Source organism: Grammomys surdaster, unplaced genomic scaffold (assembly GCF_004785775.1).
Source record: "Grammomys surdaster isolate TR1022 unplaced genomic scaffold, NIH_TR_1.0 125767, whole genome shotgun sequence".
NCBI lineage: Eukaryota > Metazoa > Chordata > Mammalia > Rodentia > Muridae > Grammomys > Grammomys surdaster.
Window position 1 is genome coordinate 2,325,164 of NW_021620598.1, and position 70,642 is coordinate 2,395,805.

General features: G+C 50.1%; 1 protein-coding gene and 1 pseudogene across 1 annotated transcript; one reads left to right on the forward strand and one right to left on the reverse strand.

Annotated features, from left to right (window-relative positions):
* Positions 1–2,208: 2,208 nt before the first annotated feature.
* Fbln1 (fibulin 1) lies at positions 2,209–49,041 on the forward strand. Its single transcript, XM_028788726.1, has 15 exons — positions 2,209–2,466; positions 19,649–19,754; positions 21,950–22,085; positions 24,663–24,834; positions 26,951–27,007; positions 28,176–28,277; positions 28,830–28,967; positions 30,133–30,270; positions 34,687–34,830; positions 35,537–35,665; positions 36,392–36,517; positions 37,753–37,872; positions 39,113–39,244; positions 41,617–41,740; positions 48,601–49,041. The coding sequence occupies exons 1-15, from the start codon at positions 2,388–2,390 to the stop codon at positions 48,953–48,955; spliced, it is 2,058 nt and encodes a 685-aa protein (XP_028644559.1). The 5' UTR covers positions 2,209–2,387; the 3' UTR covers positions 48,956–49,041.
* LOC114639904 lies at positions 12,602–13,020 on the reverse strand (annotated as a pseudogene).
* Positions 49,042–70,642: the final 21,601 nt, after the last annotated feature.

Genomic DNA, 70,642 nt, shown 5'->3' on the forward strand with positions numbered 1-70,642 from the left:
AGACTGGAGTGAGACCACGGAGAGGGGGTTGGGACTAACAGGATGCTGCTGTGCTTCGAGGGTCTGCTGCTCACACGCTGTCGCATGGCTGGCAGCAAGTGAGCCACAGTATGCTTGGTAACCACAGATTCTTTTGTATCATTTTTGGATCCTTTACTTCTCAACTGATCAAAGTCCTACCACATTTGACAGATGAGGACAGATAGGTGAGTGACTCACAGTGGGTCACAGAGCTGGAAGTGGTCCAGCCCGGATTGGACCTGGGGCCTGTGGTCTCAGAGTTAGCCATTCCCCTCATTCTTGGTCTCCATCTCTAGCCCATCCTGGGGATTTCGAGATGGTTCCTGTTTCCCTGACATCTGATGACTGCTTTCCCAAGCCTCTAGGCGTGTGACAAGAAGATGGGGAAAAGCCGTGGGGGACAGGCTTGGGACAAGTACCTCAAAGATGGGGGAGATGAGGGTGGGATGACTGGCAGAGCCTGGGAAGGGCTGAGCACAGACTTGGGGTTCCTGACTCCCCTCAGCCACCTTCTCTTAGTTCTCCAAACTCTGCATCAATAATCAAATTCAAAAGGAAGTACTAACAAGTCTCCAATCTGCTCACAGCCCAGAGATCCTTCCTCTCAGGCACCTGCACATGCTGGAGTCTCCTGAACCATGTCCAGGCAAAACACCCCACCATCCTCTCTGGTGGCAAAGCTTGTGAGCCTTTGCAGAGGCTGTTTCCTCTGCCCTCCCTCCCTCTCTCCCTCTCTCCCTTCCTCCCTCTCTCCCTTCTTCCCTCCCTCCCTCCCTCCTTCCCTTTCCCTTTTCTTTCTCACACAACCTACTCATTCTTGTACTCACTGTGTAGCTGAGGAGATGGCCATAAACTTCTGATCCTCATGCTCACACCTTCTGACTGCTGGAATTACAGGTTTTGCCCAGATACTTGCTTTACGTACTGTTGGGGATCCAACCCAGGGCTCTGTACAAGCTTGGCAAGCATTCTACAAGCTGGATTGCACTTGAGCCTTGCCTCACTTCTGGGAGGCCTCCTGAACTGAACTCAGGGAACTGCACTCAACCAGCAGGCTCTTCCTCCAGCCTCCCTGGTCTCTCTGCAAACCTCTGGCCATTAGGCATCTTTCGAAATGAGGTTTCATTCAAAGACAGCTGGACGCAGTGGTGCCCCCCTGTAGATGGAACTACTTAGGAGGCTGATCAAGGAGGGTCACCAGAGCCCAGGAGCTCAAGGCTAGCCTGGGCCACAGAGCATGATGCCCCTTTCTCGAAATAAAACAGAAAGGCATATTTCATAAATGAACAGCCTGATAAATTTTCACACACTGACTATATTAAGGGAACCACTCCTCAGCTGCTGCCTCTAGACACGACTCCTTCCGGGAGCACCCGGCTCCTAACTTCTAACCTTTCTCTGTCCTTTCTACAAGGAGACCTACAGTCAAAGTTCGTCTGTGGTAGGTCCCACTCTGCACCCTCAGAGTTTAAGGTCCTAGTGTGTGACTACTCCCCTGAGTATTCATTCACTGTGGATGATGTTGGGTGGCTCCCACTGGACATTATGGACAGTTTATCTAGCCCCAGTCTGTTTGCAGATAGGCACATTTATTCCAGCGAAGCCTAATCCCCGTGATTGGATTGCTGGTCCCACACAATCAGCTAAATGGTGTATTTCGGTCCTCCACATTTACCTGTACTGGGTTTGTTTTTATTTTAATCTTGTCGTTTGTTTTTCCAGACAGCGTTTGTCTGTGTAGCCCCGGCTGTCCTGGAACTTGATCTGTAGAACTGGCTGAGGAGATTTCCCTGCCTCTGCCTTTGGAGTGGTGGGATTAAAGGCACTTGTCATCACATCCGGCTGAAAGTCTAATTATTTTGCATTGATTTTATTTATCTTACATGAGTGCTGGAAATTTGAACACAGGCCCTCGTGTCTTCACAGCAAGCGTCTTATCCACTGAGCCATCTTCCCAGCGTTCCTTTCTTTCTTTCCTTTCTTTCTTCCTAATAAATCGGAGAGTTCTCTAAACTGTTTGGCGGCTGCCATGCATGCTACACAAACAGGCTTCTGCTGGTCTAACCTAGGGCTGCCTGGTATCCTGATTTGTCTGGTCAGACACTTTTCCTGTGACCTTCAGTAGGTGGGTGGCACCTCTGCTTTGCGCTCTGCGTGCATCCCGGCAGGAGAGTCTGGGTGGCGGCGTGCTCCAGCTGCGCAGTGCCGGAGGGAGGGTCCCCGCGGGCCCCGCCCCCGCCGCGCCTCCTCCGGGCGGGATAATTGAACACGGCGCGCAGGAGCCTCGCGTTGGCTGCCCAGGCCCGGCTAGAGCGTGTAGCCGCTGCCCGCCGTGCCTTTGTCCGCCGCCCGAGCCCGCCAGCCCCATGGAGCGCCCCGCGCCGTCGCGCCTCGTCCCGCTGCCGCTGCTGCTGCTCGGTAGCCTTTCGCTGCTGGCGGCCCGAGGTAGGGGCGCCCCGGGCCCACGGCCCCGCACTAGGTCCCCACTCGAGCCCCGCGCTCCCTGGAAGTTTGCAGCCCTCGATGCTCCGGAGCGAGCGCCGCACCCAGGGGGGGTCATCGCATGGTCCCCAGAACTGCGTGGAATCCAGGCCCACGACCTCCCCTCCCCAACCATACTTCCGGCTCGGCCCCAGTCCCCTCCTCGATAGGGAGATTTGCTTTAAATCTTTTACCTTCCAAACGGATCCTCTTGCGGGTTCACGAAGCCACATCCTATGCTGGTGAAGGCAGCTCGAAGACCGCCCGCTGGGCCTTGGGGGTGGGAAGTACTCTGTACTGGAAGAAGTAGCTTTAGTGTTACTTTTAAATCGCCTCCAGCCCCTACCCTCGGGTGCGGGGGTGGGGTGGGGCTGGAGGAACTGCTGCACCCATTTTGCTCCTGAACAAACTGAGATAGGAAGACAAGAGCTGTAAGTTGTTCAGAGGTGGGGGCAGGAAGAAGAGAGAAAATAGAGGAACATCCCAGAGGTTTGGAAGTTAGCCACCTCTTCCCTGCTGGGCCACCAGAGTAGCAGATTGGTGGCCCAGAACCACTTCCCCAGTACAGGAAACTTAGAATGGAATGGTACCCACCTAGACTGTGCTTCTCTCAGTCCAAAAGCTCCAAGGCCTGGCGGCAAGCACTTCACCTGTATATCAGAGAAACTGTGGGGTTGTAAATCTATGACCTTTAACCTCTGAGAGCCAAGCTTGCCCTCCCGGAGTCTTTGTTTCTTCAGGAAGCCTAGATCCACACCACTTTCGTGGTCTCTTATTCTTTATCCCTGGGTTAGCTTAGTTTCTTTTCAATTCTCCGACCCTTCTGGTCAGAAGGCCACAGGTTGTAGATAACTGCTCAGAGGGTGTGGGAGAAGGGGCTGACTGGTCCTGAATCCTGGAGCTCTGGCTGTTCTGGGCACTGGCTGCAGCCTTGGCACATCTTGGATCACATCTCAGTGTAGGAGACAGGGTGGGTAGGCTCATAGGCCTCTGTTCTCGCCAAGAGCTTTGCAGTCCCTCAGAGTTCAGGGAGGCTTCTTGGAGCAGATTGTGCTTGGACCAGAGACGGTGAGGTAGGTCTGTGGGCCAAAGAAGGCATCTGAGTCCCTGCCAGGGAGAGTGAAATCCAGAGAGGACTTTTAACAAGGAAGGAGGCAGACTGTCACAAATGGCAGGGACCTCTGATAGCCCTGTACTGCTGCAGAGAGGAGACAGGTGGAGCAATGTGGTACTCACAGTTGTGTGTGAACACTCACACACTTGCTAACCTGGAGCTGCTCAGGTCTGCAAGCATCATTGGTCATAGAAAAGCTTTTAACCTGAATCCAGCCAGTATAGAACATCCCAGGACCCAGCGTCTTACAGAGGGAGCTGTCTTGGGTTTGGTTAGTTCAGTTTGGTGCGGTCTTAGGAAAGGGTTTGAAGCAGTTTGGCTCCTTCCTGCAGAAGGACTTCCTGCTTGTAGTCCTGTAAGGCCAAGAGACCCTGACCTCAGGCTCCAGAGAGCCATGGGGTGGGCAAGAAAGCTGATGTCTTAAAAGGAAGCCTGTCAGGCAGAGTACCCTGTTGCCAATCAGCTGCCATTCACTTGGTCACCCATGGGCTATGTGGCCACCTATATGCAGAAGAGCCCTGATTTTTCTTGCTAAGGGATAGAGTCAGCCCCTGACAGTGACTGTCCCGTGACTGTCCTGTTGGGATTGGCTGCCCCAGGACCAGCTGAGGGTGTGGGGAGGGGGAGGGGTTGGGGAGAAACAGTTGTGTTTTCTCCAAGGCTTTCTTGGCCTCTGGCTCCAGCTTGCAGTTTCCGACTGATTAAAAGAAAGTCCTGTTGGGAGGGAGAACAAAGGCCCTGAGCCCTTGGCAGAAACATGTGGCTGTGAGCTGAGCTCCTGGAAGTTTCCCAGTCGGGAGGTGGAGACTGGAGGCAGGAAGATGGGGCTGGGGGTTGGGAGAACCCTGGGGGCAGCACTGAGATCTCCAGGGCTTAAAGTTACTAACTCTGAGTTGCAGTTTTTGTGTTGGTGTGTCTGTGCCCAGCCCCCTTCCCACACCCCCCTCAATCGTACTGTGCAGGGCAAAGGGGAACCCAGGCCCCCCAACCCCCATTTATCAGATTACTGAGGTACCTATTGCTTAGGAAAACAGTTTTCCTATCTAGAGGACAATCCAGTGGAATGGCTGGGTGGTTCCCTGTTTATAAAACACACTAACAGATTCCCATTTGTTAGGTCACCTTAAGAGTTAAGGAAGAGAGAGCTAAGCAGCAGGAGAACTGTCTTGGGCCATTCTCGTTCATGCTTTGGAAGTTCTGCTAATATGGAACTTCAGACTCTTCCTGAAGGAGCTCCTGACGGCAGCCCTCACAGCTAGCCCTGGTGGTGAAGGTCATGCAGAAGCATCCACTAAACAGCTGCCGAGGGACAGCACAGCGCCAGACGCTGAGGTTACCCGGATGTGGCAAGGGATGAGACAGATTCAGCCCTTTCCCTTCATGTGGTTCGTAGCTTCCAGGAGATCCAGATAAATGAGCCGAGTCCTAACGGCTGAGTCAGGGGAGACTTTCTGGAGGAGGCAGTGTGCACCCATGGTCTGCGGAAGAGAATTTCTCTCATCGTTTTCTGGGAGGAAAGTGTGCATTCCTGGCAGGAGAGTGCCTGAGCAAAGTCCTGTTGGCAAAAGAAAACTTGAGCGTCTTAGTCATTTTTCAATTACCGTGAAAAAATACTATAACCAAGGCAAATTATAAAAGAAAGCATTTAATTTGGGGATCAAGGTTTCAGAGAGTTAGAATCCATGGTCATGGTGTGGGGTATGGCAGCAGGCAGGCATGGTTTTGGAGGTGTAGCTGAGAGCTTGTATTTAATCCAGTGTGGGGGAGAGAGAGAGGGAGGGAGGGAAGGAGAGAGAGAGAGAGAGAGAGAGAGAGAGAGAGAGAGAGAGAGAGAGAGAACGCTAGCTAACTGGGAATGGTGTGGACTTTAAAAACTTCCAGTGACCCACCTCCAACAAGGCCACACTTCCTAATCCTTTCGGAAACCGTCCCACCAACTGGGGACCAAGTATTCAAATATATGAGTCTATGGGGGCCACTCTCATTCAAACCACCACAACGAGATACCCAGGAACATATAGGGGTTCTTTCCTACCCTTGTGCCTGGGGAAGCCTCCTGCTTGCAACTCCCTGAAGGTTCAGTAACCCAAGCAAAAGGCATAATGGACAGGCAGCTTTACAGATAACGGTTTAGGTAACAGTCCTCAAAAGGCACATGAGATTCTGCCAATGCACTTTTTTTTAGATTTGTTTACTTTTAAGTTTGATCTGTATGAGAAGTTTGCCTTCATGTATGTGCACCATGTGTGTGCAGTTCCTGGGGATACCAGAAGAGGGCATCAGATCCTCCTGGTACTGGAGTTCCAGACAGTTGTGAGCTGCCATATGGATTCTGGGAACTGAACTCACATCCTGGGCAAGAGCACCCAATGCTTTTATCTTCTAAGTCATCTTTCCAGCCTCCACCATCCCCACCCCAGTGCATTCTATCCAACAAAAGACTTTCCTTTTGTGAAATATCTCAGTGTAGCAATTTGATTAACAGCTGCTTTGACATAGTGGCCTGTGGGTCCAATTTCTTTGAAATGATCTCAGCTATGGCTGTGTAACAAAATAGGGTGGGAGGAGAGGAACTTTTTCAAAATGCAGGTGAAGCATCTGCCCACTCAGGGCAAGCAGGAAAGCTGTTTCCTAAGGTGGACAGACCTCACCTCCTTCCACTCCAGGCTGGTCCTGAGTAAGGCCGGGTCAGCGATGGAGCTGGTGTGTGTCACTCCAGCGGTCTGTATGTTCCAAGGGGTGTATGCAGGGGACCCTCACCCCCAAAGAGGGTAGGAGGCAGCTAGACTTTCTTCTGAATGTGGCTCAAGATGGTGGGTAACCACAAGCCTTTATTTCTCAATGTCAGTCAACTTCACTCTGGTTAATGCTGTTCTGGGCCATCAGGCTAACGGAAGTGATTCCCATTCAAGAGCCGACAGCCCTGTGTGGTATGTGGTCCAGTATTTTTCCTGGGTCTTCCTTTCCTTTCTGACTTTTCACCTACTGGAGTTAAGATTGACTGAGTTTTGCTACATGTGTGAAGTCTTGCCTTTCCTTTTGGCTAAAAATTCTCTTGGGAGAATCCATCACTAAGAGTCAGTACTGCCTGTAGTCTGGCTGAGAGTGGCTGTGGGGCACTACTATCCCTTGACAGCGTGCATTCGAGACACTAGCCCTGGACCCTGCTTCACCTATGGGGCCTTGTTGCATGCCAGATGCCTCCTCACAGAGGACTCTGTCATTGTCCCCATTGTACAGGAGGACAGGATCCCAGGCTGAACATTTCAGTCCTAACAAGGACACTCGGTGGTATCATCTCTTGCCAGTTAACTCTCGTTTTTCTTAATTCCACCATTAACGAGGGATACGACTTCCCCCCGGGGCTTTTATAGTGGATCTGGGAACTTTGGAAGCTGAGCTGGGGTGAGGTCCAGTCAACCTTTGCCCTTTCTGCCTGAATCTCTTCCGGCCCATATAGCATTGCCAGGGTCTCCTGAGATATTTGCTTATTCGATGCTATCAAGTGGTGGCTGTCATTGCAGAGCTTTGAGACAAAGCACAGAGTGAAGCACAGCCCGGCCCCACCCTCCAGGTGTTAAGTTCATGTATAATCATTTGTGCTAAGTGCTGGGAATGTAAGAGAACAAAGAGCCTGTGCGAGACAGGAAACAGTTCTCTGTGAGCCTGCGTGTTCAAGCGAGTTGAGGGTGGTTAAGGAGTCCCTGAAGGAAGGACTGTTGGCAGGAGCACACTGGCCCAGGACCACCCGGCTGCAACTTCTAAAGGCCAGGTGTGAGGACACATGACATGTGGCTGGAGAGGTGAAGGAAACGGAGGGGGAGATGGGTCCTGGAAGCTTAGGAGACCCTCAGGGTAGGGTAGGATGCTACAGAGGGGTCAGCGTTGAGGATGGCTAAGTGTGTGCTAGCTAGAATTGGCACACAAGATAGCTCTGCCTGAGCTGGGTCTGCTCCAGGGAGCTTCAAGGCGACGATAATTCACCTTCCTAGCTGTGTACTGCGCATGCTCCTTGTCTTCCACTGCCTCCTCCTGGCTGCCTGCCTCTCTGTACCTCAGACCCTTGTGCTGTCTGTGACAGGTGCTGGGCATGCCTATTCCATGCGGTTGGCTTTCTTGTGAGGGTCTGCAGTTTTGGCTTTTTTAATCCTGTCCCCAAGTCCCTGTAGGGTCCCCTCATTCTGCTGTAGCTTTAGAGAAGGCAGTGGCTGAGGCAGTGGACAGGATCCTTGCAAGGTGTGAGCTTTGGAGGCTCCAGGGAGCAGGCCCAGGATTCTACCCATTACGGAACACCGGGTGTGTCAGCATTCTCAGAGGGTTTGAGCTTGTTCAGAACCCCATGGCAGGGGTGTGTGTGGGGGGGGGGTTTAGGGTGGGGTGGGTGGTGGGAGAGGGTCACTGGAGGCTAGCCTCACTATTGGTCTTTCCTCAAGCCCTACCTACTCTGTAGAACTAGAGGACATTTAATGTCCTGAATTTTAGAAGGACAGTCTCAGAAGAAAAAAATTTTTTTGGAAAGATGGCTCTTTGGGAAGCGCCTTTGCTTTCCCTACGAATCTAGCAGCCTAGGGCCCACACATGGACAGGCAGAGGTGGGGACAGGCAAATCCTCCATACAGCATACAGTTGGGGAAATTGAGACCCAGACCTCCTCCAGTGGGAAAACCCTCCATGCTGGGGTGCAGCCAAAGCTGGACTTTTATCTTTCCACAATGACACACTAGGAAACCTTGAACATTAATTAGATCCTGGTGGCCCCTAGGCAACCGGGAAACATAAGCAGGGAAGGGCTCTATAACATTCATGGCTACCAGGCTGACATTCTGGAAGCCGCTACCTGAAGAGTGGTACCAAACCCCTATAATCCCAAGCCCGTGTCTGTACTGTCACGGGAGGACCTAGTGACCTTGATGTTACACATCGAGGGTGGGGTCTGGTGTTTCTCTCTAAGCTATGACTGTGTCTGTGTTCAGAACGTATGTATTGTGCTGTTGATACCTGTCAGCTTTATGCTTTTACTTACTTACTTATGGGTATATGCTTATGTCCATGTATGTGGAGGCCAGAGGTTAACCTCCAGTGTTGTTCCTTAGGAGCTGTCTGTCTTGCTTTTTTAATGTAATTAAATTTTTATTTGTGTGTGTGTGTGTTTGTGTGTGTGTGTCTTGTATATGTGCCCTCAAAGGCCAAAAGAAAATGTGGGATCCTCTGGAACTGGAGTTACCTGGGTTCTGGGAAGTGAACTCAGGTCTCCTGGAAGAGCAGCGAGTACTCTTCACTGTCGGGTCATCTCTAAAGCCCTGCCTCCAGTCCTGCTTGCTTTTGAGATGATGCCTTTCACTGGGCCCTGAGGTTCACCATTGTTAAGCTAGGCTAGCTAGCAAGTCCCAGTAATCCTTCTGCCTCTGCCTCCCCAGTACCGGGATTACAAATGCATGGCGCCTTGTTTAGCCTCTTATGTGAGTTCTGGGCCTCAAGCTCAGGTCCATTCACTTACATGGAAAGCAAGTGACTGACTAAGCCGTCTCCCAGCTCCTTGGAAGTGTTAACTCACCTGGAGGAAAGTTACCCTGATGCCCTCTGCCTGACTGCCACAGTAGTCCTGTGGGCCGGTGGCATTTTCTAGAAGAGGGTGGGTAGGTGCTGGGGACGATGCAGCTCCTATAGACTAAACTGCCCTGTGCGTTGGAGTTTGTGGATTCCGTTTGATCCTGTAGTCCTGCCCCCAGGATTACCTCCTTCACCCCCCGTTTCTGCACATCAGGCTGTGGAACTGACATCCCTGAGGCTGGAGAGATAGGGCAGCTTGTTTGAAGCTGAGCCGTGTTTGGTGACCTTGTTTGGTGACATCTCTGTGTGCTGCTCAAGCTGGTCCCCATCTCCTGGATAGTTACAGGCTGTTGTATGTCACCTGAGTGTTTGGAATCAAACCCCGGGCCTCTGCAAGAGCAGCAAATGCTCTTAGTGCCTGAGCCATCTCTCCAGGACCACGGAGGATTGCTCTTTTTGCTTGTTTGTTTGTTTGTTTGTTTCAGACAGGGCTTTTCTGTGTAGTCCTGGCTGTCCCAGAACTCTCTCATTCTCTCTGTAGACCAGGCTGGCCTCAAATTCACAGAGATCCACTTGCCTCATCCCACCCCTACACCCCCCCACCCCCCACCCCCCCCCATCTCCCATGCTGGGATTAAAGGTGTGCACCACTGCCCCTGGTAGAGGATGCATAGCAGATAGTTACATTATGATTCATAACAGTAGCAAATTACAGTTATCAAGTAGCAACTTAGTAATTTTATGGTTGGGAGATAACCACAGCCTGTGGAACTGTTGAAGGGTCTCGGCATTAGGCAGGTTGCTTGCCTGTGGATTATTTGACTGAAGGTCAGCCATATTGGGCAAGAGTTCATTCTTGGTTTAAGCTGTTCATCGCTTGAGGATCTTGTCACACAGTCAGATGACAGAGTTAGAAGTTAAAACTAGTTGATAGGTGGTATTTCTGCACAGAAGCAACCATGACTGAAGTGAGAGCAGGCTCCGGACTGGCTGCTGCTCCGTGAAGGGACCTCGAAGCTCACGAGTGGGTCAGTTAATTGACAGACTTTGAAGCTGCGGCTGTAGGCTGGCTGCATAGAAGCAGCAGTGGTGGTGGCCTGGAAGCAGAATAGAAAGACAGAGCTTGTGGAGACACCGGAAGGAGAGGAGCCCCTCACCCTGGAATCTGACTGAAGCCCTAGTCAGCTGAGAAGCAAGAATCCTAGCATGTGCAGTTAATATTCCTTTCACTTACAGATACTTTACATCAGTGATTCTCAACCTGTGGGTTCTAGCTCCTTTTGGAGTAGCAACTTAGTAATTTTATGGTTGGGGGTCACCACAACCTGAGGAGCTGTATTAAAGGGTCTCAACATTAAGAAGGTTGAGAACTACTGCTTTATATTAAAGTGGGCGAACCAGGCTTAAGGCCTCTGGGAAATATGGTGTTGGGTAAGGCCCCAGGTTGGGCTTGACACTCTTTACCACAGTAAGTGTGTTTACGGTATAGCTCTCCTACCTGTCCACATCCCCGTGGGCCAGACTTTTCTACTTTATATAAATAACAATTGTGATCCTGTCAGATAGCCTTCGGGAAATCTTTTAGGTTTCATAGTAAGCCTTTGAAGAGAGTAACTTCAAAATCTAAAAAAAAAAAAAAAAAAAAAAAAAATGATGTATCTGGCTTTCAGAAATCAATGCTCTCCCACTCTCCCTCAGGGAGCCCACACCCAGACTTGGATATGTTTTCTGTTCCAAGGCTCTCCTTAGAGAAGCCCAAACCCGAGTGCTTGGGTGTGTCCTATCTTTCTATCTGAGCACCTCTCCCCTTAATCCTCCTACTTAAGCCTGTTTTTATTGTTGTTTTTAAAATACTCTTACTAAACCTCAACTCTGGCCAGTCTTGAATTCTTTTCTGCATTGCATCAAAGCCACGATCAACCCAGGTTTGGTTTGAGTCGAGGTCCCTAAATGCTGTAGGCACCAGTGGGGAGCTATGCTTTCTGTCACCGTCTCCACCAAATGCTGACACTGTGATGAGCTCCGAGCCACTCTTCTCAGTGTGGAGGTCTGTGTGCAGGTTGGGATGCTCGTCCTTCACCTTTCTGTGACTGACCAGCTGTGGGCCAGATGTTGTGGTGTGGAACTCTCCATACCTGTGAAATGTGGACTTGGGTGGGGACTTTGCTCTGTAACTCATTGGTCGACACTGTGAGGTTGCTCTGGGTGCAATGTGAGTGAGCCGTGGGGGTGAAGGAGAGATAGGTACCTCTGTGGGCTTCAGGAAGTCGGTAGATTGTGTGTCTGGACAGTAGGACTCAGGATGCCAGTGTTCAAGGTGACTTGATCATTCCCCGTCCCCAGGTGAGTCTGCAGAAGCTGCTCCTGCATGAGGAGGAGGTCATGGTTGAGCAGGTGTGTCGGTCAGGCCCTCCTCACAGCTGGCTCTAAGCGAGCATGCCATGAAGCCACCCACCTGGACCACTCTGTGGGTTGGAAGAAACATTTATTTGGAAAAGCAAGTTCCCAGCTGTCTCACGGGGATAGAGAGCGGCATCGTGGTGGGAAAGCAAATGGATTTTATGTGATAGCAAGGTGGTGGTTTTTGAGTCGATACAGGCTGTTCAGATTAACTAGGAACTAGATGCCCTTGCCCGATGTAGCTGGCCTTTGGGGCTGATAAAGGAGGTAGCATTTTTTTCAAGATTCCTGAGGTATGCCGAGTGTGAGCTTCTGTTTACCCAGCAACAATCCTTCTGTTTACCCAGTCAGGGTCCTTCTGTTTAGGACCTTGTCACCAGCACCACCATTTTGGGGACCTGTTTTGGATCTAACACCTCCCCATGGCTACCTCAGAGACAAACCTGTGGGAATACATTCCCCAGGGAGGTGGGGTTTTTTTGTTTGTTGGTTTTTTGTTTTTTGGTTTTTGGTTTTGGTTTTTTTCAGACAGGGTTTCTGTGTAACCCTGGCTGTCCTGGAACTCATTCTGTAGACCAGGCTGTTGTTTGCTTTTTGTTTTCCACTTTTTCAAGTGATTTTATTCCATTACCTCGTGGTAGGAAGAATCAGCAGAAGGATTATCAGCACAAACACATAATAACCACACCTATGCAATAGGATGCATCAGCTGCCAGGCATGGAAACATCAAAACCAGAAAGATCTTGCACAGACACCCCCAACCCCGATAGGTCCTATCAGAGAACAGTGTCCCCTCCTCCACTCCCTCATTGCTTAAGTCTAGGTCACAATAGAGCAAAGCCACAAAACCAAAAACAGATAGCTACGTAGGCTGAGCCACTGGGCTTTAGCAAACCCAGAACTATTTGATATCCAGTTACAAATTACCATTGTCTCCTTTTCTAAGACACCGCTAGGAGGCCCGGGCTGGGAAAGCTGGGACGCGGGGCTTAGATGTGGCGCGTCGCTCAGGTCCAGGTTGTCCCAGCAAAGGCTCAGCACAAGGCAGCCAGCTGCTCAATTGACTGACGGACAGTCTTTGCAGGGTCTTTAAATTCTTTTTGCTTGTTGTTGCTCCCCTTTGCAATTTTGTTCTTGACTCTCTGTCCAGTTTCAAAACTTCACTGACAGTTAGTTCTTCCATCTGCTTCTTGACAGTAAGGAAGGCCAGGTGAGTGCTTTCTGTGCTCCTCTTTAGGGTTGACATCAGGTTCCCAGCCTTCCAATTTCTTAAAGCAGAAAAAACACTGCTCCAAGTCAGGCTTCTTCTCGGTAGGGCAGTGGATGAAGCCAGCCTCCACCATCTGCTCTGGGGTGCAGGAGCAGTCCTCCAGGAAGGGCCAGTTCTTGAAGGTGGAGATATGTGGTCCTTGAGGTACAACTGCCAGGTTGTGGGCAGCGTTGGAGCCCCCATGATAGTGCTGCCACAACCCCCGGCAAGACCACGGAGGTTTTTAAAAATAATTTGGGTTATTTTTATTCATTACCGCACAGTTTAACTGTTCCTATTTGGAATCTCACAACTCGGCATGCAAACCATCTCATTGTCTTTTCAGCTGCTCTTCTAGAACATTCTGAAGTGCCGTTGACCAAATGAATCTCCTCACGGTAGTCAGACCAGCACTGACTGAAAAAGACCAACGAGTTTACAGGCACAATGTTCAGTTCCTTTCCTAGTGAAAGAGAAGGCAAAAGGACTCATAATAATGATTCTGTTTTATATTATTTTGGGGCAGGCAGGACCTCACTATGGAGTCCGAGCTTAAGATCTGATTACCTCAGCTTCCCAAGCTGGACTTTATAGGAATTTCCTGAATAGTGGGATTAAAGGTATGTGCCACCACCATGCCTGGTGAAAACACTACATTTTTAAAAGATTTGTTTTTATTGAGGTGTATGACCCTTTTGCCTGTGTTTATGCATGTGTATCACATGAATGTAGTGGCCAAAGAGGTCAGAGGAGGCATCATGTCTTAGGGTTTTACTGCTATGAACAAACACCATGACCATGGCAAGTCTTAATAAGGACAACATTTAATTGGGGCTGGCTTACAGGTTCAGAGGTTCAGTCCATTATTATCAAGGCGGGAACATGGCAGCATACAGGCAGGCATGGTGCAGGAGGAGCTGAGAGTTCTACATCTTCATCTGAAGGCTGCTAGTGGAAGACTCACTTCCAGGCAGCTAGGATGAGGGTCTTAAGCCCACGATGCCCACAGTGACACACTAACTCCAACAAGGCCACACCTCCTAATAGAGCCACTTCCTGGGCCAAGTATATACAAACCATCACAAATCCCCTTGAACTAGAGTTACAGACAGATGTGAGCTGCCATGTTCATGCTAGAAACCAAACCTAGGTGCTCTGTGAAAGCGGTAACAGCTCTTAACTGCTGAGCCATTGATCTAGCCCCTAAACACTAGGTTTTTGGTTTTTTTTTTAATGAATGTTTTCATTGTGGTGAAATGTATATCACACTAAGCTCACCCTCTTAACTCTCAGGTATGTACCCTCCAGATCCCATAAGAGAACTCACTGCTGTGCAAACGTCTCTGCCACTTATCTCTAGAGTGTTCTCGTCTTCCCAGACAGAAGTTCCATACCTATTAAATCTTAATTCCCCACCCTACTCCCATCCCCAGGCCCCGGCAAGCACTTGTTCACTGTCTACAGTTTTTTTTTTTTTTTACATTTGTTAAAATGCATGTGGGGTGGGCGCAGCCTGTGCAACAGCACATGTGTGGAGGCCAGAGAACAACTTGTAGGAGTGGGTTCTATCCTTCTACTGTGAGAGTCTCAGGGATCAAACTCGAGTCTTCAGGTTTGGCAGCAGTCGCCTTTACCCCACTCATCTGCTAGCCTTGTGTGTGGATCTGACTTTTAGGGACCTGTGTTCCCTTGTCTTGAGTTCTCTCACTATGTTTCATTTTCATAAGGGGAGTATGGCTTGTTTATCTAAAAAAAGAAATGTGAACACAGTCATTGTGAACACAGCAATCTACCTTTCTAACTAAATGAGAGAATGTGTGTGTGTGTGTGTGTGTGTGTGTGTGTGTGTGTCCATGTCCCTGCCATGTGCGTTTGTGTGCTTCAGTCAGCCTGGCCCTGCCCTACAGAGCCTGTCTAGCATGGAACATACACATCATTAAAGACCCAAACTTCTGTAGAGGGCGCCTTTGTTAGCATCTTGGGCTGTGGTCCCGGGGATGTGTCCTCACTTCTCCAACCTCTCATCTTCCATAGCTCTGTCTTCTTTAATGGATAAGAGGTGACTAGTGCCCCGCACCCACCATTGGATAGTAAGACCCATCTCCAGGGATCAGAAGTGGCAGTCCTCTAGCTCTTTTCAAACTTCTAGCGAGTCTTGCCCTTTGCTGTGCTCAGCTCCAGCCTGGGAACCTTCCCTCTGGTCCCTGAGATGAACCAGGAAGAACCCTCCTTTTGAAAGGCAGAGCATTCTGCCCAAACAGCCTCTGTAGTTTAGGGGTGGTTGTGCCCAGTGGTTCCTCATTCTTTGGAATTAATGCTTCTTGAACCTCAGTGGGTATGTTGGCCAACACAGGTTCTATGTGTGTGGACAGCGAGGGGAGGGAGATGCGTCTCTGTCCATGACGTAGGTCCAGTGCCAGGAAGCAGGAACGTGTAGGGCCTTGGTGTCTGCCAAGTCCTGGGCAGAGCTGGCTACGTGCTGCTTTTGGTTGGTGAAACATAGCCTTGGTGGGAAGGGGGACACATTAGCATTGTCTTTGTTAGTGGACTCAACTCAGCTTCTGACTCCCTTTGAAGTCTGAAGGCCTTCCTTGCTATGACCCTTTGGTGGCTGAGCACTTGAGGTATCCGAAAGAGACTGGTGACTATGGGAACAGTTGGGGACAGATGTAGGAAAAACCCTGGTGGACTTCTGATAACTGCAGGGTGGTGGCCGCTTGACCAAGGTATGCCTATGCCTGCCTCCTCTACTGCCTGCATCAGCATCTCTAGCTGCTGCAAACCCTTCTAGATTGGCACGGGTCCTCACAGGCTCCTTTCCTGTTGGGCTGGAGCTCCCAGCACATCCTTAGATAACTCCACCTCGAGCTTGGCCAGTTAGTGCAGCTCCAGCTGTTGACACAGGCCCTGTTTGGCAATCCCTGTGGCCTCACTATTTAGCTACAGTGCTAGCTAGGCCTATAGAGTGGTGCTCGGGCATCAGTGTACCTAGCGGTGTACCTAGCGGGACTCAGAAAATGTTGCTGTCCCCAGCCTAGCTGCTGTCCTTCCTAGGCTGTAGCTGGAGCGATTAATTATCACTTAGAATAAGACTTCTGAATCCTCATGCTGTGCTCAAATGTTCTTCTGGGTCTGGATATTCCTTCCTGAAAGGTTAGAAGTAATGTATTCCTGGCAAGGCAAACAGGGCAGGAAGCGGTTACAGCTTCTCAGTTCTGCCATTAATTCCACTAATACTATATCCTGGGTTGAGATGCAGGTGTGGAGCTCAGAGCTTGAGGGGACAGGATCTAGGGACCAAGTGGGACCTTGTTTGCAAGGGCCTTCAACCCTGGCTTGTTTATTGCCGCAGGGATACTCCCTACCCCTCTGGCCATTGTCCAGCCTGGCTGTGGCCCCTGCCTGTCCTCTTCCTAGTATCTTAAGGGAGCATGCAGGCACTGTCCACTGACTTATGAGACATCTCAACTTCAAGGAGGGTGAGCTGACCCCTTGCAGCTTTAGGGGAGCCCCGAAAGCTTTCAGACAGCTCTGCAGCTATCAGGCCTGGGACACTGTGCTCAAGAACACTGGAGCCACATTCCAGGGACATTCCAAGTTTCCACATTGCCTGAAAGTTTTAACATCTGATTGTCTTGCTGAGTGCACAAGGTTCGGAGTGTCCAAGGGTCCCCTAACAGGCATCCTTTTAAAACACATTTGGGCTGGTGAAATGGCTTAGTGGTTAAGAGCACTGACTGTTCTTCCAGAGGTCATGAGTTCAAATCCCAGCAACCACATGGTGGCTCACAACCATCCGTAATGAGATCTGATGCCCTCATATGGGTGTCTGAAGACAGCTACAGTGTACTTACATATAATAAATAAATAAAAAAACCTTTGAGCAGGAGCGATCGGGGCCAGAAGGGAAGGGGAAAAACAAAAACAAAACAAAACATTAGACATCCTGGTGCAGCTCAGGACTCAGTTCCCACCCACCCACTTAGAGTGCAGCTGTGCTAATGGAATGTCGCACACAGGACTGGCAGAGGCTCCCCTCAGGTGACAGGAGGCTATTCCCCGTCCCCCACTCAGGTCCTCTAACAAGTTGCAGAGCCGCTGTTTGAACTTCATCAGCCTGCTCCACCTTCTCAGAGACTGTAGAGTTCTCACGAGCTCTGCTTTAACACAAATGAGCTATGGGCCAGAGGACTGAGGTGGCCATGCCAGGGTCACTCACGGAAAGTTCCAGCACTAGAGCCAGGGTTTGTTTGGCTCCAAAGCTGTGCCCTTCCCCCCAATCTTGATTTTGGTTTTTTATTGTTTGTGTGTTTGTTTTCCAAGGGGGTGGTTTGCTGTGTAACCCAGAACAATCTTCAATCCAGACTTGCAGTAACTCTCCTGCCTCAGCATTCTAGCTTATTATTTCAACTCTTTGCTTCCATGGTGGATTTGGTCAAAGTATAAGGGGACAAGGGACAGACTCACTGTCAGGATCTCTGTTTGGGAGAGTGTGTCAGGTAAATGGAACAGTAGGACCAATGAGATGAGCCCAGAGTGAAGGGTTCCAAGATGGGAGCCCAGGCCCCTAAGACTGAGCTGCGTGGGCCTGCAGGGGTCTGGGGCTGACAGGCAGTGTGAGGGAGAGGCTGGGTCTGGGGAAGAGCTTAAGGAGACAAGCTGAGAGCAGGAGTCTAATCACATCTGGTGAGGTTGTGTTAGTTCGTGTGTGTGTGTGTGTGTGTGTGTGTGTGTGTGGTGTGTTGTGTTTGGGGGGTTGGGGCTGCATGGGAGAGACTATGGGGACGCACCACACACTTATCCAGGGACTGAACCACAGCTGCCTCTTTGGAACAGTTGGGACCCTGTTTTGTGTGAATGCTTTTATGCTTGTTTGTTCTTAGATTTGTGTGTGTGTGTGTTTGTATGTATGTTTATATATGTGTATGTATGTATGCATTTGTGTGTGTGCACGTTTGTGTGTGTATGTGCATGTATGTTTGTGTATGTTTATATATGTGTGTATATTTTGTTTGTGTGTTTGTGTGTATATATATTTTGTATGTGTGTTTGTGTATGTGTATATGTGTATGTGTGTCTGTATATGTGTGTATGTTTGTGTATGCATGTATATGTGTATGCTTATATGTATGTATATGTATGTGCATATATGTATATGCGTTTGTGTGTATATGTGTATATATGTGTGTATGTTTGTATATGTGTGTATATATATATGCATGTGTGTGTGTGTGGTGTCCAATAGACAACCTTGAACTCCATCTTCAGAACGTCATTTGCCACCTTTGAGGTGGGGTTTCTCTTGGCCTGGAACTTGCTAAGTTATGGTGGCTGGCCAGCAAGCTCCCTCAGATCCACCTCTCTCCCTCTTCCCAGCACTGAGATTGAAAGTGCATGTCACCATGCCTGGCATTTTTACATGGGTTCAAACTCAGGGCGTTACACTTGTAAGGCAAGTATTTTACTGGCTGAGCGATCCTCGAAGTCGTCATAGGGTCTATTCTTTTTAAAGATTTATTTTTTATTTACAATTATGTTTATATGTGTCTGCCTGTGCGTGGGTATGTGCGCAAGAGTGTATGTGGAAGCCGGAATATCGGATTCCCCTACAAGGTGTGATCTCGGTGCTGGGAACTGAACTTGGGTCCGCTGAAAGAGCAGGACATGCTCTTCACTGCTGAGCGGTCTTTCCTACCCTCTCATGGTGTCCCTCTTCTTTAGAGACATTTTTTTATTTATATGTATGAGTATGTATGTGCAGGCATGTAAGTGCAAGTGTGTGAAGGCACACAGTTTCCAGAGTTACAGGTGGTTGTGAGCCACCAGATAAGGGTGCTGGGAACTGAACTTGGGTCTGCTGCAAGACCTTCAAGTGCTCTTAACCTCTGAGCCATCTCTCAAGCTCCCATGGTGTCTCTAAAAGCTGAGTTTTGTAAGGTCCTGACAGACAGTGGGCTGGCACTATTTCCTGTCCTGTAAGTCCTTTGGGCTAAAAGCAAATGTGTGGCACCGTAGGACACATTTCCCTCCCTGGGGTTTCATGGGGATCTTCTACCTGCCACTAGCAGAGGGGGCGCAACCTAGTGAGGCCGTAGACCTGGGCTGGGATGAGGGCGTAAGTTTCTGGCTCCGTCTTTTGCTGAGGGCTTGTGCTAGCTGCTTGGCAGGACAGCTGTTACTTCTGAGCCTGGCATTGTGCCAAGCCAGCATTGACCTCTCACCTCTTTTGTCGCCATTTCTACAAAAGACTGTTATGCCTAAGGGCAGGACTATCACCAGCCGTAGTTTCCCCAACTCTATGCTGAGGGCAGAAGCCCCGCCCATAGCTTGTTACAAACGGTAAATGAAAACCTGGATGTGAGCCCCGGAAGCTGGACCAGAGATGGAGGGTTGGCCGTGTTTTGAGACTTTTCTTTCAGCCTCCCCTCTGGAGGAGTCAGACCCTGGTCTTCCCATGAGTGCTAGGTCAGTGATGTCCCCACCATGCATCTGTCTGCAGAACTCGCCTTTGTTGTCTGGACCAGGAAAGCAGGGGCGTGGCCTGTATGCTCGACTCTCTGCACTGAGCTAGGTGCTCTCAGAGCTGGCCCAGGTCTTTGTGGAAGGAGTCGGGTAGACGCTTCCAGCTGAGAGTAGTTGGCATGCTCATTACTGGTTTACAAAGTGATTAAGCTTGTTCTGTGAGTGCTCCGTGCACTTCCAGACTTGGCTTGATGATATAGCTGGGGCTGCAAGAAGCAAGCATCCTGATGGCATGGCTGGGGGTCAGGGGCTGGGGTGGGGGGAGATACCCAGCAGGGTCACCCATTAACATGTTTTCTTCCCTGCACAGCAAATGCAGATGTCTCCATGGAGGCTTGCTGCTCAGAGGGAAATCAGATGGCTAACCAGCACAGGGACTGCTCACTGCCGTACACCTCAGAATCCAAGGAGTGCAGGTATGTGTGCTGTTACCACTGTTTGACGTCACATGCCCGTCTAGAGGCAAGTGGGAGAAGGGACAGTGTGTGCCGGGTGACTGAGATGGTGATGGGGGACCTCCCTCCCTTTGTCTGCTGCTTCCTCCTCTGTGCTTCTGAGCCCTGAGCACAGAGCTTGGCTCATTGCCCTGGGCTGCCCGGTGCTCACTGGGGGATCTGTTGTCTTCCCTGGCCTGAAAAGTAAAACCATCCAGATGTGCAGTCAGGTCTGCCACAGCTGTCTAACTCTGGGCAAGTCATCTCCCCAAGGAAAAGGAAGGTTTGTCGTAGAGCGTCAGCTGAGACCTTGTGACTTGAGGAGCCTGCCCACAAGACCCCAAGAACACAAACAGTTCATTCACACAGCTTCGGCATAACTTGGATTCTCTCTCTAGATTAAATCAGGATAAATCACAAAGTTTGGGGAGTGTTAAACCTTAGATTCTGCTAATAGATTATGTTGGTGATCATAAAGAGGTTATCAAATCTTTACAGTCATATGTGAAATGTGGGAAGAGCATCCAGGGCAGGAGCAGCCAGTGTGGATGGATGATCAGGGGCAGGCTGTGCCGGTTCTTAGGGCAGCAGCAAGGCATCCAGAGAGTCTGCACAGAGTGGAGCAGCAGGGCAGAGAGACACAGAGCCAGAGGGAGGTAGGGGTGAGGGTGCTCCCCATTGTTCCTGGTAGCGTGGCTACTTTAGAAAGTAACTGGAAGCAGGGTAAGAATCCGATGGAGATTCTAGGCATAAACAAGGTGGCAGTACATCTGTCCAGACTTGTCTTTAAAGAGGACCCTTTAAAGCAGAAAGCAGTTGACATGAGGAAGCAGAAGCTAAGAAACTTCAAACAAGCAGGCTGTTTGAAGGACTCTGAGATATGCAGGTGGCTTGGAACTGGGCAGTAGCCTGGGCTAGGGTCTGACTGCGGAAGTAAGTGGAGGCAGGGAGCCAAGCTGTCAGTACTGGGAGTAGGGTGGGAGTCAGAGGGGTGTCGGTGATGGTTTAGAGGTTCACTTTGTCTAGCTGGGCATATGAGAGGGAGGGATGCTGTTGGGAGAAGGCTGAGGAGAGGTGGAGAATCAGACTAGGTATCCTTAAACATCCAGAGACCCAAGTGAGCAGCTGTTGGTCCTGCTAGGAGTGTGGAGAGGCCGGCTAGAGAATCAGCAGTGTTGCTCAGAGCAGACCTCGGGTTTGAGGGGCCAACCCCAGCACCCTGGGGTCCCGTTCTAGGTTCCCAGTGAATCCTCTCCCTAAAGCCTCGTTAAGGCAACAACGCCCCACACCTCACCAGGTTCAGAGAGCGCTCAGAGGAAGAGGATTTGGGACAGGCAAGATTGAGTGACTCTAGACTGATTCTTTGGTTTTTCAAACTAGGTTCCCTGGAGCCTTTGCAGTTCTTGAGAACCCCTGGCTACCCTGAAGCAGAGGTGCATCAGGCAGCCTGCTCAGTCTCCTTTAGTGAAATACCTCTTGCCTGCAAATCTAATGAAGCAGGTTGAAATGGGTTAGGTTCCTCTTTCTGCCCTTGCTGGCTCTGCCTTTAGGTTACTTTGGTCTGGATGAGAGCCATATTTGACACCCTTCCGTCTGTGTGGTCTGCAGGGCTGGCTCTCTGGCCTCTGAGATGTCACAAAATGTGTTTGTGTCTGAGGCATAGACTCTGGCAGGTTCAGGTCCTACCTGAGCTCCTTTTTTCTGAAGAGCTTTTTGTAGCCAAGCCTGTAGGTGGCGGGAGGCTGGGGCTGGGCATCATGGTTGCTAGTGTCTTTCAGTCTGGTCCTTCAACAAGCTGTGTTGAAAGACTCTCTGAAACTTCCCCTCTGAGCCTGGAAAATGGAGCTGAGGCTGAGGAGAATAGAGCCGGGTGGAAGGAGGGGAGGGCGGAGCCTGGAGCCTGCAGCAGGCTGCTTTGATTATAAATAGGTGAGAACGTTCTATAACCAGGCTCAACTGTGTGCAGAGTTGGGGGACTCCTGGCTCCCATCCCGGACACCACTCTGCATTTCCTCTCTCTAACCAATCACCTGTTAAGTCCTACTGTGTGTCTCTCCCTGTGGGAGATGGGATGTGGGGGGATGTCCAGAGGACATCACCCCTCTCCTCTCCTTGAGCCTCTATTCTGAGGTTGTCTTCACCAAGGGGTCCTGGCAAAGCCTTTGCTCTGCCCACAGGATGGTCCAGGAGCAGTGTTGTCACAACCAACTGGAGGAGCTTCATTGCGCCACGGGCATCAACCTGGCCAGTGAGCCAGACGGCTGCTCCTCGCTCCACAGCTACAACAGTAGCCTCGAGGCCATGTTCATAAAGGTGAGTAAGGCTGAGGACCACACAAGGCCGCCGTTCTCCCTGTCCACCTTTCCCTGTGGCCACTCGGGTACCCTTCCCTTCTCATTCAGACAATATGCCTTACCAGCCAGACTTCCAGATAAGACAGGGTGAGATGGTGACTAACCAGCTCCACCCTAGAGAAACAGGAAGAGCCTGAGGATTACCCTGTCTTTTCTGGACCCTTCAAAATCCTCTCAGTTCAGGGTAGGCATTTTCCTGTTGCCCAAGAGGCCCCAGTGCTTCTCTGCTCCTCAGGTAAACTGAGGCTCTGAGCTCACGCCAGACTCACACTAGGACCTCTACTAGCGTGGGATTCTGTGACCACACTCTACAGGAAGACACTGGAGTCCAGCGGGGTTCACACTCCAGTGGCCTCTCCTTGTCGAGGACTCAGAGGGGATTCTCCATAGAACATAATCAGAATAAGAGTGGGAGTTTTTTTCCTGAATGTTCCTGGGGCCCCGGATCTGGGCCAGGTTGCAGAGCTTGCATTAGCTATGGAAGGCTCATGTGTGGGCATGGGAGCTGACTACGGCACTTCTAGGCTTGCACACAAATAGACTAATGGTCAGACCCTACCTGTCAGTCCCCTCCTTCCCCCCCACCCCCAGTGGTTTCCAGAAGAGTCGATGACAGTGGCTTCTGGGACAACACCCATCTCCCTCAGGAGGGTAGTAATGGAATCAAGGAGTGAAAGTCTGATTACAGTCTGGATTCTAGGAGGGTGGGTAGGCATGTCTGCACACCGGCCAAGATTGCTCATGGGTCCAGACTCTGCCTCGATAGCCATGGCCTACCACAACCATCTGGCCTTTATGAGGGGGTGAGGGAGGTGCTGACATGGAGAGTGTCTTAGTCAGGGTTTCTATTCCTGTACAAACATCATGACCAAGAAGCAGGTTGGGGAGGAAAGGGTTTATTCAGCTTACACTTCCACATTGCTGTTCATCACCAAAGGAAGTCAGGACAGGAACTTAAGTAGGTCAGGAAGCAGGAGTTGATGCAGAGGCCATGAAGGGATGTTACTTACTGGCTTGCTTCCCCTGGCTTGCTCAGCTTGCTTTCTTATAGAACCCAGGACTACCACCCCAGGGATGGTACCACCCACAGTGGGTCCTCCCACCCTTGATCACTAATTGAGAAAATGCCTTACAGCTGGATCTCATGGCGGCATTTCCTCAAAGGAGGCTCCTTTCTCTTCGATAACTCCAGCTTGAGTCAAGTTGACACATAAAACCAGCCAGTACAGGGAGCTAATCAGGGCTAGAATGAGTGACCTGGTTAAGGGGTCTCTTAGCCAGGACTTTGAGCATTCAGCAACTACCTCCCTGGGTAGGGCTGGGCTCTGCTTACGTTGTATGCCTGGCAGACAGCTCTGCCCCATCCCTAGACTTGAGGGAAGAGAGGTGTGAAATGTTAGAACATTCTAACAAGAGTGGGAACAGATTCCCCGGCTGACTTAATGAAGTGTGTTTCTGGAAAAGATTACTCACAGCACAGAGGAGAGTGAGATCACTGGGGTTCTTTGTGGCTATGGAGTTGGTAGAACGACATGGAGACAGCTCCCCAGCCTCCGCAGGTGCAAGCGAAGCCTCTTGCTATGGACTTCTTAGAAAGCTCTTTGTTTTTAGACGGACTGACCTGGGGCTTTTCATGTGTACCCCAGGGTCTGGGCTAGGACACAGGTTTAACTTTTGGGATATGGGATCTCCATGAAAGGGAGTGGCCAGGTCTCATGCCTTACTGGAGGCCTTGAGGCTCTTGTGCCCAACTCTTGCAGTTGAGAGTGTGCACCTATTCTTCTGGCAGGGAGATGAGACCTTGAAGACAGAGCAGGCCCTTGGAGCGTTGGTCTGTTCCCTTCTCCTCAAGATGGGTGAGCTGGGCTGGGGGTTGCTGGTCAGGAACGTGAGGTCCAAAAGGAGTTGTTATCTTAGTTAGGATCTTATTGCTGTGAAGAGACACCATGACCACAGCAACTCTTATAAAGGAAAGTATTTAGTTAGGGATGGCTTACGGTTCAGAGGTTTAGTCTATTGTCATCGTGGTGGGACACAGGTAGACATGGTACTGGAGAGGAAGATGAGAGTCCTACATCTGGATCGGCAGACAGCAAGAAGAGATCGAGACATCGGGCCTAGCCTAAGCGTCTGATACCTCAAAGCCCACCCGTAGTGACACCCTTCCTTCAACATAGCTACACCTACTCCAACAATGCCACACTTCCTAATAGCGCCATTGCCAAAGGCCTATGGGGGCCATTTTCAATTCATACCATCACGGCAGCCATGTGGGCGGGGAGGGAAGTGCAATCTTACTAGGTGCCAGGTCTTGTAGGTTACTTTCCAAACAGACCTAGAAGGCTTGGAGGGGCCTAGCATGCTTTTCTATCTACTTCTGACATTTTGAGAAATCACCCACATCAGATGTTTTCTTGCTGTCCTGAGAACACGGACAAGAAAGATGGTGTCAGGGGTGTGTCCCTGAGGTTCTTTCAAGGTCCCAAGGGCCACTTGTACAAACCCCTGACCCAGTCTAGAATCTTTCCATTCATAGAGGTGCTGCCACTGTTGCATGCTGGGAAAGGCAGCCCATGCCCGAGGCCAGACCTGTGAGCCCAACTTCGTGATAAGCTACCAATGTGGACTGGTGTTTCGTGCCTGCTGCGTGAAGGAACAGGAGAATTCAGACTTTGTCCGAGGCGATGGTGTGGACCCTCAGGACCCAGGTAACTCCTCTCCCTTCCAGCGTAGAGCAGCGTGTTAGTATTCTCCAGGGCGTGTGTATCTGCAACACGATTGGCTTATCCTTCCTGTGGGTGTTACATTTCTCGATTCTGCCAATCACAGGTTAAAAATATTAGAGAAAGGGGGCCTGGGAGATGGCTCCATGGGTAAAATGCTTGGGGTGCAAACATAAAAGCCTGAGTTTGGGTCCCCAGCACCCACATACAAGCCAGGCAAAGCAGCATGCATCTTTATCCCAGGGCTTGGGGTGCAGAGCAGACAGGAGGACCCCTTGAGCTCACAGGACTGCCAGTCTAGCTGAATCAGCATCGAGCCTCAACGCAGTGAGGAAAACCTATCTCAAAAAATAACTTGAGAGCAATAGAGGAAGACACTGGATGGTGATGTAGAATCTCTCCATGTGTATGCCTGGGTGTAACGCCTGCACACACAAGTGCGCATGACACACACTCAAAGAAAATGTTGGAGAAAAGATAGTAAATCTGTACTGGGTGCATGCAGACATTTTTCTTGTCATTCCTTGAGCAAAATAACAAGTATTTACATGGCATTGATACCACATTAGGTATTAAAAGTAATCCAGAGACTAAGCGTATAGGAAGATGTGCATAAATTATGGGCAGACACTATGGTATTCTAGATAAGAGACTTGAATGTCTATGGATTTTTAAAAATGAATTTATTTTTTATTTTATCTGCACGAATGTTTTGTTTGCATTTATGTCTCTGCACCGCATGCATGTGGTATCTACCAAAGCCAGAAACAGGCATAGGATTTTGTGGATCTGTAGTTACAGATGGTTGTGAGCCACCAGATAGGTGCTGGGACCAAACCTGGATCTTCTGCAGGAGCAGCGCACATGCTCTTTAGCTGCTGAGCCATCTCTCCACCTCCTTGCCTGTGGGTTTTAATGCCCTCCAGGGTCCCAGGACTAATCTCCATGGATACCAAAGAACAGCTGTGTAGAGAGAGCTGTGTGAGGGTCGGATGGCAGGCCAAAGTTCCAGGGAAAAGCTGGCCTTACTGAAATCCGAAGGCCTTTGGCTGGCAGAATGCTCTTCCTCAGTCTCCATCTCTTAGGACCTCTAACTAGCTGAGTGAGGTTCACTTTACATCCGGGAGGGGCCGTCTGCTCCTCTCAGAGTCCATCGATTTAAATACCTCTCTCCTGTCACCAAAGCGCCCTTCAGAGTGACGTCCCATCAGGTTTCCATGTGAGGTTAACCATCACAGCTGTGACAGGAAGAGTACCAAGTGCTCTGAAGGAGGCTGGCTCCCTTCCAGACCTTACTTTGCCCTGGTGATTGGTGGCTGATTGCCCTTTGATCTCTTCCTCTCATGGGGACCTTGATGTGCAGTGGAGGAGGGGGACTTGACCTTTTTGAGGCTTGGCCAGTATGGACCAGTGGGTGGGTGCATCTGTGTTCAAGCGGCAGGCTCTTCCTCAGGGGTGTGGTATCTCAGAAGCATCTCCCAGAGATCTCAAAGCTGCTGTTCACCAGCTCTACCTGTCCCCCATCGACTGCAACCAGATGTGCTTGAAGCCCTGAGGGGCATGGCTCTATATATGTAGGAATATCTTGTTTTTAATTTATATTTATGAGTATGCGTGTTTCCTGCATAAATTTATACCATGTGGCCTCCATGGTCAAAAGAGTTCTCTTAGAGGACAGAGGAGGGAATTGGAACTGGAATTACTGGTGGTTGCGAGCCAACTGTGGTTGCTAGGAACTGAACCCAGGTCCTCTGCGAGAAGATGTGTTTTTAATCATCTCTCCAGCCCCGACCTCCTGGTTCTTTAATCCGCTCACTCACACTTTGAGCTCCTGAGTCGCATAGGAAGCACCGAGAAGCTGCAGGCATCCGTGCGCTATGCTTGCTGGGAATTTTGTCTCATTCACATCTCTCTTGAGCTTTATACTCGCAGGCTATGATAGCTAATTCAGGCTGTGTTTTGGGAGAGCTCACCTGGCCCTTTAAGCGAAGGTACATTTACTAAAGATGAAGGAGTGCGGCGCGCTCAGATGGGCTTCCTGTCCCGTGCTGACAGGAAGAGTAGGTGCTTGTGTGATCTTGTCTCATCTCTCTACCCCTAGCTAAGATTCCTGATGATGAGGAACAAGAAGACCCGTACCTGAATGACCGCTGTCGAGGTGAGACGTTGGGACCTGTGGGAGCCCTTTGGTAGGTAGCTAAGAAAGCCCAGGGCATAGTGTCGACTACAGCCAAGACTCAGCTGGAAAGTACTTCTGCTCTTGGGGCCCTGGGGGCCCCCTGTTTTTTTTCCCACCCTTGAGTACTCAGAGCAGGAGATCTGTCGGGGACAGTGCCTTCCGGAGCCAGTGTGAGCACTCCAGCACCAGCAGCTCCTGGGCTCTGCAGATGATGATGCTTTTCCAAGGCTGGGATGCCCCAGGAGAGTAGCTGTTTCTTATCTGTGTGTCCCTGGAGCCCCGATTGCCCCTTTAGAGTCATGGTCACCCAGGAGAATCTTTGCACTTAAGTCAGAGTGGCCGTGTAGCTTTGCTTTTTTTTGATTAAACTACTTTCTTCAGGAACATGTTGGCGGCATATCTAAACTGATCATTCTGTTTCAGCTCCACCCAAGGGCTCACTCTGTGACTGGGTGTTAGTTATGCAGGCAACTTAATCACAAAATGATAAAGCCAGTACACAGTGTCAGCCTGCACTGAGGCCAGGAGGAAGGGAGGGGGAGAGAGAAGGAGCTCCAGGAAGCTGGGAGTCCTCTCTGGGTATCCACAGATGATTTCTGGGAGAGTGACAGCCGGTGTGCCAACTTAGGAAGATCCATTAGCCAGCATGGTAAAGCCTGCGTGCCCCTGGCAACCAGCCCGGCAGTGGCAAAGGAAGCACAGGTCATCCCAGTGGGGTTAGACTCGAAGTATCCCCTGTATGAGTCCTAGGGAGGTACCAGGCAGGAAGAGGCTGTGCCCATAATTGTGGTGGCACCAGGGCACGGGCCAGCTGGTGGGAATGGGCAGCTGGAAATGTTTGAGAGTTACAGGGGCTCCAATAGAGCCCGGCCTCCAGGTGGAGCCTGTTCCCTCCAGGCCTCTTGTTGACTGTGAGCAGTATGCCTCTCCAGGTCCACTCTAACCCCAGAGGCAACACAAGGTCCTTAACTTGTCAGACCTCTGCTGGCTTCAGTAGCCCCAGAGAAGCCCAGAGCCTAGGCTTGGGAGTGTCCCAAGGACCACAAATGGCTGTAGCAAGGAGCCTGTTTTCTGGGTCAGTGCACCCTGGGAGGGTCTCTGGAGGTCACTCAGCCTGTTCACTAGCTCCCTCGGGCTCTGGTTGCAGGTGGCGGGCCTTGTAAGCAGCAGTGCCGCGACACCGGGGACGAAGTGATCTGCTCTTGCTTTGTGGGCTACCAGCTGCAGTCGGATGGTGTCTCCTGTGAAGGTAACATCTGAGAGCTGGTCACTGCTTGGGAGCCTCTGCTAGAGGTCTGAGCAGGCTCGTGTGGCACAGCCTTGGTCCCATTCCTGGAGCACAGCCGGGACACACTTGCCAGTGCTGCCTGGAGTTTAGACTCCTGAACAAGGCTGTCTTCCAGAAGAATATAGATAACAGTGTGGGGAAAGGGCTGCACTGGGGTTCTCCTGGGTTCTGTATTCAGGATATGCCATGAGGCCTTCCTTGGGTAGGTCGTTCTGCCTCTCCCCTCGTGTAAGAGATGGGTATGAGGCTGCCTCCTTTGTGGGAGTCTTGTAGATGCTGTGATTCTAGGGTCTGGCACGTACACAAAGAGATCTGAAACTTAGCAGGGCTTGATATGGCGACGGCCCCTCTCCAGAGCCCTGGCCAGATGTGCCCACAGCAAGACTCAGCTCAGTTTGATTGGGCAGCTTGATGGATGCAGGATGCCAGATGGCTTCTGGGACATTCCTTCTGCGCAAGCTTAAGGCTTGGTTGTTCTCGCCGGTTACTTCTGCATCATCTTAATCCCTCTAGATATCAATGAGTGCATCACAGGCAGCCATAACTGCCGGCTGGGAGAATCCTGCATCAATACGGTGGGCTCTTTCCGCTGCCAGCGGGACAGCAGCTGTGGGACTGGCTATGAGCTCACAGAGGATAATAACTGCAAAGGTACAACCCATATCCAAATCTAAAAATCTCCCCTTGCTTAGCTGTGGGTATGGCATAGAGGGAAGGGCCCAGTGGGCTCTGTGGTGCTGCCCCCGTGTGGCTGCCTGGGATACTGCAAGAAGGAGGTGGTCCATCTCCTTGCGAGTACACAATGCAAATGAAGGGAGGGCTGTCTTGAGCAGATTTTCTTTAATATGGTGCTGAGTGAATGACACCAGCACGTTTGACTTAGAAAGCTCGGAGCCGCCGGGCGTTGGTGGCGCACGCCTTTAATCCCAGCACTTGGGAGGCAGAGGCAGGCGGATTTCTGAGTTCGAGGCCAGCCTGGTCTACAGAGTGAGTTCCAGGACAGCCAGGGCTATACAGAGAAACCTTGTCTCGAAAAACCAAAAAAAAAAAAAAAAGAAAAGAAAAGAAAGCTCGGAGCCTCATCCTTGACAAACAAGTCCAGGGTCCTCGCTTGTGTTTCCGTACAAACAAAACCAAGCCAATTTCAGACCAGGCTCTGCTGGCGACGCTAGCTAGCACAGGTCTTGTGTAAAAATGTTGATCACTGAATTATGTGGGGTGACCCAAGAGCCAGACGCCTTCTCTTGGCAGCCAAGCCCTTGAGTAATCCCACTGCCCCACCCTGCACTGCTTCCTGGCTGAGCCTCTGGACTCCAGAGCCTGGGAGCCAGGCCAGCTGAGTAGATACTCTTGAACCTTTGACAGCTGTGAACTTCAAGACAAGCCAATCTATCTTGTCTTATCTTGATGTAACTATTGTTACTATTTGGACTATTATGAAGACCTCGGGATGAAAAGAATTACAGTCTGTGTTTATTGTCACTAAGATAATTGCTGTATGAGCTAATCTAAACATACACTTCTGAATGAATGATATACCTGCAGAAAAATGCCTGAGCGATTTGTTAAAATAGCAAAAAGCTTGCCTCATAAGTCAGGGATGGGGGGAGTGTTTTTTAAGACTTTAGCAATTTTTACACAGTTTGCCTCACCGCAGGCCTTTTCGTAACACCCTTTCTGTTGAAATATTTTGGGGTTATAGTCTGAGGAATGAGCTTTTTTTTTTTTTTGAAGTACTTTCTTGTGATGTTAAAGTATTGTGACACGCTTCTGGCCGGACTCTTGCTAACAATCTCCTTTTTTTATGATGCACCAGATATTGACGAATGTGAGACTGGTATTCATAACTGCCCCCCCGATTTTATCTGTCAGAATACTCTGGGATCCTTCCGTTGCAGACCCAAGCTGCAGTGCAAGAGCGGCTTCATACAGGATGCTCTAGGCAACTGCATTGGTAAGACATGGTGCCAGGAGTTGGGTTAGTTCAAGCGTGGGACAGTCAGCACAGACCAGGGCTGGCAAGCTTCCCTAGAGGGCAGATAGCAGATGCCATAGGCATTGTGAGCCGTGTGGTTTGGGTCACAGTGACTCATCCTGGGCAGTTACAGTTTAAAAGGCACAGCGTATAGACCCAGGTGGTAGGGTTGTATCTCAATAAAACTTTATTTATAAAACTACTTGCAGGCTGGATTTGGTCTAAGGCCTGCTTTAAGGATCTAATCCCTGTGGTTTGGGTGAAGAAGTGTGTGTTTTAAGAGTCAGAGACTATTAGATTTGAACTTGTCCTAAGATTCATTTCCTTTCTTAAAGCCTCAGGTGTTTCCCCTATAAGAAGTGACTGTAGCATCTGGCTGAGAGGCTGGGGACAAGGACCACGTTGGGTACTTGTGATAGGATGGGTACATGAGAAGCATCCTTCCCTATGTGGTTGCTCCCGACGTGTCCTTTTAGACCTTTAGAAACTGTTTCACAGAAAAATGGTTGACTTCATAAAGACAGACTAGAGTGGTAGTCTCCAGGGATGACCAGATGGAGAGTGTGGTGTTCAGTGAAGACGGTTTCAATCCGGAAGATAATAAGACTCAAAGATGCATGGGCAGAGAGACGAGTGAACCATTGTGTAAAGTAACCATGAGCTCAGTGTGACACTAAGAGGCCAGAGAAAGGCTGCTCAGGTGGGAGGGCCACCTGCCCCTCTCTCTTCTGTTGTCTTTGTGCTGCGCAGGGGTGCGGCCAAGCTGTTAGCATTTGAACCCAGATCTGCTTTGTAGGTGGGGACTTCTAAGCCTTTCCTTTGAGGTCAGAGTCTTCCGTCTTCTAAATTGAGCTGCAGGTATTGCTGGTTGCAACCCTTCTCCCCCTTTAAAAGGAAAGACTGGTCACTGCTGTGCGAGTTCCTATCTTATTTCTCTCCAGATTCTAGAAACGGGATTGAAAGTTCTTTTCCCCTATCCCTGTCGTACTGCCCCCAGGTAGAACCTTTTAGGCCAGGAGTTTCACCCAAGCCCTTCCCACACAGCCTGGGTCTTAGTGGAGAAGTGTCTGAGCTGTGTTCCTGAAGTCAGACTGTCATCCTCCACACACGCACAGTAAACTGGCTGTGACTCTCCTGGGGCAGGGAGGAAAGGGGCCCCTGCTGAGACTTGCAGCCTCCTCAGGGGCCTACCTGGAGGCTGTATCAGCTGATGGAAAGCCTGACTCATGGCAGGGTTGGCTCTGCTCTGCTCTCCTCTGTGAGAAACCTTTGCAGGTCTCAGCATGCCCCAGGTTTCCCTCTAAAGAGTGCAAGGGCAGAGATGGTTCATGGGCGAACCCTCTCTGTACCCTCATCCTCCACCAGATCGGATATAAGCCTTGGGGGAGTCCAGGATGTTGGCCAGATCCCAACACCTCTCTGTGGGTCTACAGTGACATCAAGGGCCAGAGATGTTCAGTGTATCAGTGCAGAGGCCCTCTAACTTGACATGGGGAGAGGTCCCCCTTTGTACTTGCTGGTCACAAAAAAGCCTCACATATCTGATTATAAGTGAGAAAAACCTAAGGATAGAAAATAACTCCCAGCCTGCTGGGCCACGCTGGGTGGGCGGGGCCGCCCTTCTGGGCATTGCTCCCTTAGTTTGTTTTTTCATGGAAACAAGACCGGACTGTTCTACCACTTGGTTTTCCCCTCTTGACAATGTGTTTAGAAATCATTCTCTGTCAGCATTTTTTATTTCTGTATAAAATAATAACATCAGCAGCAGAAATAGCTATCAGGAGACAGGCAGCGTAAGGAGAGAAGGGGGAAGAGCCAGGCACCGTGAAGCGTACCTGCAGAGGTTGAGGCAGAAGAATACAATGAGTTGAAGGCTAGCCTGGGCTGTATAGGAATTAAAGTCCAGCCTGGGCTACATGTTGAGACCCAGTTTCAGAAAACCAAACAATATAAAAACCAAAGATAGAGACCATCTGGGAGGTTGCTGCAGGCTGTCTCTTCTCCTCTCTTATGTATCCAGGGCCGATGGCCCACACACTTCTACCTGTGTTTCCTTGATCTCCCAAAGCAGTTCCCCATCTATGGTGGGAAACAGGGACCCCAGGATCTGCTTTCCCCGAACCCTGCTCCATTCCCATCTCCATGCAAGGAAAGATGAACCCTGCCCTGTCAGACTAGCACAGGAGACCAGAGGCCGGGCTGAGAAAGCTGAGGCCTTCTTCGTATAAAATATAAGTTGTTGTTGTTTTAAGAACTTTGAGGTTGATTCTTAACACTGTAAGGAAGTCCTTTCTGGGTTTTCTTTTTCTTCACTCTCTACCTCATGTTCCCTTTCTTCTATCATTCCCTGGTGAAGAGGAGGGAAGGGGTCAGGGCACTGTTTCCCATATGCCAGCCCACAGGTGTCGGGTTCTTCAAAGATCCTGGGGCCATCAAAGGTCCTAGTTGGTCCTATAAGTGCTTTGTAAGACAAGTGAGCTGAGAATGAAGCCAGAGACCCTGCGCTTGTGCCATTGGGATCCCATGAGGGCAAGCATGCAGTGTGTCCCCAAACCTGCCTCTGGCCTTTCCTATCTATTCATCTTTCTTGGCCCACTTGATTTCATTCATTCATCATCTGACTTTCCTAGAGCTCCGACGATGGACTCCTTCCTCCAGACAGCTCGCAGTCTCAAGGGATACCAGTGTTTGGATACTGTCTTAGTCAGGGTTTCTATTTCTGCACAAACATCATGACCAAGCAAGTTGGGGAGGAAAGGGTTTATTCAGCTTACACTTCCACATTGCTATTCATCACCAAAGGTAGTCAGGACAGGAGCTCAAGCAGGTCGGGAAGCAGGAGCTGATGCAGTGGCCATGGAGGGATGTTACTTACTGGCTTGCTTCCCCTGCCTTTTTTAGCTTGCTTTCTTAGAGAACCCAAGACTACCAGCCCATGGATGGCACCACCCACAATGGGTCCTCCCACCCTTGATCACTAATTGAGAAAATGCCTTACAGCTGGATCTCATGGAGGCATTTCCTCAAAGGAGTCTCCTTTCTCTGTGATAACTCCAGCTTGTGTCAGGTTGACACACAAAACCAACCAGTACAGATATAGGAGCACTCAAGACTGAGGGGGTCACTACTGGCCTCAGCAGTCACCACTGACAACAGGCAGGAGTTGTCCAGCTTTGTGTAAAGGACTAGGTCATGGATATCAGCCTTCCAGCCATCTGGTTTCTGTCACAATCACCAGGCTCCTGTAGGGGTAATGCCCAAAACAGCTGTAGCCCACATGTGAGGCAGCGGGACTGGCTGACTGCCAATGAAACTTTATTTACAAGAATAAGCAGCGGGCCAGATTTGGCTAGAGGGATGCTGAGGAAGGAGACTGGAAGTGATTGTGAGGGTGGATGCCAGGAATCTAGACCTGGGCCAGGTTGCCCTCTCTGCCCCCTGTGAGCCTGAGGAATTGCTTGCTCTCTTCAGGTTCTGGGTTCCCAGTGTCACAAACAGACAGTAATGGTGGGTCTGCCACCTGCAGGCTTGTTGTTGCAATCCAGAGTGGTAGCAAATGTGATGACCTTGTAAATTTTGATCTTGCTTCAGTTGACAATCTTCCACCATCACCCCCTTCCTGCTGTCCCCCAGCCCCAGTGTGCTTTGTGAATGTGTGAACTAGGAAGATCCCGAAGGTGCCTTTCTGAGACTTGGGTCTTTTTAGACATGCTTTAGGAAGAGGTTTGATTTTGACATAGAATTGGAGCATAAAGAACCAACAGCTGTGCACCCCATGTTCCTTGGTACCGGTACTTGTTTGTGTGTGTCCATCAGTGGTAAATGGCCAGGGGTCCCTCTACTAGAGTTTGTGTCCTCTCAAGGTAGGAAACTCCATACGGGGAGTTCTGAGTGGCCTGAGTCAGGTGGATGAGAGTACAGGAAGGAGTTTCTGTGGAGATGGTAGCCAGAGATACAGCTACCACAGTGACTCAGTGTGGGGTCAGGAACTATATTACTGGTGCTACCAAGGACTGACCAGGTGAAGTAGACATGGGGCTCCCACCCGCCAGAGGAGCCTAGGGGCTCTCAGGCTGGTACAGAGGGATGAGTACCTCTGTCTCCCTGGCTCCACACTCAGGGTAGGGCCTTATCTGCCTATGTGGGTCAGATGCATACAGGAAACCAGGCCAGCAGGTGGCGCAGAAGATGGAGTAGTTTGTGTTTGGAAGTGGGGGGGGGGGGGCGCGGACAGGGAGGGCCTGGGGCAGCCTCGTCTTGTAGGGTAAAGGGGTCAGGGTGTATTGTTTTATGACTTTGCTGAGAGAGGGGAAAGGCTCTTTTGGGGTCCAGTGGCTGCATTTGTGGCTAGCCTCTATGTTTAACCATGCCGCATCTTGTCTCTTTTCTCTGTAGATATCAATGAGTGTTTAAGTATCAGTGCCCCATGCCCTGTGGGGCAGACATGCATCAATACAGAGGGCTCCTACACATGTCAGAAGAATGTGCCCAACTGTGGCCGTGGCTATCATCTCAATGAAGAGGGAACCCGCTGTGTTGGTTGGTATCTTGTACACATTTCCCACATGCACGCACGCAGACACACACACACACACACACACAAACACATTTCTGAAATTTAACTTTCTGTCTGTTTCCAGTACATTCCTTCTCTTCTCTAGACGGGAGGGTTGGTCACCAAAGTGAAGACGTTCTGCCTGTCAGTCCATTCCATTGCCCCTCTCCAGGCCCATGCCTTTGCTGTCTTGCCTGAACTATTACAATAACACACCGGCCCTTCTAGCCTTGCCTTCAGTTTGCCCAGTGTTCTTAGGCTACCGGCCATAGCCTATTGATGGCCAATGATGGATACTCACAATTTAATTCTCCTAAATTGGTCACAGCTAGTCTGGATGACATAGGTCTTGTTACCCCCCAGAGACAGAAAACCATGGCGTGGTGTCTTATTTATACCCACTAAATGCCTGCTCCTGAGTAGGTCAGGGGAGTCACTAGCCCAGATCTCTGGTAGGAGAGGGACCGTCCTCCCCACAACCCCCAGGCCATCTCAGCATCTCCCCCACAGCCCTGGGAACTTCCTGCCTCACTGGAGATCAGTGCTGGCCTCTTGGAGGGGTCAGCCACTGTTCCAGATTGGGCCTGGGGGATAGTAGGTCCTCTGCGAAGGTTGGGTTGCTGCTGTCAGTGGACAGTTTGGTGCGCACACCAAAAGGCCTTCAGCATGTCTTCCTTTCTTCTTCACAAGATGTGGATGAGTGCTCGCCACCAGCAGAGCCCTGTGGGAAGGGACACCACTGCCTGAATTCCCCCGGCAGCTTCCGCTGCGAGTGCAAGGCTGGTTACTATTTTGATGGCATCAGCAGGACCTGTGTGGGTATGTGATATCTCTCAGACTCAGGGGGTCCTGACTGGGTGACACCACACAGGGGATAGACTGTGGCATCTAGGGTGACCATGTCCATCCCATCCTCATGTCGGGAGGTTCCAAGCGTAGGCAGTCCCAGATTGAAGACCGTCAGTCAGAAGACATTATCCAACTGCAGCTCTGCTGCCACCTTGGCCTCTGACCACCAGCAGGGCTCTAGCAGTATCGGCCTGTTTCCTTGTGGATGGCTGTTCTGTTTGACCCCAGCCTCCAAGGGTTTCCAAGTCTCCAGCCCACAAGATATTGGTGATTTCTTAGATTTGTTACAGACCTGTAGGGCCCAGGGCCTTGGGATGCATAGCTCCCAAAGGTAGTCAGAACAAAACAAAACAAAACAAAAAAAAGTAGCTAGATGTGGTGTCAGACCCTGCCAGCAAGCACTTGCTAATACCAAAGCAGGATACTCAATGGAAGCCGAGAACTGCCCTGTGCTTCCAACAGATCCTCGCAGACTCTCCCCTGGGGGCAGGGCTGACAGAAGCACACCTGCCCAGCTTTGCTACATTTGTCTAAGCACAGGGCTTCACACAGACAGTCGAGGAGGCCTCAGCCCTTCCACCTGAGACGTGAAGGGATTGAGGGGCAGAGGACCATGAACTGCTGCCGTTGGCAGATGGGTGGGACATGGCACCACTCCAGTGGACATGCTCTGAGCTGACTGCCCCTCTGTTTCAGATATCAACGAGTGCCAGCGCTATCCTGGGCGCCTGTGTGGCCACAAGTGCGAGAACACGCCCGGTTCCTACCACTGCAGCTGCTCCGCCGGCTTCCGGCTGTCTGTGGACGGCCGGTCCTGTGAAGGTGAGGGTGGGGTTACAGAGCAGGCCAGCCATCAACTGCCTTAGCCACATCTCTCCTGCTCCCAGACTCATGTAGGGTTTCCTAGGCAGCTGTTTTAAAGATGCTAGAACTCCCCACCCTAGGGATATGACTGTAAACCAGTGACAGCCATGCCGAAACTTAGCCAGTATCCCTGGCAGGGCTTGGTCAGTCATTTGGGTTCATGAGTCTTGCTGTGCACAGATAACAGAGTGTCTTGTATTATCAGCTGTGATTATAATTTCTGGCTGTGCTTAGGCATCTGAGCCTTGTGCTTGCATAATCCTGAGGCTATGGTGCTGAGGCCTGGCCAGCCTCCTCTCTGTGTATAATTAAGCATGTGTACACACTTTGTGTATAGCAAGATGTGGTTCCAGTGTCAGGGAGTATGTCTATGATGTAATAGGAAACCACGCTGGACATAGATTGAGCAGGTAACCTGGCCAGGCGTGTGGGGGCTACAGATAGGAAGCACTGACTGAGAAGCTGTTCTTCCTACCCTGGGGAACAGTAGTAAATGCATGTAAGAAGGAATCTCTAAGCCTGAGGTCGGCAATATTTTTTTCTCTTGGATGCATGGTGACTATTTTAAACCTTTCTGGCCACTCTGTAGACAGTACCCCACTTGGCTGTGGGAGCATCAAAGCAGCCATGAGTCCTGGCCAAATATGTTTATAGCTGTGTGCCAATAAAGCTTTATTTACAAAAACAAGTGGTGGGCCAGACCTGTCTTGGGACTTGCTCTGGGTGAAGAGAATTAATTGGTGATCAGTAGCTGGATTGCTGAGTAGCCCCTAAGTCCAGAGATTTGGGAGTACCAGGGCGACCATTCCACCTACGTCACCATCTTGGAGATGAAATGGAGAGGGCAAGAGAGATTTTCACTGAAAGCTAGAAGGGACTGGTCCTGATGGGACTCTGGATATTCTGTCGTGCTGTGCGTGTGTACCCATGGGGACCAGATTGAACAGAGCCAACCTGGAAGCTGTCACTGCCTTCTTACCAGGAAATGGTGCGGCTTCACAGCGGCAGTAGCAGGAGTGGAGAGAGTTCAGATTTCTCAGCTACAGTGGACTAGAGTGGAGGTTCCTCTCTCTGGGCATCTCAGTCTTGGAACTTCGACAGGGAGGTGATGAGGAAGGATTCTGCTGACCGTGTTCTCGTCAGGTCTGCTGTGGAGGCAGGTGCCTGACCCCTGGGGACCTCTTCTCTTCTAGATGTCAATGAGTGCCTGAACAGCCCTTGCAGCCAGGAGTGCGCTAATGTCTACGGCTCCTACCAGTGCTATTGCCGACGAGGTTACCAGCTCAGTGACGTGGACGGGGTCACCTGTGAAGGTGAGGGCACCCTGTGTACTGTGAGGAGCACTCTGACATTGCTACCAAACAGCAACATTTCAGAATCCACAGCAGAGAGCCTGCCAGGATTTCACCATTTGGTGAAGTTCCCATTTGTTCCCACGGAGGCTGGGCTGGCTCCTGGCTTTCCCTCTGACAGAGCTTGAAGAGCTTTTACTGTGGTTAAAACTGAAATTAGGAAGACAGTCCATGGAGCACTCTTAAACACACATGCTGTGGCTGCAACCCCTCAGTGTGCTGACACTCTGAGCTACAGAACAGAGGGCTTGGCATCAGCATGTGGCTGAGAGGTGAAAGGCAACCTGAGAGTCAACTCCTGAGACCCAGCTCTGCTCTGGCCTTTTGAGCTCCACCCTCACTAGGCCTGACTGTCATCTTCTCTGTCAAAGGCAATGCTCCCTCCTGGGACTGTTGGACACATCCAGCCAGATGACAGTTCAAGAGTAACTAGGAGCTTCAAGGGCAAATGTTACATAACATGATGCTATAACAATGTGGTTTGCGTGCATGTGCGTGTGCGTGCGTGAGTGTGTATGCACTCGTGCATATGTATGTATAAGGGCTTGGGATCCAACCTAGGGCCTTGCTCAGCAGATGCTCGTCCACTGAGCTATGACCCCAAACCTGAAGCTTTTTAGTACCAGTTCATCTTTACAGTGCAAAGTTCTATACCCTGAGTCACAGTCCAAACTCAAGTGCATGGAAAATACTGTCTAGAAATAACCTTTAATCTGTGTCTATAAAACAAATGGATTTGGGAGTTACACTTGACTTCAATCACCAAGATACCTTATTATACAAGTGGCAATAGTCCAAAATATTTGAGACATTTCTGGTCCCAAGCATTTCAGATAAGGGAGACTCAGCCTGTATTTTCTTGTGATGTGTTGTGAGTTTTGTTTGTTTGATTGGCTAGTTGGGCTTTTGTTTTGTTTTGGTTTTTTTTTTTTTGTTTTTTTGTTTTTTTTTTTTAGCAAATTGTTCTTCATTCCCTTTCTTTGTGAATACTTCATACCACGAACCTGCTAAATATCCCTAGACTAGTTCTACCCCTTCCCTGGGCCTCAGTTTCCCCTTCTCAGGCCTCTTCCTGGCTTGCCTCTGTGGCTGCCTTCTCCAGCCCAGCCTGGACACCTAGGGCTACTCCTTGGCCCAGATGCAGCTATGGCTGTGGACCAGAGCTAGATGCTGAGGAAGAACTGTCACTGTGCTGTTGCAGATATTGATGAATGTGCCCTGCCCACTGGGGGTCACATCTGCTCCTACCGCTGCATCAACATCCCCGGAAGCTTCCAGTGCAGCTGTCCCTCATCTGGCTACAGACTCGCTCCCAATGGTCGCAACTGCCAAGGTGAGTAAGGCAGAGTCTCTGCATTGGTGTCACTCAGGGGTATTACAAGTCCCACAGTGTCAGGGGAGAGATGTGCTTCCCAGATGTAGGGGCTGGAGTGCAGATGGGAATGTATTCAGGGAGTAGGAAGAGGTGTTCTGGTCTCCCATGTGCAATACCTAGCCTGTTCTCAGGGCTGTCTGGGCTCTGTGAAGGTCCTGTCAGCTAAGAACACCAGAGCCCTCCTCCTACTCTGTCCTTGTCATCCCTTGGAAGAGTGACCGAAGGGACCCTGTCCTCAGCTTAGTCTAGTTGTGCAGCCTCTGACGCAGTCATTGGGCAGATAGGCTATGAGCCAAGTCCTGGGTCATCAAAGTGAGCAGATATCAGGTGCCTCTGCACCCGCAAGAGGCTGACTGTGGTATGTTATAAGAACCCTGAGGGCTCTGTATTTGGGGACTCTGGTGGTTGCGAGTATTTAATGGGGTTGAGTCAGCTCTGGCATTGGCTCAGTGATGAAAGTTGGTAGTGTAGGCCCATATCTGCTCCCCATTTCTAAGAAGGTGCCGGGTTCCCCTGCACTCCGTGACCCTCCATCTGGTTCCTGAGAGTGCTGAGGACATGCCTGTGAACAAATGATCCTATGTGCAAGCCCTGGCTCACACCAGGAGCTGCCCGAGGAGATGACAGGCAAGGTTAGCCAGCCTCTTCCTCATGAGTCCCCACAAGCTGAAGATCCAAAAACTCCAGAGACTCCCAGGTCCTGCACATGAAGATGGTGTTTAGTAACTCGTGTACACTGGGGGTGCAGAGACTGACAATGACCAGCCCAGTTAGCCATGTGCTGAGCACCAGGTTTAGTGAAAGCTACTGTCTTGGTGGGGGAGGAAATGTGGGGGGCAACAGAGGAAGATATCTAATATTCTACACATTTATGAATGTGCACATGTGCACACACACACACACATATGATTGAGTGCATACTCCTGCCCCCATACACACACACACACACACACTTGATTGAATGCATATCCCTGCCCCCCCCCACATGACTGAGTGCATACCCCTGCCCCCATACACACACACACATGATTGAGTGCATACCCCTACCCCCATACACACACACACACACACACACACACACACACACATGATTAGGTGCATACCCCTGCCCCCATACACACACACATGATTGAGTGCATACCCCTGCCCCCCATACACACACACGCACACACACACAAACACACACACACGCATACTACCCACAACAACAGCAACAACAACAAAGAAGGTGACCACCCAAAGGCAGGGCCTGTGGCATTCTCTGGAAGGGACACACTCAGCTTCTCTGAGGTCTGACTGGACCTTTTCCCCCCAACAGTCCTTCTTTCTCCTCTCCTGGCCCAGCTCCCTCACCACAGCCTGGAGTCCTGCCCAGAAACAGCAAAAACACATTCCTGGGCTGGTGAAATGGCTCATTGGATAAGGCTCTTGTTGCCAAGCCTGGTGATCCTGAGTTCAATCCCTGAGACCCACATGTTGGAAAGAGTGAACAGACTGTTGCAAGTTCTCCTCTGACCTCCACACACATGCTGTGGCACATGCCCACACTTACCCACCAAATAAAAATGTAAAAATACCACAAACCCACATTCCTGAGCTGTGCTCTCTGAGATTGGCAAGAGTTGCCTTTGCCAGTGATAGTCAGACGTATGACACTTCTTAACAGCTGCCTCCTAGGCTCAGTGATACTGCTGAACCCCAGCAATTGGAATGTCATAGAAGGGGGTCCCCAACTGCTACAGGGCCTCCAGGTCTGGTCCCCCTGCATGGCCACTTTAGTCACTACCCTGAGACCCAAGACAAATTGCATGGTTCCTGTAGGTCTTGTTTCCTCACCTGTGACATGGGACCAGAGGCTATGACCCTTCCTGCCCTACTAGATGGAGCCAGTCATACCTGAGGTCCGGGTGGTGTTCTTTTAGAACCGTGGAAAAATGCACCAGATTCCGGTGCCCACCTACCTGGATTCAAAGCTTGGCTCTGTCACTTACAGAATGTGCGACCGTGGGCAGGTTCCTTCAGCTGTGTAAGCCTTCCCTAAGACAAGGATTGTGACAACACATCCCAGGCAGTGCTTATGGGACCTCACATAGTATCTGCTTGTGTTACACGCCCCCACTCCAAAGATCATGTGTGCTCTTGTAACTCTTGGTGTCTGGTAAACAGAAGATCCTGCACCAGATGCTATACCCACAGAAAGCAAAGGTGTCAACACACAGTTTGTTTGGGTGGGGATGGTTTTCATGGTCTTAGCCTATACCATGCTGTCTCTGGGTGGGGATGGTTTTCATGGCCCTAGCCTATACCATGCTGTCTCTGAGTCTCTGCAGACATTGACGAGTGTGTGACTGGCATTCATAACTGTTCCATCAACGAGACCTGCTTCAACATCCAGGGCAGCTTCCGCTGTCTGTCCTTTGAATGCCCCGAGAACTATCGCCGCTCCGCAGACACGTAAGTCCCTGGGTCCTGCTGTCATCTGTCTGGGTTAGGCTACCTAAAGGTCCAGCTCTGGGCATGGGCAGGTGGTTCACAAGCTGTGACCTTGGTGTTCTTATTGGGCCATAAGAACCTGCTGATTCTTGGTTCTCAGATCCCTGAGGGCCAGTGAGACCATCGGGAGGCCATGGGTGTGACTGCGGATGAATCTTGGACTGTGGGTGTGCTGGCGTCGGGCTAGGCCTCAGTCTCTTCGTCTATAATGTGAATGTGTGCAGTTATGCTGACTCGGATGAGCAGGTGGCAGTGCCGTCTCACTGTCTTGGCCAAAACCCAGGATTCAGGGTGACTTTCTTAGTCCTCTGCGTTCTGTCTAGCTGAGTGATGTGTGCGAACAGCTTGGCGTATCCTGTGTCCTGTACTTGAAACTGTGTGGCCGTGCGCCCTCGTAAGCTGTGATCATCACGGTGACATCTAGGTCCTCCCAGAGAAGCTTGCGTGGGGAGAAACCCCATGCTAGAGCTCATTCCAAGGGTGTGGACTGATAACATCTCCCCCAGCACAGAAATGTTCAAAGCAAGTATATGGCCGGACAGCCTGTGTTTTCTGCCTCCTGACCTGGCACTTATATTTGGCGCTTGGCCAGCCATCGCTTCTGCTCAGGGGACATTGTTTCCTTTTGACGATGCTTCAGACTCCGATGTTCAACACATGACCTTGGGACAGCTCTTTCTGCTGTAGGTTCTGTCTAGCTTCCAGGTTCCTCTACCTTGGCAGCCCTGACTTCTTTCAGACCTGGTTACTTACCACCCTGCCTGCATCTCCAAGCATGTTTTTAATCTGCTTACAAACCTATAGCCTTCCTTGACATGATGATGCTAACCTGTGATTCCAGCACTAGGAGGCAGAAGCAGGTGGATCACCAGCTTGAGGATAGCCTGGGCTACATATTGAGACCCTGTCTCAGCAACACCCAATGCCTTGTTTCTTTCTGTGTCTGGGTGATGGGAAGGGCGACTCTCGAGTTTGCAAATGTGTCACATCCCTAAGAGTGCATGGGTTATGCAATAGCCTGGCTGCTGGGCAAAGCTGCCCTGAGTCACTAAGAAAGCTATGCACCCTTGGTTTGAGACTGTGTTCTGTTTCCCATTATAAATGGTTGGGTTTGAGGATTCCAGAAGCCAGGCTGTGGTTGCAATGGCAACTTCTAACTCCTGTGTAGCCAGCAGGCTGAAAGAGGAAGCTGCCCTGCTGAGGTCAGGACATACAAGTCCATGGGTAGGCAGCTTGACCTTGGTTACTGAGTTTATTGTTAAGATTAGCAAAACCCAAGTGCTGGTGGGCTGACTGTATACAGTCTCCTGGGTAAACATTGGTCCATGGATGCCCTACCCCTTAGGCCAGCTCTTAGGAGCACGTGCCAGACAATGAACAGAGTACACAGGATGCTGCAAGAACATAGGGAGGCCAGCCTGGTGGAGACGGGTGGGCAGGTAGGATGGTATTGACCAGGCTTGAATTAAGGCCATTGGGAGCTGAACTAGGCAGTGGGGGAGATCAGGGAGCTTCACACACTGAAATAGGGTGTCCTTGGGAACCTGGGGTGCGTTTCCTTCCAGTGTGGGGTTGGCATGCCAGGTCTCAGCTGTCCTGTCCCACTGCTTCTGTGTTCCCCATAAAAACAGACTGGATGTGGACACAGGGTTGAGGGAGGCGCGGACTGATGCTTCAGCCCTGGGAAGATGGCTGTCTACCCGTGACACTTCAACAGGGACTGGGGAGGAGAATGGGGGTGGAGGAGGTGGAGCACTCTGTACTGAGGATTTGGGGGAGCTCCAAGTGAACCCCCTTGGGGATGCTTTTCTTCCAAGTAAGGACTCAAGCCTTATGGAGATGCTGTGACTGACATTCTAGAAAGATCATAGTTGTGGAGTCTGGCTTAATTGGGTTTCTTGGATCGTCTTGTTCTTAGCTGTAAAATGGAATATTGGGATGGTCTGCAGGGACCCCTGAGAGTGACCCCTGATTGTGGGGCACAGCTTCCCTCTTTTTATATAGGTTCTGCCTAGTGGGGGGGGGGGCAGGCAGCCTAAGACACACTCATCTCCACAATACTGTTGAGTAAAGGGAGTCTGGGTCATCGGCGGATATGGCGTGTAGATCTGGGAGGCCATGTGGAGATGGAAGAGCCTTCTGGCCTTTCTAAGTGCTGTGACCTTGGGTCAACTTTGGGCTACCTAGGTAAGGTGGTACCAAGCTTGTTTGGTCAGGTCCTGATAATCAGGGATGGCAAGCCTGGCTCAGTGCTGGCCCAGTCAGCACATTGAGATGTTGTAGAGGTAAGGGTGTTGGACCCTTGTTCTTCTTCCCAGGGTACAAATCAGAGGACAAAATTCCTTCTGAGTGACGTTGTCAGTTTTGTTCTTCTGGTCAGTGTGTGACAGGGCTATATCTAAGAGTCACTCAACTCCCTGATTGGGAAAGCCTAAGACAGGACATGAAGAGGTCATGGTTATGGCTTCCTGATTGCAGCTGTACAGGAGTCTCTCTGGTTACGGCTTTCTCCTTTGAAAGTGCCCATTGAGTCGTAGAACAGTTGCAAGACCAGTGTTGGGTGGAGGAGTGGAGATGTGGCCTGAGTCTCCAGTGGGAAGGTTTCACTCATTGTTCACCCCAGTTAGGGGGTGGCACTCTTGAGAAGAGACTCACTTCCTGGCACGTCTCAGATGAGAGGCTTCTATTCCCTCTTCTCCTCAACAATTCCCTCTTCTCCTCATCAGAAACTGAGGCCTCTAAATTCTCTGACCTTTAGAAAGGAGACAGTAGCTGGTGTAAACCGGATGCCGTGACGCAATGCTTGTAATATCAGCGTTGGTGAGGTAGAGGCAGGAAGATCAGGAGTTCAGGGTCATCTGGGGCTGCATGAGACCTGTCTCAAAAGAGAGAAGATGGACCAGGCTGAGGAAATGGCTCAGCAGGTAAAGCACTTGCCGTACAAGTATCAAGATTGGAGTTCGGGTCCAGCAGCTCACCTGTAATCTCGCGTGGAGACAGTGGATCCCCCACGCAGGCTGGCTGGTTAGACCAGCTATATTGTCATGCCCCGAGTTCCAGTGAGGTGTCCTGCCTCATTGTCTTCCGCAGAGATCAAAGAAGACATCAGATGGCCGCCTTGGCTCTCCGCATACATGTGCACACACATATACCCAGACATATGTGAGTGTGCATACATGCACACAAACATTGCATACATGTATGTACAAAGGAGCCAGTGGGTGGCTCTCCTGAGGTTCCCCCTCTAGGAGGGTAGCTTGCTTTGTAACTTCAGTGGGTAGCTTGCTTTGTAACTTCAGTGGGTAAGATGTGAGAATCAGTCTGTTCTTCTACCCTCTGTGTGCTCTCTCTCTCTGTCTCTCTCTCTGTCTCTCTCTCTCTGTCTCTCTCTCTCTGTCTCTCTCTGTCTCTCTCTCTCTCTCTCTCTCTCTCTCTCTCTCTCTCTCTCTCTCTCTCTCTCTCTCTCTCTCTCTGCTGTTTCTAGCATTCCATGGGACTGGATACATCCTTTTTCCTGCCCATGGAGTCATTCGGGTGGAGTACGGTTGTGAAGCTGTCATGAAGCTGGGTCCTTTTGGATACAGTGTCTTAGGAAAGTAGCTCGAGTGGAAAGCTGTGGCCACAGAGCTCACGAGGGACTTGGCCAGGTCCTGGGTGTCTCTCAGGAATGACCAATGGGAATGACATCAGCAGGTGGTCACAGGGCTGGCCCCGCTTGCCTTCCTCTGCGCTGTGGTCTGTCTCCCGTAGTGGCTTCTGATCATGTTCACAGAATTTGGGCTGCTGCAGTCGAAGATGCTGAAGTTGAGAATTGGGGCACCTTGCACTGTAATGCATGTATGAGGAGGGAATGTGTGTGGAAACTGTGAGCCTGCTCCCCGTGCTGAGCTGGTCTGAGGTCCAGCCCCCCCCACCCCCTCCCTACTCTGTAATAGATCCACCCCCATCGGGGTGATTCAGCTAACAGGTTTTATTGCTGTCCCTAGTCTGACCAGTAGATTGCCACACACAGTGATTGTGGTTTCTAAGATGTTTCCTCTCCTCCCTTCCCCTCCCCTCCTTTCTGCCCCCTCTCCCCATCCCCTCCTTTCTCCTTTCTCCTTTCTCTCCTCTCCCCTCTCCTCCCTCATCTCCCTCCCCTTCTTTCTCACTTCTCTCTTCTCTCTCTCTGTCTCTCTCTGTCTCTCTCTGTCTCTCTCTATCTCTCTCTGTCTTTCTCTCTCTCTGTGTGTCTCTCTCTCATTTTTCAAGACAGGGTTTCTCTGTGTACCTCTGGCTATCCTTGAATTCACTCTGTAGACCAGGCTGGCCTAGAACTCACAGGGATCCTTCTGCCTCTGCCTCCCTAGTGCTAGAACTAAAAGTCACCACCCAGCTGATTTCTAGGATGTTTCAATAAATTTGGGGCAGAGCAGGAAACTCAAGGACCAAGTCTGCCTGTTCAGCGGCTGTTTACACAGTGTGCCGGCACTACAGATAAAGCCAAGGAGCCACGGCCTCATCGGGGAAGTGAGTGCTGGTCTAAAAAGAGCCAGCCCAGACACCTCTTCCAGGGAGGGTTTGGGTGTCATCTCTGTCATGCTCTGAGATGTGATGGTCACAGGAGCTGCATCAGGACATCATGCACGTCTCCCATTCCTTTCCTTCACATTTGCTGTGGACTTTGTGGTAACTCAGTAGAGGGCCCCACAGGACAAGCGGGAAAGCCGAATTCCATGAGGGGAGACTCTAGCACCACCTACTGACCAGATCCGTTTAGACTCCTGAAGTAGTGCCTGTGCTGTGTGTATGTGTGTGTGAGTGTGTGTGTGTGTGTGTGTGTGTGAGTGTGTGTGGTGTGTGTGTCTCTGTGTCTCTGTACATGAGTGGATGTGGTATGTGTGTGTCTGTGTGTGTGTGATGTATGTTTCTGATGTGTGTGTGGCTGTGTGTATGTGAGTATATATGGTGTATGTATTTCTTTGTGTGAGTGTGTGTGGTGTGTGTGGTGTCTGTGTGTGTGTGTGTGTGCACTCTCTCTAAAGGGAAATAGGCCAAATTTGAAACCTAAACTTGCTGCTTACTGCCGTTGAGACCCCAGAGGAACACAGTGCATGGACCCAGCTGCCTGCCTGGCTCTCCTGGCCCTCCTCTCTCCCAGTCATCAAAGGCCCATCCTTGATAAAGAGATCTCTGGCATGTGGAACACCCCCATCTGACCTGGTCCTCTAGGGACATCTCTAGGGACAGCTGTCTTTCAACAGTACCCACGATGTCCACCTTAGTCCCTACTCCCAGCTCTGGACTCTCTGTGACAGACAGGCTCCTTCTTCATTGGTTGCGATTCTCTCTTGTCATTGGTGCCATGGATCTTACTTGAAGGACTTCTCTTTTCTTAGAGCCAGAATGTTAACTGGTCAAGTAAGTGAGAGGCTTCCTCACAGCCCTGATGAGCGTCCAGTAAGACACAAATAGAAATGCTATCCACAAGAAATGTCAAATGTGAAGTAAACCCAGGACAAGACACAGAGACTTAAAAAGCCAGAGGAGAGATGTGATACAAGACCCTAAGAGATTCCGTGACTGGAGAATACAAACTCAGTCAAAATGGCAGACCTCCCCGAGGAGGGCTTGGTCATGTCCTATGGGGCTGGCCATTTCAGTTCTGTTTCTTAAATTCATGTCACTCTGCCTTCAGCATGTGCTGGGCCTGGTGTTCAAGACTAGAACACAAGTCCCGTCATTCGCCTGTCAGCAAGAATATACTGTGGCCATCTTGTCGCAGGAAGTTACAGTCTGTAATTAGACGTTACTAAGAGAACTTATCCTTACCCTATCATAGGAAATCAGTTCCTGTGACAGGAAGTTAGTATATGTCTCCATTTTGTTACAGGAAGTGAGAGCCTGTCCTCATCTCTAACACACAAGAAGTTAGGACCTGTGTTCATCGATACCACATACAGGAAGTTAGAGTCTGTCACAGGAAATGAGAACCTATCTTCATCTATACCACACAGGAAGTTAGGCCTGTCACCAGCCTGTCATAGGAAGTTAGAGCCTGTCCTGAGCATACCACAGGATGTTCAGTTCTCTCACATGATTTTGGTCTGTCTTCATTTCCACCACACAGAAAGTTGGGAGTTGTCTTCATCCTGCCACAGGAAGTTCAGTCTTCTCACAGGATATTAGAACCTGTTGTTATCTCCATTTTGAGCCCCACTGTGTCTCTGAGGACAGAAGCAGGGAACTGGACCATGTGTCCAAAGCTGAATCACAAGGCTGGGGAGCTGATCTCATCCCTGGGCATAGACTTGGCTTCTTCCCTCACGATGTGGCTTTCTCTGAACCTGTTTCCTCATCTGGCAAGGGGCACTCAAGCCTCCATCTTGAAAACTGGTTGTGACGACATTAAGGAGTGTGTGGGGGATTAGTCCCACATGCAGTAAATGGCATCAGTCCTGATGATTTCTGGGTAGTCTCTGAGACCCACCTAGGAGCTCTTTGTGGCCTTGGCCACTATCTAGGTGAGGCCCTTGCTGAGTGTGCCAAGGGTAGCTAGCTCTCTGCCTCAAGAAGGGGACACATCTCCCCCTGGGTATGGCTTGACCCTGGCTACCAGTACCCCTAGAGGGTGTTGGAAGAGGCTGTACCCAAGTCTGCGGCCTGGAGGTCTACAGCACCTCCCCCAGGTGAGTGAGAGTGCTCTTTGTGCTGGCTGCATCAATCAGAGGGGTGGCAGGAGGTCCCGCCCAGTGAGCCGCGCTTGCCCACACTCTGTTGTTTCTCTGCTTGCTGAGGAGGCGCTAACCCTCTTCCTGTCTCTCTGTCCACTTGTCTTTCAGCCGCTGTGAGCGCTTGCCTTGCCATGAGAACCAGGAGTGCCCCAGGCTGCCTCTGAGAATAACCTACTACCACCTCTCTTTCCCCACCAACATCCAAGTGCCCGCGGTGGTTTTCCGCATGGGCCCTTCCAGTGCTGTCCCTGGGGACAGCATGCAGCTGGCCATCACCGCTGGCAATGAGGAGGGCTTTTTTACCACTCGAAAGGTGAGCCACCACAGTGGGGTGGTGGCCCTCACCAAGCCCATCCCTGAGCCCAGGGACTTGCTCCTGACCGTCAAGATGGATCTCTATCGCCACGGCACAGCCAGCTCCTTTGTGGCCAAGCTTTATATCTTTGTGTCTGCAGAGCTCTGAGTGCTTGCCTGGGCCCTGGGCACTCCCTCTTGTTGCTTTCCCACCCTTGGGGTTCTAATAAACTCTCAGCAGCCATCCCAAGAGCATGCCCCTTGTACCTTGGTTTTATTTGGTGTGGACACGGGCCTCTCTGCTTTCTCCGGGGGTTAAGCTGAGCCCCTTCCAGAATTGGTTTCCCTAATGCGTGACTGGGGAATAACTTTCATGTAGTCTAGGCACCTGAGAACCGCAGCCACAAAGTTCATTATTGCATTATCAGACAGCCCAGGCAAAGGAAGAGTGAGGCTGGGCCAGGTCTACACCGATGAATGCTTTCTTCCTGTTGTATAAACTCCAAAGAGTAGTCGTGATGGCTGAGAAAGGAGGCTCACTCTCAGAAATGCCCGAGCTCTGCCTCCTTCATCTTTTCAACTCTTAAACACCCCCCCCCACCCCCAAGAAAGGAAAGGGCTTGACTCTCGTGACTCAGCCTGTTGTAGCCTAGCTAGCTTGGGTAATAGGTCTTTTGGCCACTGGGGATCATGTGTAAGGTCATCAGGGCTGGGCATGTAACTAATCTGTTCTGGGCAAACACTGAACACAGTCGATCTTTGATAAAGCTCTCGACTAAAGACACTCCTTTGCCTCTACTGAGCCCCACTGTTGTGCCAAGAGGAGGTAAAGACCAGCCCTATTGTGGTGCTTGCTGGAGCCATGACATGTCTAACAGATGTTTCGTATACACCTCCAGTGTGTATCGTCTTTGTGGATACTCAGAAAGTATTTGCTCAAGATGACACAGGTGGCCTGTGTACCCTAGCTCCACAGCTCTGCCTAGTCCATCTGTCACCGTCCCTGCACTGTGAGCCCTGAGCCTCTTGCCTCTGTCTTCTCCATCACGAGTCCAGCCAAGCCAGCTGCCGATCTCCTGGCATCAACTCGACTTGCCCCACAGTTCACTCGGCTCAGGAGCTGGAGCATTTTGAAGAGTTGACCTAAGATCCTTCATGGCATCCGTTGCATGTGGTTGTGGTCCCTGTTCTCATCTATTCTTTCTTTATTTTTAAAATACCTATTTTATGTGTATGGTTGTTTTATCTGCATGCATGACTGGTGGAGGCCAGAAGTAGGTGTCAGATACCCTGGAATTGGAGTTCCAGACCTTGTAGGTCTCCGTGTAACTGCTGGGAACTAAACACAGGTCCTCTGCAAAAGCAGCTGGTGCGCTTAACCACAGAACCATGGGAAAATCTCAATGAGATTTTCAAGGGTGGGCACAACTTCATCTTAGGGTGACAGTCCAGCCTGACCTCAAATTACTTTCCCCATTCACACTTCCCCTAAGCCATAATGACATAATTTTATACCCTTAGCCTAAAAGCTAGTTAAGTCTCAGCTTATGTGGGCTTTCCTCTTCAGGCCTAATGAACCCATTTTTTTTTTTTATTAAGATAACAAAATGTCAGAGACTGGGTAACTTCCTGAAGAAAAGATGTTTGTTTAGCTTCTCCTTTGGCTTCTAGCTAAGGAGATCCGAGGTAGAGCGTCTACACTTGGAGGTGGTCCTTCTTGCTGGTAGAGTCCTGGTGGGTCTCAGGATGTCACATGGAGCAAGATGGAGCATGCATAAGCATCTATGTCTCTTAATACAGCCTTCAGAATTCAGTTGTGGGGCTCCACCATAGTGAGTGCCTCACCCAAGCTGCCCTCCTCACCTCCCATCTCTAGATATCATAGTTGCAGTGAGTGTCCGTGCTCTTAACACCTCAATAAGAGTTAAATGTCAATACAGGAAGCCTTGGGGGATGCTCACCCTATCCTTCCTGTTACAGGAGCTTTGCCCAGCACCCCAGCCTGTGTTCTCTCTGTCTCTCTTGCTTATAACACTTACCTTTTTGGTACTTAGAACAGCCTGAGATTCCCATTTGCTTCTGTTCTTTGAATTTGTCTTTCTCACCATCTAAAAGACTCTACAAAGGCAGATACTAGGTCTGTTTCATTGTGAGACTGTCCTGGTCTCCTGGCAAGGTTCCTGGCACATGGCAAGCACTCTGTCCATGTCTGTTGAGAAAATGGAGATCCTGCCAATACTGACTGTCTTCGTTAGGGCTTTTATTGCTATGACGGGACACCATGATCACTCCAATTCTTATAAAAGAAAGAATTTAATTGGGGCTGGTTTACAGTTTAGAAGATAAGTCCATTGTCATCATGGCGGGAAGCATGGCCGTGTGTAGGCAGACAGTGCTTGAGAGGCAGCTAAGAATTCTACATCTAGATCAGCAGGCAGCTGAGAGAGTGACACTGGGCCTGGCTTGAGCTTCTGAAACCTCAAAGCCCACCCCCAGTGACACACTTTCTCCACACCTACTCCAACAAGATCACACCTCCTAATAGTGCCACTCCCTATGAGCCTATGGGGGCCATTTTCACTCAAACCACCACACTGGGTTAGGCTTTCAGGCTTTCAGTGGATCTACTGCTGGTGCTGTCTCTTAGTAGAACCTGAAGCTCTGGCACCCAGACCTTACTCTGATATGTGGGAGCTACATTGCTTTCACATTGCCTGTCCCTCAGAGCATGCACCAGGCTACAGCAGAGGACTCTGAAGGATTGGTCTTGCTCTCCAGTTTCTCCTTTTCTCTGGTTCTCTTTCCTAGATCATAAAATTTAATTCCCTTGGAAGTTGTCTGTTCCCACTGCTTACTCTCTCAGCCGTAGCTCCCACTCCCTGGCTCATGACCTTTGCTGGTATCCTGGAACGTAGGGCAGCTTGCCCCTTCCTTGCCAATCCCTGACTATGTAAGCTCCTGGCCTCAGTCTGAGCCTTGCCCTCTTTCTGCAAACTGCCATTCTTCCTACAGACTTAGCTCAAAGACCACCTCCTCAGTGAAGCCTTTCGTGGTTAGCTCTCTCTGGCCCCAGGCATCCCTCATAGCATTTACCCTGGTGTCTTAAAATTCTTAACGTGTTTGTTACACCTGCTAAGCTGTGGGCTTTTGAATGAAGGAGTAGTCTCTGTGGTTGGTTTTGGCATCTTTGGGCTGTTTGGCCTGAAGAAGCAACTCATTAAATAATCGGGCATGTAGTTCACATGCATATGTGCAAACAAAACAGACATACACATAAAATTAAAATGAAGGGAAATTCAAAATGCAGAAGTGTGTGCAGAATGGGCAGTGTGATAGATGCAGGCAGTGTTCGAAGCTCTCTGCATCCTGCCCCCCAGATGCTCACACTCAGAACAACTGGGCAAGAAGATGACAAATTCATGGGAAATATTACTAAGCAAAGCAACACAGCAGCTCCACAAACCTCCCAAATTCAAGTGAGGGCCTCGCTCTGCACGTTGGAGAATCCCAAACAGCCCCGAAGGACCCCTGGAAAGAGCAGCAGGCTAATGTGGGGAGCTCAGGAAATGAGAGCCTCCTCACACCCCAGTGGCCAAGGCATGTGGGAGCCCATGGTGGGACTGAGTTAGGGGGAGCAGTTCAGCTCTCAGTGTGGAATTGAGTTGTCAAGGCTTTCTTTAGTGTCAGGGTCTCTCTAGGGACAGCTTATGGAAACAATAGGAAATCAACAGTGACAACAGACATCGTGGAAGAGGAAGGTCCCAGACATTACAGGCACATCAGAGAGGGCAGCCCAGAGGCAACAGCCTAGGGGGCTCTAGGAGGTCAGAGAAGCAACTATGAACTGTACTGACTTTAAAATGCCAGGGAAGTGAATTCCTCTTAGAGAGGAACAACCGAAAGGCATCAATGTGAGAGTCTGTCTACTAGGTTCTCTAGCAAAGGACTGTGAACTAGGTGCCTCTGCATAGTAGGTATGTTATCGCCCACTATGTGTTTGCCACTCTCTGCTCCATCTGCCCTGGGGCACCTTCTTCCTGGAGGGGCATGGCCCTGCACAGTCTCCTGTGACTCGCTTGCCACCTTTGGCATTCCTTGGCTATAGTAACGTCCCTCCAGCTCTTCCTGTTCCATCAAACAGCGTTCACCACGTGTGTCTTTGCCTCTTTTTAAGAGGACTAATGTCTTCCTGGATTGGGGTCCCAACCACTCTGCTGTGTCTTCATTCTAGCTAATTACATCTGCAATGACTCTGCTTCTGAATCAGGGGCTGGCACTTTGACGTGTCTCTTCGAAGGGATAACACCATAGTGTCACCAATTTCACACACTGATGTTCTAACCTCGGTGTCTTTCAAGATAGAGACAGGTGCCTTTGAAAATTTAGATGAGGTAAATGCAAGGCCACCTGAGTGGGCCCTGATCCATTATACCTGAGTCCTTATATGAGGACCCTATGAGAGTCCACATGAAGACATAGTGACTGTTGTCAGGTAAACATACAGGCCCTGGAAGTAACCAGCCCCATCAACCATGAGCATGGACTCCCAGCCTCCATCACTGTGAGACAGTGTGTGTCTGTTGTTTAAACAACATCCATGGTATCCTTGTGGCAGCTTTAGAAAATCAGTACATAAAATTATTATAAGAACAAAGACTATGAACCAGTATGACGTCCCTCAGGTATGAGAAGTACATTTGAAAGACAAATCTGCAATATTCAGCCACTCACAGTGGCTCAAACCCATCATGCATTTGCAAGGCTGAGAGACCAAACCATGGAAGAGAAATATGAATCAGAATTTAAAACGTAACAGGATAGTCAGTATACTTTAATGTTAAATAAATTATTTAATAAAAATAAATGATAAGAAATGGTCCAAAAATTTAAGACACTAAAGAGAAACAAGTTAGAAAAGAAAAGTATATATAAATAAAAAAAGAAAGAACATAAATGTCCTGGTTAGCACTGTCAACTTGACACAGTCTAGAATTACTGGAAGAAAGTTTTAATTGAGCAATTGTCCTTATCAAGTTAGTCTGTGATAAAGGAGGACCTAGCCCACTGTGGGCAGCACTATTCCCTAGGCAGGTGGTCCTTGGCTGTATAAGAAAAATGGCTGAACATGAGCCTGTGAGTGAACCAGCAAGCAGCATCCCCCTGGTTCCTGCCTTGAGTTAACTTGCTCCACTCAAGTCACTTTGGGTCATAATGTTATACCACAGTAACATAGAATCAAATCACAACAGGAGGAAAATCTTAAGGAAAAGTAACAAATGTTCAAGATATACAAAGCAGGCCACCTGCAGATAACAGGTATCTTTGACAGTATTTGGAGCAGATCTAGCATGCAGATAACAGGGAACTCTGAAGGTATGCAGAGACAGTCCAACATGTAGACAATAAGCATCTTGGAATCCCTGGTTCTTAAAAAAAAAAAAAAAGGTCTGTGGTAACCCTAAATGGGTGGTGGTGGGGAGAGTCAGTACTGTGAGAACTGAAAAAAAAAGTCACATAAATTAAAAACAAACTTTGAAATTCCTTGTAGGAAGAACACATCACATACCAAAGATTACCTCAGAACAACCAACACAAAGATAGTCTTATAAAATTATAGGACTATAACAGTCAGGGGGAAAAAATCCTATGGATAGCTAAGGAAAGAAAAAAACACAAGTCACCCTGTGATGGCTAAATATGATTACCACCTTGGTTGAGTTAAGAAACACCTCTAGCAGTCATGAGGTAGGTCTTTGGAGTCAGGTAAGAGGCTTAACTGAGGAGGAAGCTCCTCTCTGAATGTGGGTGGTACCGTCTCGTGGGCTGGGGTCGGAAGTAGGACAGGAGAAAGGCAGCAGAGGTCCAGCATTCCTTTCTCTTTCCTAATCTACCCAGATGTGTGCCAACAGCTTTGGCTCCTGTGTTCACAGCTAGGAGCCACTCCTATTGCCATGCCTGCTCACCTTGCTGGGCTGCAGCCTCAGGCTGTGGGCCCAAATACGCCACGCCTAACAGACCTGCTAAGTCATCTCCATACTTGGTTTTTCTCTATCTGTGCCCAGACAACAAGTACTTGAATGTGGGGCCCTGCATGGAATTTTGTTGTTGTTTGTTTATTTAAATAACTATTGGGGATTTTGTGTTTGTTTATTTTTTTTAATCTATGAAGGACGTTGAAGAGATGGCTCACTCACTATCTGCACTTCAAAGGAACCAGATTTGATTCTTAACAGCCATTTTAGTGGCTAACAGCTGTCTGTAATGACAGCTCCTGGGGCCCTCTTCTGGCTTCAGTGGGTACTGCATGGACATGGTGTATAGACATACATGCAGGCAAAACACCTATACACACAAAATTAAAATGAAGGAAAAATTAAATAACGGGAGATTGGGTTAAGGCAATTGGTTTCAGAGAACCATTAGTTTGGAGTCTTAATGTTTGCATATTATCTTCACAAGCCACAAATGGCTTTTGTGAGAATCCGCCATTTGAATGGCATCAACTAATGATTCATTCTGTCTTAGAAAATTTCACCCATCAAGTCCTGTTGTTCTGACCTTTCTGACTTAAACATTTCTTTTCTTGATTAAATGTGACTTCAACTCGGGACCCTTTTTCTCTTCTGTTTTTAGATATCTAATTCTATAGATTCGAACTTCTAACCCCATCTAGACATGGAAATAAGTTTTTTTTGTTTTTTCACTATTTTGTAAAATAAAGCAGTAAGCAAATCTTTCTAGACACAGAAATCCTTTATCTAGCTCACTTGTAGACTCAAGCAAATACTGGGACAAGCAAGTCCTTTGGAAGAGCTCTAAAGTATGTGTGTGTGTGTGTGTGTGTGTGTGTGTGTGTGTGTGTGTGTGCATGAGTGCACATGTGTACATGTGTGTGCGCTTATGACTGTGCACATATGTATATTTGCTTGTGTGCTCACACGTGTGTGTATTCACATGGGTATCAGAGCTTTTTTTTAAAGATTTGCTTTTCTTCTTTATTTATGTATGTACATGCATACATGTGCGTGTGCATTTGGGTGTCTGAGTGGGCCAGAAGAAAGTTGTTGGATTCCATGGAAATAGAGTTACACATGTTTATGAGTCATCCAACATGGGTCCTGGGAATTGAACCCCCAATTCTCTGGAAAAGCATCAAACACTCTTAACTGCTGAGCCATCTCTGTAGCCCTGCATATCGGATTTTCGACAACATTTTATGTCAGATGAAAATGAAGCGATGTATTTAGCATAATTAAGAAATATAAGCTGGGAATTTTATACCCAGCAAAACTGACAAAGAGTACACACTGTTATGAACTTGCACACACTGAACAATGACTATGGCATTGCAGCTACATGCCTTTTAAAGGGAAGATGCATGTTATCAATTGCCATATAGCTCAGACTACGCAGATGTAGTATTTTTAGTTAAACTGAGTAGAAGGAGAACATACTAGAGAAATTATTTATAGTAGTTGATTGGTGATGGTCATTTTAGTACTGTTATTCTGAGACTACTCCGTATGAAACATGGGATCAGTCAAATTGGACAGTCGTGAGAATCTCTGTGTCCGTTGCATCAGGCTTGTGATGTAGAGTACAAACTATGTCCTTGAGCCCTGGAGAAGATAAGAAGTTTGTAAACTTTGTTTTGAATTGTAAATATTAGTATGAATTCACATTACATTTATTTCTCATTGCGTTCATTTAGAGGGGGGATCAAAGGACAACTTGCAAAAGCTGGATTTTCTCTATCATGTAACTCCCAAGGACCAAACTCGGGTCATCAGCTTTGGCAGCGAGTTTCTAACTGGCTGAGGCCTGTCATCAGTCCCTACTGCTGCATTTTATGTTTTGAGTGACTGCCGGTGATGCCTGGAAACAGTGGCCAGCCCCGCTGCTCTGGCATTGTCGCTATGTAAACTATGATCCTGTATCACCATTTCCCATAGACCACAGACAGATGACTCCAGGGCTCACTGGAGAAGTGGCTCTAGTGTACAGCAAAGCATTCTCGATGAAAATGAGTACTGTGTGCTGCCTCGTAGCTGGAGAGCTATGGAGGCACAAGGGACCCCAGAGCCACTTTTTCTCTCAGGCCCAGAAGGGAAGGAAAGTTTGAGCTGCCATAAAGGATAGCAGTGGCAGTGGACCAAACCTCATCAAACCGGATCCCATCATGAGTTCACCCTGGCTTGATTTTTCTTCCCTCAAAATCCTTTAAGGAGTAATAGAGAGCCCTAATGTTCATGATACACATACTTGTCTGTATTAATTACTTTTCTTAAATTCCTAACAAGAAGAAACAACTTAGTGGAAGGGGATGTTTGTTTCACGCTTGAGGATACAGTCCGTGGCGGATGTGGTGGTGCGGGTGTAGCTCTTGGCTGTTGGGGGGAAATGAGGCAACAGATACATTTCCTGCCAGTTCAGAAAACAGGACAGGAAGTGGGCCAGGCCATGAATCTCAAGCCTCTACCTATTACCCACTTCCTCCCACTGGACCCTCATCTCCCAAAGAATTCTTAGCCTCTCAAAACAGCACCATCATCTGGGGACCAAGTGTTCTGACTTGAGAGACCGAAGGACCATTTCATATCCAATGTTCATATTCATCATATCATAGTCATACCATGGCCAGCATAACACTGGCCAGTAGCAGAGTAGAATTGGACCTAGCAAGTATTGAACTATATGCTTCTTGGTGACCACATAGCAGTAGCATATGAGACCCCTTCCCTGCACAGAAGGCCAGCCAGTGAATGAGAGCAAAGTGTCAGCCCAGGAGCATTTTTCCAGCCCCAAGATACAGTCAGTGGGTGCCTTGGGTTTCTATCGTTGTGATAAACACCATGATCAAAAGAAATCTGGGGAGAAGATGGTTTATTTAACTTTAACAGGGTATAGTCCATCATGAAGAGAAGTCATGGCAGGATTCCAAGGCAGGAACCTGAGGCAGGGACTGAAGCAGAGGCCATGGAAGAGTGCTGCTTATTGGCAATATCCATCCATCCATCCATCCATCCATCCATCCATCCATCCTTCCATCCGTCCATCTATTTATCTACCTACCTATATATCTGCATGGCTTTCTCTGCTTGTTTTCTTATATTACCCAAGACCAGCCATGCCTGATGGTACACACTAATCCCAGCACTCAAGAGCCAGAGGCAGGTGGATCTCTGTGAGTTCAAGGCTTACCTGGTTTGCATACTGAGTGCCAGGGCTATGTAGTGAGAACTTGTCTCAAACAAACAAATAAAACCCACAAAACATTATATCACCCAGGACCACTTATTCAGAGGTGCCATGACCCATAGTGGGCTGGGCCCTCCCATGTGTCAATCAAGAAAACACCTCATAGACTTGTCTTCAGGTCTAGTGGAGCCATTTTCTCTATTGAGATCCCTTCTTCCCAGATAACTCTAGCTTGTGTCAAGATGACAGAAACTAACTAGGAGGGTGGGTGTAGGCCCTGAGCACCAACCGCTGTAGGTGTCACAGAAAGACCAGAAACTGCATGGCCTGATGGGAGACACTCCATCTCTGTCATCCTTCCAACCAGACTGGGCCTGTGTCTAATCCAGCAGCCAACGTGAAGGACATTCAAAGGAAGAGGAATGCTCTGGACCACACCACAAGGATGCAGGCACCCAGCTCCTAACTTTGGGTCTCTGAGGCTGAAACACAGTAGGCTTCTTACCAGATCATTGGAAAATGAAAGGATGAAAGGGGAACTGTCAGTCAAAGGGGACTTACAGACAACCATCACTTACTCATGGGCAAGTGCATACAATTGGCATAGAGGTACACACTGTGGAAGGGAGCTGTGGAGAAACCCAGCAGGGCCTTACATGGGCCCAGGGTAAGAGTTAGCTGTAGGATGCAGGAGGGTTAGTAATGGCCTGGTGCACATGAGGCAGCTTCAGGCGGTTGGCTGAGGTTTCTTTACTTGTGTGAATATTTTTTTTTGAGAGACAAGGTTTCACTGTATAGAGCAGGCTCTGCCTCAATCCCCTGACATGGCTAATGATTATAAAGATGTTTTCCATGTAATAACTCATTGATCTATTTGCATTCTGTTCATATCTGGGTTGCTTTTTTTTTTACTTCGTGGGGCTTGTTTTTGTTTCTTCTTTGTTTGTTTGTTTGTTTGTTTAGTTGGTTGGTTGGTTATTAGAGATAGGCTTTCTCTGTGTAGTCCTGGCTGTTCTGGAAGTGAGCTATGTAAACCAGGCTGGCCTCAAACTCCAGAGATCCACCTTCCTCTTCCTCCCGAGTGCTGGGATTAAATGCATGTGCCACCACCACCTGACTGTTCATACAATTTTTTCATCTATTTCATGTATATGTATGTGTGTGTGCGGATATGTACATGTGTCCTGTGGAGGCCAGATGGCAACTTTGGGTGTTGTTTTCCAGACGCTGTCTTCCTCCCTCTCCTCTTCCTCCTCTTCTTCATCCTCTTCCTCTTCCTCCTCCTCCTTCCTTTTAGCTTTAATCTAATTTTATGTATATGAGTGTTTTGCCTGCGTGTATGTCTGGACACCTTGTGTCCAGTGCCCACAGAGGCCCGAGAGTGTTAGACCCCCGGCCCTGACATTACAGATGGCTATGAACCAGCTGCCTTGTGGATTGTCTTAAAGAGCAAACATGAGCCATCTTTCCAACCTTGTTTTGTATTTCATGGTAAAGTTTTGAAGAACAGTGTAGCACAGTGCCTGGAGCCTGGGCATGGACTTACAGTAAACGTTACCCATTTTCCTTCCTGTCACTTGGTATAGATTAAACTCTTTGTGATGGACACCGAGATCAGCAGTTGATATATATCTCTCCAACCCCCGTCCCCACCCTCAACCCCCACCCCACCCTCGGCCCCGCTCCCAACCCCGCCCCCCACCCTGAGCCCTTCTAGCTGCCCAGTTGTTGGGTCCCAGGATGAAGGACCTGACACCCTTATTCACTGGCATCCATGGCACCGTGGTACTAGTACCCCTAGCTACTCAACATTGTTGCTGAGCAACTGAGAAGTGAACATGTTCTTCAGGGACAGACTGATGCTCACTTGGTTCAGTTGGCAAATTCCAAACTGTGTGCATTAGCATCTAGACTAAATGTGTCTCCATTTTTATATGAAGGACCATGCACAGATCATACAGTGCAGCCTGGCCACAGAGGCTGCTGTTAGGTGCCGCCTCTGGACCACCTGCTACTTCCGGTGTTCCCTGGGTGCTGTTGTCTTGGCTTTGCCACCAACCTTCCTGGGCTGTGTTTCTCTGCAGCTTTCGCCAAGAGAAAACAGACACCGTCCGCTGCATCAAGTCTTGCCGTCCCACCGATGAGGCTTGCATGCGGGACCCTGTGCATACCGTCTCCCACACCGTCATCTCGCTGCCCACCTTCCGAGAGTTCACCCGTCCTGAGGGTGAGTGGGTCAAGCCGAAGGTCCTGGGACTTGCTTCCGAGCCTCCTGATTGGAGCAGAGAGCCTGTCTTACAGGAGCCCTTCCTTGTAGGATGTGGTCGGGGTGGGATGCACACCTTTTCCCTTCTGGGTTCCTGGGCTGCTCACCCTGTTCGGCAGCCCCTTCTGTGGCTGTAGCAAACATTCTGCCTGTAGCATTCAGTGTTGATTCCATGCTGAACGCTGGGGAGTTGAGGAGGACTTCCTGAGGGAAGTGGGTAGGAGGTTATTGGCCAAAGTAGGAGAGGGAGAGAAGAGACTTGCCAGCAGATGACAGTTGGCAAGGTCTGGAGATGAGCTGGGCAATGCGAGCATTGAGAACCAAGGCAGGTTTAGGATAGATGAGCTGGCGCCTAAACCTGGAGCTGAGGCTCCTCCCCAAGAGAGCTGTTGAGAGGTCCTAATAGATGAGTGGCATGCCAGGACATCTTGGAGACTGGGACGGATGGACCCAGTAGCCAGACTGGAAGCAGAGGCCATAGGATAACGTGACAATTCTGTGTCCTTCCTCCATGTCCCAAAGGACATGGCCAGTGCTATCTCAGCACATTTCTGAAGTAGCCTGGGGTTACAAGCTCCTAGGTGAACCACATACTCATGACACACTCTGGGGTATGTAGCTGTGGGTTTCTCTGGTCCCCAGTTACCTTCTTTCTTCTGCATGGAGTCTCTCTCCCTGACTATCAGCAGACATTTAGCAAGCTCGTGTGCCAGCTAACATACTAAGAACATGCTAAGAAAGGCCTTTCCTCTCCAGGAAAATGTGTCACTGAGTTATCCAAGATGACCCCTGGGTTGACACTGTGAAAGAGTCATGCAGTGGGGAAAACATGTGAGACACACAAGGCCAACATTGTCCTGAGGGAAGTCCCCAGCCCCTACTCCATTCCCACTGGCTCACTCTTCCAGAGAAGTATGGTTTCACAAACCTACAACACAAGTCTTTCCCAAGTTCCCAGCAGCCATTTTTTTGGTTTTAGATTTATTTATTTTATGTATATATGAGTGCACTGTCGCTGTCTTCAGACACACCAGAAGAGGGCATCAGATTCCATTACAGATGGTTGTGAGCCACCATGTGGTTGCTGGGAATTGAACTCAGGACCTGTGGGAGAGCAGTCGGTGCTGTTAACCTCTGAGCCATCTCTCCACCTCACCTCACCCCCAACATCCATTTTTATGGTGTTCCGCTCTGCTGACATAGGAGCTGGTTACCTAAATTGGGGCGGGGCAGCCAACACACCTCTTAATATCTTGGGCTCAGGAACCCAGGGTTGCTGAGAGGACCCTCAGTGGACGTCAACTAGCTTCCTCCCTTACTTTATAGAAGAGGAAACTGAGGCCCAGAAAAAGGATTTTCCCAAGTTTACCCTGAGCCAGGCTGGGATCTGAATGGTGTCTCCAAGGCTAAGGTGGCTTACACTGCTTCACTGTGAGGTGATCTGGAACCACAGCCACCATGGTCCAGCTGAGCCCACACCACCAGCTGGCCCCATGACCTCAGGGCAGATAAGAATTGTCAAATTGCCTCAGTTTCTCCACTGATAAAACAAAGATTGGGTATGATGTGAGGGCCAGGACTCTACCCTTCCACATGGGGAGTTGGTGATTTCAGCCATGTTGCCTTAGGAGTGAATCCTTGTCGTCGTGTTTGATGTTGGGGCAAGTCTCTGGGAAGGGGAGGGGAGGGGAGGGGAGGGGAGGGGAGGGGAGGGATAGGCTGGACCAGCATTACAACGTTCTCATGCCATCATCCTTGCTGCAGAGATCATCTTTCTGAGGGCTGTCACACCGCTGTACCCTGCCAACCAGGCCGACATCATCTTCGACATCACAGAAGGGAACCTTCGAGACTCCTTTGATATCATCAAGCGCTATGAGGACGGCATGACTGTGGGTGAGTGACCCTCCGGGGAGCCCAGAGCATTGGCCGAAGTCATCTGCACCCTCCTCACTCCCATCAGAGGCCAGTTCTACCTGGCCACCAGGTCCTAGCCAGCAGCCCCTACTCAAGTCTGGGGATCCACCCTGGCCGTACGACTGACTCTCCTGTAAACCCTGTCAGCTTCAGTCTTCCCCACTTACAGAGTAGGCAGATGAAATAGATCCTACATCTCAAGGCTGTGCCAGGGCCAGGCAGTGTGTCTTGGTCAGTGGGAGCTTGTCTGTCTGCTATTCCCACTGTGCCATGAGAAGACAAGCAAACTGGGCTTCAGAAGGCCCCAGATCTAGTCCCAGCCATGAAACTAACCACCTTGACTTAGCATGCAATCTTGAGCCACTTGTCACCCCTCCCCAGGTGTCAGGGGGTAAGAGCCCAGCTGCCACCGCTTACCCTTTTAGTGTGTGGATCTGCTCTTCTTGCTCTCGGGACAGTCAGTGTCTCAGAAACACTAAGGAGGCTGAGGCCGGGACAGACAGAGCACCCTTCTGTGTTGGTTCCATCTGGGCTTGGTGAAGATGGAGTGGAACGGATGACCCAGACACCAGGACAGGAACTGATGAACACCCACAGAGGAGATGTGAGGGAAGCCAGGAAGCCACACGATCTCTGTAGAGGGGGCCGTGGTCCCTATTGCTGTCTGTGGGCCTTGAATACGACCTGCTCACCTTGAAAGCCTCTTAGAGGCTATTTCCATATCTTCTCAGCTAAACTGCTGGAGTGGGCTAAGCTGGGAAGTTGGGCAGAGGTGAGTCCTGGTATGATGGCATCAGTGCCTAGTGGGTCATGACTACACCCAGAGGGTCACTCCACTCTGTCACCTTTGTCACAGTAGCTCTTCAGAATGGTCTTTAAGTAACTTTTATTCATGGTGATGGAAGACAGTCTCCTCTGACTTAGATTTACGCTCTGAAAGTTTTGAAACATTTGAGGAACTGGGTGGCAATCCCCTCTCCCTGCTGGAAATCAGTTTTCCTTGTATTCTAGTCTCAGGCTTTAGAGCCTGTGAGGGCTGGATCAGAGCAGAAATTTTGGTACTTTGGCCTCCAGGTGGCGCTGTTGGATCTCCAAACCTCCATCTGGGCTGTTTCCCCAACCCCGACAGTTGCTAAACTGGCAGCTAGAGAAAGGGAATCGTTATTCTTCTGTTGCCAAAGAGCCATTTATAGCAACTTTACAAGCTCTTAAATGGGTTTGCATGTTGTAAACACGGCTGAGTCATTTGGGGGCTCACCACCCCCGGCCTCCTCCTCCGCTGTTTGGCAGCAAGGATAATTAGTTAATTACAATTAATGGTTCAGCACCCCTCTCGGAGATTCCAAGGAGAGGGCATGCAGCCCGGCTGCCAGCCGTCTTAAGTCTCACCTTCAGCTCTGGACAAGGGGAGGTGGTGTATATGTGTGTGGGGGTGTGGTGGGGGTGGTGGTAAGGATTTGTCCTGCTTCAGGTGTGGGTGAGAAATGAGTACACTGGCACTGGCCTGCAAGAAGCCCCTAGTGCTTGCCCTGTGAATGACCTATTGCTATGGCATGGCGTGACACAACCTGGGCCGCTGCGATTATAACTGTAGAACTTTCCAGTTTACTTGTTCTCTGTTACTTTATGAACACTTGAGTTATTGGCCCTGGCTGGTCTGTGTTTATAGAGATACATACTGCCTCCTCCCCCCATGCTTGCCTTTCCCGAGAAGAGATCACTGGGCCATCAATATACTGAGACTTGAGAGCCTGCAGGGCCTCGTCAAGCCTCCTTAGCTCGCCCCAGCTCTCTCAGGAACTGGCCCTCCCTGTTTCTTCTACATCTATTCTCAGCTAAAGCGTTCCTGGAGTGGTCTAAGCTGGGAAGTTGGGCAGAGGTGAGTCCTGGTGTGATGGACCATTACCCAGTGAGTGGGTCATGGCTGTACCCCAGACAGAACAATCCTGGGTGCGTCTGGCTTTTGGCTTTCCCATCTGCTACATCAGAAAATCCTGCTTGTGTTAGAGCCGGAAGGCCTAATCTTTTCCAACCACTTCCACAAAAGGAGAAAGAAACAAAGGCCACTGGGGGATGAGGGTGCCAGTCCTTTCCTAGTGATTCGGGGGGCCCAGCTGGCCGTGAGATAGCTCCAGGTGTGATGAGTGACCACAGGTAACCTTCAGGCAGTGGGCGTCTCGGGAATGGAATGCAGCCGTGGCCGTGGGGAATGAACGTTCCCCTCACTGCGCTTGGTCATGGGTGCCCTGGTCTTTGGAATTCTAGGCTTGGGCGGCATGGGGGTGGATCCCCAGCCCTCGGAAATTCCTGGGGCTCATCTTCATCTCCCTGCCTACTGAGTGGCCCAGCCTTTTCCACTCCTCAGCAAGTTTACAGGGCGTTCCATCTGGTGCACACATCACCTGCCGGGTGGAGAGAGACCAGGTGGGGCAGGTTGTACTGAGTGGGGACGAAAGCTGTGTTTGTGGTTGGGTTCTGCTTTCAGACTTCTTTCTTGTTTTATGGCTTCAGTTCTCTGCTTAGAACATTTACCCTGAGATTGCCTGTAACCTAATTCCTTTCCCCTTTTCTACCCAGAAACATCTCTGTGTACCTGGGGATGTCCCTCCAGGAGGTAACCTTGGTACATGGCTCCAGTCCTGACCACTGGGAGGATGGAGTTTTCTCCTAAGTTTTGGCCTGACATGAAACAACTCTAGGAATGGGGTTTAGGACTCATGGCTTCTTGCCACTGCTGCATACTCTCACCCCCGAGTTCTTGTTCAGTCCTTGCAAACATGACTTCTGGGAATGGGACAGGAAGATCTCCCCCTTGGGCAGAGGAGGGAACGGAGTCCAATGACCTTGTAAACCTGTGCAACAGCAAAACATGGGGCTGGGTATCTTCTGATTTATTTGAACAGCGCAGTACTCGCTTCAGGCCACACTTTAAGCAATAGCCCCAAGGCTTGGCCATCAGCAAAAGCATGGCTCAGGACTATGCAGGCCTGCCACCTGCTGCTCCTATCCAGGCTCAAGAGGTTCCTGTGTCCCTGGCAATGGGCATGAGCCTGTATATGGCTAGGCCAGGGCACCTGCCTGCTCACTGGGCTAGATGAATACCTGCCTGTCTAGGCCACAGCCTGTGTGGACACTCCCTACAAAGGCTTCCCTAGAGAGGCAAGGCCCAAGCAGAGTCTCCTCACATACTCAGGATCCCTAGTGAGCCTAGCATTCGGGAACCAGCATTCAGTCCCTGGAACATAGGGAAATTATCTCCACTCAGGGATACGGGAGTGAGGGCCGGCAGTGAAGGAGACGTAGCACGAATGTAGGTTTTCCCAGAGCTAGAACCCACAGAAGCCCAGTGCTGGCATAGACAAAGTTCTCCAAGTTTGGAAGTCACACACACAAAAAAGCAGCAGTTGATGAGCCTTTGACCCCTGTGGCCATGGCATTCAGGCCCTTGAAAGTGACAAGTCATTGAAGTGTGTCGGAGAACAGGTGTGGGGGAGGCGGGGTTGGGGTGGGGGTCTGACACTAAAAAGGCCAGGCTTCCTTTAGGGGATCAGGGAGATGCTGCTCGGGGCGGAGCTGATGCCTCTGCAAAGCCTCCTCGCATTCCTCTTTCTCCAGCTGTCAGGGAGACTTGAGGGATGTTCTCCGGCCTGTGGAGAAACGCTCTATAAATGCCTGGGGCACCCTCGGGCCACCACAGAGCCTCCCTGTCCTGCTCGGGAGTTCCCACTTCACTCTGCAGAGCCCAGGCTGCAGTCAGGGTGCTTTGAGAAGCTGAATAGAGTGAGAAATGGGGAACTCTGGCTGTGAACATTGTGGGCCACTCACTGTCAGCCTGCGCCCTGTCTGAGCCTCTGGGGTTTAGAGGATACCCAGGCCCTCTGCCTCTCTTTAGCCTACATGAAGCTTCTCAACTGTTTTTCTAAAAGTGAAAAATAGAATCTATCTAGAATAAGGTGTCAGCCTCACCAAAGCCAAGGGGAGCTGAGAACACTCAGCTGCTACATTGTTATCTGTCTGTTTGCTTGTGGAGTTTTGTTTTGTTTTGCCTGCGGTCTAATTTTGCATTGCCATCCTGACTCTGCACTGCTTCATCCTCCGCAGGACCCTTAGATGCTTGAAAGATCACCTAATAGACAGTTGTGATGGTGCCAATGTTAACAGTGGGGACACACAAGGCAGGCTTCTTGGAGGAGGTGTTGGAGGACTACTTTAAACCCAAGGCCACTCCACTTCAAAGTCACTTTATAGACCCCTATGAGGTCACCACGAAGCCCATTTCTTGGCAGTATGTACCCAATGGTGTCTATCCCACTGGTGTATGCCAGCACCAGGTAGGTCTTGTCCCATATAAATAAATAGTATTGGGATTCTGGATCCAACCTGACAGTTAGGAGTAAAGACCTTCTAAGATCCATGGGACCAGGAAATGGGGTTCACTTGAGGTGGGACAGGGAACTGGAGCACCCACAACAATTCTCTGCCTGGCTAGTACCCATGAGTCTCTGCTCTGGCAGGTGCTACCCCAGGGCTTGTGAAGCCACTCAGCATCATGTCCTTCTGCCCTCCCCTGTTCCCTTTATCCCCAGTGCCTGAGCAGTTCCAGGGTTGGGAACTGAGGTTGCCATTGGGGTCGCTAGTGATCCAGGAAGGCTATTTGAAGGCTGAACAGAACCCTCCCAGCTGGAAACAGCTCTGGTTGGCTGCTGTGACCACCCTCTCTGCACTTCACATTCATTTCTGAGCAAGTCCCAAAGTCCGACTTAGTGTGTGCCCAGGGCTGTGTAGGGGGCCCAGAGCAGCGGTGAGCGTGTGTGGGGAGTAATGGACTGGAGGCTGATGTGTGGATGGACATGATGCTTGGGTCCTGATTGGTTCCCTGCTCTGGCTTGCAGGCGGCTTACCATGGAGTAGTATAGCATCAGGGCCAGGCCTTGTGACCCTAGTGCCACCTCAGGTGCAGACACAGGATTAGGAGACTTTGCCAAGTTTTGCTCTGGAGTCACCTGATGTCAGGAACTGTCACGCAGCCTGTGCACTGAACCCCTTTATCAGTTCTAGATGCAGTCTCAAGGATGCTAACCACTCCGAACTGACATGGTTGTTTACAGCAGAAAAAATGGGAAGTGCCTGTCTAGGTCCTCTGGTCAGCTAGCAGTCAGGCCTGTAGGTGTGTTCTCAGTTGTCCTCAAGCTCCTCATCCCCTAGATGGCTTTGGGGACACAGCTTCTAGATATCCCTGGGGAGAAGAAGGGTGGCTTCCTCAGTTCTACACATGGGCATGGCTGACCAAGCCCCATGCAGCTGGGAAAGTTGGAACGCAAGATGAAAAGATGGGCTGGCTCACTTTGGGCACTGTTGCTGTGTTAGGTTAGGAAAGAGACACCCTGATTACAGAGTCCCTTTTACTGTGACCCAGAAAGGGATGTGTGAGAGGACTTCGTGTGTCAGTGCGTAGAGGACTACAGAAATCCAGTGATGATGGGTCAGATGCTGTGAGTCCAGGGTCTCTGGTGTCACATCTGAAAGTGGCTATAAATGCTAGACCTGCTTAGGGTGGAGTGGAAGAGGGCCAAGTTCGTGGTCAGGTGGGACACAGGAGGAACACAGCTGAGCCCAGGAAGGAGCAGGAACAGCTGATCCCTCACAGATTGCAGAGAAGAGATGCTGTCTCACGGGACCAGCAGCAGAGCAGTGCTTTCGGCACACGCACATTCAGCTAACCTGAAGAATAGGTTAGGGAGCTGCCTGGGCCAGAGTCTTTGTTGAGGTCCGTGGGTGCAGCTGATGAGTATAGATCAATCAGGCATGAACCCCACGATGTCACCCTGTGACAAAAGGGTCATCACGGAGGCCTATCTGCACAGTGCATGTAGCCTGTCTGTCTTATAGGGAGATGTCTCTAAGAGGAAAAACATCTGCATGGCCCACACTGAGATTTGGGAGGGGTACAGAACTGGAGACCATGTCTAAGGATCTGAGTCTCACTGGTGAGAAATGGTCCAGCCAGTATTCAAAAATAGGCGCTGATCGTAAACACAAAAAAAGCATTCCGTGTTTTCGACATCACCTGGGCACAAGTGTATTCCCCACTCCTACCGCTCTCCCACACCCCACCTTTTTATTTCTTGCCCTTTTTCTGAAATAGAGATTCACTTTGGTGCACAGGCTGGGCTGTTACTCGTGACAGTCCTCCTGCCTTAGCCCCCCAAGTGCTAACATTAGAGGAATGACCCACTATGCCCCGCCTCCACACCCCCTCTTAAAGGTCACGGAAATACTTTTCATTCTGAACTGATATTTAAAGTCTCATCCGTGGCTGCACGGGGCACAGGTCTCATCAACTGAAGCATACTGTTTGAAAATTACCAAGGGCTGGTTTGTTTCTTTTAGGGTCATGTACAGTTGATCCCAAAAGGCCCTGATTAAGAGCTGTTCTGGGCTTGATTGGTGGGTCTTCACTTCCAGTTTTGTAGCCTAGGCTGATTACACAGATTCTCTGGGCCTCTGTTCTCATTTCAAAAGATCAATACTGTAGTTCTTGCCCCATGTGACCATACGGATCAAGGTGATGTGTGTATTTAAACACAAGGTTAGAGTACTCTGCCTGCGTGGGCTGTTAACAAATGAGCTCCTTGGGGAAGCTCAGAGCACCCTTGGGTGGCAGTACACAGCCTGGGAACAGTTTAACAGGCATGCCCGATAGCCTGGGCCAGTGAGTCTGGCCTAGCCTAAAGCAAAATGGAGGGCATGCCTCCCATGTCCTGCCAGTCTTGAATTATCTCACTCATCCCACAAGGACAGGCGTGACCCTGCCCTGTGCCAGGCCCTGCACCGATGTCTGGGAAGCAGTTCCACTCACCTGCTGTCAGAAGACTGCCCGCCAGCTTCTCTAGCATGCATGCATTGGGTTTCCATGGCTGAAGGTGGTTGTTTTTTTTTAGAAGCTGGCTACATATCTCAAGAGGGTGAGAGCTGTATGTGTCAGGACTGCCATGGGCAGCTGCATGTGTTACACACTTATTAAAGCCTAGGGATGCCATTCCTAGCTTAGTCTGTATGCAGTGTACAACCTGTTCACCTGTATACTGTGGCCCCAGAGTAGAGCCAGAAGAACTGACTCAAGACTTAGGGTCTTGCATTCTTAGGCTCTTGGGCGTCAGTTCATCATTGTTGGCCGAGCCAGGGGGATCTGAACTGCCTCTTTAAACCATTACCTCCTAAGGGGTTAAATATGAGAGACTGACCCTGCCCTGAAATCCAATTTGGCAGGTTTGGCCTGGGATCAGTGGGCACTGCAAACGACATTCAGAAACTCCACCTAAAACAACAGTGCAGCCATCCCTGCCCAGCGAGGAGTGATTGGCCCTGTCCTGGCTTTCACGGCAAATCCCAGGGATTAGGCGCCTTCTCTTCTCCGGGAGGCACAGCCCTGTCACCCGGGGCCACACCCTGGCCAGCAGCCAACTTGCTTCCCGGGTGAGGGGCCCAACCTCCTCCTCCTCAGTCTGGGATGGGCCAGGGCTTGACTCTGCCACGAGGCTGGCAGGAGGTACAGGCAGGGCAGGGGGCGGGGAGGTGTAGCTCTCAAAGGGGGCCAGACAGAAGGGTAAGAAGAGGACAGGCACCTTTTGTGCTCTGTGTGTGTGTGTGGGGGGGGACACCTGTGGAGCAAAGGTAGGATATACTCACTATCTGAGGCCTCTCAGTGCCATAGGAGATGGCCTGCTCCCAAGCTCACAGATGCAGATGCTTAAAGGTCTCCTAAACATGAGGCATATGCCCCCAACCCACAGGCATGGAGATGGGGAAGAGCTCAGTGGGGGCGTGATCTCTGCTAGGGGCCTACTGAGGTGACGCCAAAGTGCAATAAAGAACAGCCGAGTCCCAGCCCTTGCCCAGGTGGCTCCAAATGCCCCCTGGGATCCTGCTAAGTGTGGCCTGAGTGGTTGTCCAATGGCGACAGTGTTGCCTTCCATGTGGGAACAGCTCTGGGACCCCTTAGGCCCATAGCCTAGCCTAGCTGATATCTGGCAGCCCCCTACAGCTACATCTACATAGGAGAAACAGATGATACGACGACGGGGTGCCCCACCCAAGCTAAGCACTAAATATGCCATCACCCAGTTACAAGAGCCTTGCAGTTGAAACTGTGTGGGTAGAACTGTCCCGGTTCCTGAGAAAGTTGGACCAGGATGATGCCTGCCTCACTCCTGGGCAATGGTGATCATTAAGATTAGACTGGAAGATTGCTAGTTTGGCAAGTATCTGGAAAGTTCATCCTCTGTGCTCACTTGGTCCTTGTAGAGATGTGCCTAAGTACCTGGGGACTGTAAACGTCAGGTACATGAGGGTAGGATGTCTGTCTGAACAGATGACAGGCACAGGTCTTGAAAAGGTGTGCCTTGCAGAGTCAGTGAGGAGCTCTAAAGGACCAGATGTAGCAAAGGAGCATCTATATGTTCCCTTTACCCATCC

What these genes read in the sequence shown, in the direction of transcription:
- Fbln1 (XM_028788726.1), top strand. Translation starts at nt 2,388, where the DNA reads ATGGAGCGCCCCGCGCCGTCGCGCCTCGTCCCGCTGCCGCTGCTGCTG. An exon ending in TCAGAATCCAAGGAGTGCAG is followed by an intron (nt 19,755 to 21,949) that starts GTATGTGTGCTG and finishes CTCTGCCCACAG; the next exon opens with GATGGTCCAGGAGCAGTGTT. An exon ending in TCGAGGCCATGTTCATAAAG is followed by an intron (nt 22,086 to 24,662) that starts GTGAGTAAGGCT and finishes TTCCATTCATAG; the next exon opens with AGGTGCTGCCACTGTTGCAT.